Source organism: Neovison vison, chromosome 11, assembly GCF_020171115.1.
Source record: "Neovison vison isolate M4711 chromosome 11, ASM_NN_V1, whole genome shotgun sequence".
In the NCBI taxonomy this organism is placed as follows: domain Eukaryota; kingdom Metazoa; phylum Chordata; class Mammalia; order Carnivora; family Mustelidae; genus Neogale; species Neogale vison.
This window is the reverse complement of record NC_058101.1, coordinates 108,449,227-108,521,315: the sequence shown is the minus strand read 5'-3', so window position 1 is coordinate 108,521,315 and position 72,089 is coordinate 108,449,227. Positions and strand designations below refer to the sequence as shown.

Here is a 72,089-nt window from a genome sequence, read left to right as displayed (position 1 = left end):
AACAAAAAAAACCCATAGATCAGTTTTGCTGTGTATGTGGCTGAGAACAAGTTGAAAATAATCCCAAGGCACCAAAGCCCGCCAGCTTTTTATAGATATGAGCCTAAGGGTTGTTTCTTACTGAGAAGGGTAGGCCACAAATCATCAAAGCAACAGGAAAGGGAGCATGTCTAAGAACTAGAAGGCAGGAGGTGTGGCCCTGGGAAGAAGGCAGCTATGACTCTGGGAAGCTTGTATGTCATTAAGTCGAGCTGGTGATTTGTTCTCTTTTTTTTTTTTCATCTATTTCCAAACCCCGCCCCGCCCCCCAGAGCCTGTTTCAGGACAACATGGAGTAGGATTGTTTATCATTGTTTGTTTCATTAGGAGGGTTAAGTATAGCATCTTCAAGAATTGGCTTATCTTTGCCAGTTTCTCTCAGAGGACGTCAATGTCACAGATGCAACACTCTCCTCTCTCATGACTTTCATAGTGTGCCTGGGGGGGAAAAAGGAGATGTATAAGTATGAAATGTAAATTACCTCTAAATGATAAAGCAAAAGGAAGAGCTCAATAGCACTTTGAGATGAAGCAGTAGGTGCCTGTCTTCTAGCAAACATGAGGCCCTGTAGCCAAACTCACTCCTGGGGGAAGAACTCTGGGCCTTGTTGAAGACTTGTGGTCACAGATTCATAGCTCTGCTTTATTTTTTTCTGGCCTTAGGAATGAAGTTATGTGGCAGGATGGAGCCATATGGCAGTTCTCACTGAGGACAAGACCCCAGGATTGCATAATCTTGGAAAAGCTAGTGGCTAAATTGAGGTCTGAGCAACAATCCAAAGGAGAGAACCAAACTGACAAATCTGTGACTTGTTCTGGATTATTTCAAGACAAAGACCCTCTAATTTTAAAAAGGTTTAATTACGCTTATATTTATATTATTTTATTTTCCTAATTAAAAATCAATGCACAGGGACACCTGGGTGGCTCAGTTGGTTAAGCAGCTGCCTTCGGCTCAGGTCATGATCCCAGCGTCCTGGGATCGAGTCCCACATGGGGCTCCTTGCTCGGCGGGGAGCCTGCTTCTCCCTCTGCCTCTGCCTGCCTCTCTGTCTGCCTGTGCTCGCTCTCTCTCCCTCTCTCTGACAAATAAATAAAATCTTTAAAAAAAAAAAGTCAATGCACAGTCTAGTAAAGGGGTTTTTTGTTTGTTTGTTTGTTTGTTTTTTTAGCTTTCACATTGGTTTCACTTCCATATTTGAGAACTAGTCTTAGAAATATGATTTGGATACTCAAATGTAGCAATTTTCAGAAACATTTCAATACTTTATGGGGAAAAAAAGGAACAGAATATTTTCTATCAGAATATGCTTGAAAAGCAGAAATATGGCCAAATTTCTGCCAGTCTGAAAGAAGGAGAATAGATGGCCTTTTTCATCTGAATATAGTCTGCAATTTGCTAGAAGTTACCTTGGTCAAAACATGCTCTGTATCTTTCTTTTTGTAAGTGATTATTCCCTTGGTTGACATAGCTAACATTTATTAGCTCATTAAATCATGATCTGTTTTAATGTTCACAAAACCCCCACAAAGCACATAATGATAAGTCTATTTTTTTTTAAGTTTTTACTTAAATTCCAGTTGGTTAGCATACAGTGTAATATTCATTTCAGGTGAAAAATATGCTGATGCAACATTTCCCTATACCAATGCTCATCTCAAGTGACCTCCTTAATCTCCATCCCCTATTTCTCCCATCGCCCCACCTCACCTCTGGTAACCATCAGTTTGTTCTCTATAGTTGAGAGTCTTTTTCTTGGGTTGCTTTTCTCTCTTTTTCTTTGTTCCCTTTGCTCATTTGTTTTGTATCTTAAATTCCATATATGAGTGAAATCATATGGTATTGGTCTCTGACTGACTTACTTCACTGAGCATAATACTCTCTAGCTTCATCCATGCCATTGCAAATGGCAAGATTTCATTTTTTTTTTTATGGCTGAGTAATATTCTACCATATATATATACCACCTCTTCTTTATCCATTCTTTAGTCAGTGGACTATTCCCAATTTTGGCTATTATAAATAATGCTGCTATAAATATCTGGTACATGTAGCCCTTTGAATTAGTGTTTTTATATTCTTTGGTTGAGTACCCAGTAGTGCAATTGCTGGGTCGTGGGGTAATTCTATTTTTGACTTTTTGAGAAACCTCCATACTGTTTTCCAGAGTGGCTGCCCCAGTTTGCATTCCCACCAGCAGTGCAAGGGGATTCCCCTTTCTTCTCATCCTCATCAACACCTGTTGTTTCTTGTCTTATTGATTTTAGCCATTCTGACAGGTGTGAAGTAATTTCATTATAGTTTTGATTTGCATTTCTTTTTTTTTAATGTGATCTATCTTTATTTTTTTTCCAATTTATTTATTTTCAGAAAAACAGTATTCATTATTTTTTCACCACACCCAGTGCTCCATGCAAGCCATGCCCTCTATAATATCCACCACCTGGTACCCCTACCTCCCACCCCCCCGCCACTTCAAACCCCTCAGACTGTTTTTCAGAGTCCATAGTCTCTCATGGTTCACCTCCCCTTCCAATTTACCCAAATTCCCTTCTCCTCTCTAACACCCCTTGTCCTCCATGCTATTTGTTATGCTCCACCAATAAGTGAAACCATATGATAATTGACTCTCTCTGCTTGACTTATTTCACTCAGCATAATCTCTTCCAGTCCCGTCCATGTTGCTACAAAAGTTGGGTATTCATCCTTTCTGATGCAGGCATAATACTCCATAGTGTATATGGACCACATCTTCCTTATCCATTCATCCGTTGAAGGGCATCTTGGTTCTTTCCATAGTTTGGCGACTGTGGCCATTGCTGCTATAAACATTGGGGTACAGATGACCCTTCTTTTCACGACATCTGTGTCTTTGGGGTAAATACCCAGGAGTGCAATTGCAGGGTCATAGGGAAGCTCTATTTTTAATTTCTTGAGGAATCTCCACACTGTTCTCCAAAGAGGCTGCACCAACTTGCATTCCCACCAACAGTGTAAGAGGGTTCCCCTTTCTCCACATCCTCTCCAACACATGTTGTTTCCTGTTTTGTTAATTTTGGCCATTCTAACTGGTGTAAGGTGATATCTCAATGTGGTTTTAATTTGAATCTCCCTGAGGGCTAATGCTGATGAGCATTTTTTCATGTGTCTGATAGCCATTTGTATGTCTTGATTGGAGAAGTGTCTGTTCATATCTTCTGCCCATTTTTTGATGTGTTTGTCTGTTTCATGTGGGTTGAGTTTGAGGAGTTCATTATAGATCCTGGATATCAACCTTTTGTCTGTACGGTCATTTGCAAATATCTTCTCCCATTCCGTGGGTTGCCTCTTTGTTTTTTTGACTGTTTCCTTTGCTGTGCAGAAGCTTTTGATTTGATGGGAACGGCGGACTGATATCGCAAGATAAACAAAAGGGGGAGGGAGCCACCAGAGGCGACCAGTGGGAAAGTAATACCCCAATACGAGCGAGAGTGCCCTGCGTCTGGGGACCAGCATTAACTTGGAGACTGGTTGAAAGCACTCCAAAAGAGCAAAGGATTGCGGGGGGAAATTGTGGGAATCGGGGCGGCTAGGGACAGGGGCTTAAGTCCCCGGTCCCAGACGGCCTCCCCGGCGCAGAGGCAGCGGAGAAACCAGCATTTCTTTTTTTTTTTTAAGATTTTATTTATTTATTTGACAGACAGAGATCACAAGTAAGCAGAGAAGCAGACAGAGAGAGAGGAGGAAGCAGGCTCCCTGCTGAGCAGAGAGCCCGATGCGGGACCCTGGGATCATGACCTGAGCCTACGGCAGAGGCTTTAACCCACTGAGCCAGCTGGGCGCCCCTTGATTTGCATTTCTTTGTTGAGAAGTGATGTTGAACATCTATTCATGTTGACCATCTGTATATCTTCTTTGGAAAAATGTATTCTGTGTCTTTTGGCCATTTTTAATTATTTGGTTTTTTGATGTTGAGTTTTATCAGTTCTTTATATGATTTGGATATTAACCCTTTTCAGATATGTCATTTGCAAATATCTTCTCCCATTCAACTGGCTGTCTTTTAGTTTTGTTGATTGTTTCCTTCACTGCACAGGTTTTTGTTTTGTTTTGTTTTGTGGGGTGTTGTGTGTGTGTGTGTGTTTGTGCATGTGTTTTAAAGTAGGCTCCACAACCAACATGGAGCCCAACAAAGGGCTTGAACTCATGGCCCTAGGTCCAAGACATAATCTGAGATCAAGAGCCAGGTGCCTAACCAACTGACTCACCTGGCACCCCTTTGTGGAAGTTATTTATTTTGATGAAGTCCCATAAACTTTTGATGAAGTTTATTTTTGCTTCTGTTTCCTTTGCCTCTGAGACAAAGAAGTTGCTACAGCCCATGTCAAAGAGGTTACTGTCTATATTCTCTAGGGTTTCTATGGTTTCAGGTCTAATATTTAGGTCTTTAATCCATTTTGAATTTATTTTTCTAAACGGTTTAAGAAAGTGGCCCAGTTTCATTCTCCTGCAGGCTGCTGTCCAGTTTTCCCAACACCATTTGTTGAAGAGACTGTCTTTTTTCCATTGGATATCTTGCCTAGTTTGTTGAAGATAAACTAATAAAACAGTTGTGGATTCCTTTCTGGGTTTCCTGTTCTTCTCTATTGATCCATGTGTCTATTTTTGTGCAGTACCATTCTGTTTTGACCACTACAGCTTTGTAATACAACTTGAAGCCCAGAATTGTGATGCCTCCAGCTTTGCTTTTCTTTTTCAGTATTGCTTTGGTTATTCTGTAGAAATTTCAGGATTGTTTGTTCTATCTCTGTGAAAAATGCTGTTGGTATTTTGATAGGGATTGCATTAAATGTGTAGATTGCTTGGGTAGTATAGACATTTTAACAACAATTGTTCTTCCAATCTGTGAGCATGAATGTTGTTCCATTTCTTTGTCTCATCTTTGATTTCTTTCATCAGTTTTTTATAGTTTTAGGGTATAGTTCTTTCACTTCTTTAGTTAGGTTTATTCCTAGGTATCTTATGGTATTTGGTGCAATTGTAAATGGGACCTATTCCTTAATTTCTCTTTCTGTTGCCTCATTATTGGCATATAAAAATGCACCAGATTTCTGTACATTGATTTGGTATCCTGTTACTTCACTGAATTCATTGGTCAGTTGTAGGAGTTTTTTGGTGGAGTCTTCCAGGTTTTCTATGTGTAATATCATGCCATCTGCAAATAGTGACAGTTTTACTTCTTGCTAACTTGGATGCCTTTTATTTCTTTTTGTTGTTTGCTAAGGCTAAGACTTCCAGTACTATGTTAAATAGCAATGTGAGAGTAAACATCCCTGTTTTGTTCCTGACAATAGAAGAAAAGCTATCAGTTTTTTCCCATTGAATATGATGTTAGCCTGGATTTTCATATCAGACCTTTATTATGCTGAGTTATGTTCCCTCTAAACCTACTTTGTTGAGCGTTTTCATCATGAATAAGTCCATTTTTATAGATGAGGGACTGAGATACAATTTGAAATAAGCCTCAGAGGTAATCTCAAAGGGGAAATGCTACTTGAGTGACAATGAAAATTACAGGTGGGTTGTGGAAGTGTTTATAAAATAGCTGAATAAAGAGGAGGAAGAAGAGGAGGGAGGAAGAAAGAGAAAATAAATGAGCTAGAAACAGACACATGATCTGAAGCTTACATCCAAGTTCTACAATGAGCCATCATTCTCAGCTTGAAGTGTAAGATAGGATTGCCCCTATGGCCCTAGAGGCAAGCAGCAGAACGTAGTGTGAAACCTTTATGGTCTTGCTCACCCACACATAGAATCAATCAGCTTCAAGAAGGAAGAAAGGCATAGCCAGGCCCGTGTGTATTTAACAAACTCTTTGGTCATTATCCATAATTCTGCTGCCTCCTTTTCTTCCTTCTTCTTCCCTCCCTCTCTCCCTCTCTTTCTTTCCTTCTATCAGCAGAATCCTCAAAAATCCAAATTATCCTCTATTCTCCATTGCCATCATCATCTGGGCCACCGTTGAACCCAAAATGTCACTCAGGAATCATAAACAAAATTTAGACTGAAGGTAAAATACACCAGGATTTGCATTTCAGATTTACTGGCCAGAAGACTTCATGCAGATGACTTAACTTCTTGTACTCATTTCTTTCTCATCTGCCAAATGGAAAAGATAATGTCTTTCTTATGAGGAGACTACACTGAACAGTGTTTAAAAATTCAATCACCTTACTCTGACATCCATTTGAAAATGGTTTTACCTTCTATAAATTACCTAATTTCAGGAAGTCTTAATTTCTTTCTGTAAAAGAGGATAAGGCTGATAGCCCTTTAGTCACAGAATTGTTAAAAAACAAATGAGATACTATATAGGAAACACTTGACATATTCCCTAACAGTTAATGATCAGCAAGTATTAGCTTTTTTTTTTTTTTTTAAAGATTTTATTTATTTATTTGAGAGAGACAGTGAGAAAGAGCATGAGCAAGGATAAGGTCAGAGAGCGAAGCAGACTCACCATGGAGCTGGGAGCCCGATGTGGGACTCGATCCCGGGACTCCAGGATCACTCCCTGAGCCGAAGGCTGTCGTCCAACCAACCGAGCCACCCAGGCGTCCCCAAGTATTAGCTTTTATTACTGTTACTGAAGCTCAGTGGTAAGCCTGGCAGAGTGTAGCTACCTGATGCATGCTAACTAGACGTATTAAGGTACATGTGGCAAGCTTTGAAAAATTTGGGGGTGCCTGGGTGGCTCAGTGGGTTAAGCCTCTGCCTTTGGCTCAGGTCATGATCTCAGGGTCCTGGGATTGAGGCCTGCATTGGGTTCTCTGCTAAGCGGGGAGCCTGCTTCTTCCTCTCTCTGCCTGCCTCTCTGCCTACTTGTGATCTCACTCTTTGTCAAATAAATAAATAAATAATCTTTAAAAAAGAAAAAGAAAGCTTTGAAACATTTGTATTTCATATTATTTTCTCCGAACTGCCATTTTTAAGTGTGTATTCAATGATGAAAAGCTAACTTTCTTTTCTTTCTTTCTTTTTTTTTTGAATCTGGATAAATGAGCCTTCATATAGAGATACAGACTCATGGTGTGGGTAAAATCTCAAGCATTCCTGAATGATGCCTCATGCTCTTACAAGACCTAATTAGGAAGAAAGGAGTGCGTTGAATCTTGTCCTCTCAGAATCCATGTCTACGAGAACCTCAGAATGTGACCTCATCTGAAACTAGGGACTTTGCGAATGTGATGTAAGTAGTTAATATGAGGTTATATTGGAGTTGGGGGGCCCTTCAACTGAATGACTGGTGTCTTTATAAGAAGGCCATCTGGGCACAGAGACAGAGATTGGAGTGGTTTTTCTATGAGCCAAGGAATGTCAGAGATTGCCAGCAACTTCCAGAAGCTATGAGAGACGCAGGGGACAGATTATGCTTGAGAGGTTCCAGAAAGACCCACCCTGTCAACATTTTGATTTTGAACTTCTGGCTTCCAGAAACTATCAAGTTTGTATGATGCATTAGGGTAGCCCTAGGAAACTAACATATGAGGGACCTCTAGCCAAAAGGGGGATGTATTACAGCATCTCTTCTCTCCAGGATCTTAGCAAGAAGTGGTACAGAAAGTGTAGATGTGGGAATCCTGAACATATCCAGACAAACATAGTATCTCAGAAAGTGGGTCCCAGAAGCCACAGTAAGGGCAGGTGCATGTTCTCTTACACCAGAGGCCCATTAGGCAACTGAGAGTTGTTCTGTATCATTAGCAGCAGGTGGCAGGGCACGAAAGGACAAGGATGAATAACCACGTTGCTATGCAGAAATTGGGCTGCACAAATACTCAAGGGGGACCTGCCAGACAGTTTCAGGGTCTGAGACATCCCAGGCAGCACTAACTCATCAGTCCTTTCAAGAATATAGCCAAAGGCATGACCTTCTTACACTACAAGGACAACACTGATATCAGAAACCCTGAAGAACCTGGTAGAGCTTCTGGAGCTCTGAAATAGGACCTGCAATTTGTGTTTTAAAAAGCCTTCCCTGGTAGGTTTTTTCAGAGCCTGGGTTGAAAAAAATAGCGAGTGCAGTTAAAGTTTGCCAATAATATGCCAGAATAAGGACAGAATGCCCAGCCTATCATAAATGAGCAGCTGAGCTGTCAGGTGTGCCTTCAATATACAACATTTCAGATCACGCGGAGGCACTGACAAAACAGGCATCGATAAGCCCAGGGTGAAAAGGGAAGAGGACAGCTGGGTGCTAGGGGAACAGTCAGGGTCTGTAGAGCAAGTCTTTGCTGGAGGCCTGACTCTACAGCTCTTTTTCATCCTGGAATAATAACTTAATAGTCAATGGCAGCCCATATTTCTCTAGCACTTTTGAACTTGTAATACATTTCTGTAACAGTTATGTTAATTGTTCATTTGCTTTTCCTGCTACATAATATTGCATCAACCTGGATGAGGAGAAAACTGGTAAATGGCAAAGCCAAGATGTAGACTGTTCTACTAGTGGAAGCGATCTATTGCAGATGTTCTAATTTATTAAGAGGATCCTCTTGAAGGAGCTGTGCATAGCCTTTGTTAAATCAATCTTTCTTTCTTTCTCTCTCTCTCTCTTTCTTTCCTTCTTTTCTTCTTTCTTTTCTTTTCCTTGCTTCCTCTCCCTTTCTTCCTTCCCCTTCCTTCCTTCCTCTCTCTCTTTCCTTTCTTTTTCCCTTCCTTCCTCCTTCTCTCTCTCTCCCTTTTTTTCCCTCCTTTCTTTCTTTCCTTCCTTCCTTCCTTCCTTCCTTCCTTCCTTCCTTCCTTCCTTCCTTCCTTCCGAGACGTTTGTTAGTTGAGGGAACTGAATGGCCATAGCAGATCCTGCCCGGAAGGCTGACCCTTACCCTGGCTGACCTGGGCACAGCCAAGGCTGTGCACAGTATAGCCTGTTGCCGCCACCTCGTGGTAAAGATGGCATTTAACACTTGTGACTGAAATAAAAATCCCTTGTAGGGCGGTCATTAAGTACAGTAGGATTCTCAAGGTCAGTTTGAAAACAATTTTGAATTCCCCGCTGCCCCCCCAAACAACGACACTCTGATATATTTTTGACAAGTTTAAATATTCTTTAGTTAGGCATATTTTTAAATTGGCGCACCAAATCTCCTTTCCTCTGTTTCCTCTATTCACATATTATAATTTTTTTTTTTTTTTAAAGGGTGTGCCTGGGTAGCTCAGTTATTAAGTGTCTGCCTTTGGTTCAGGTCATGATGATATCGAGCCCCTGGGATCAAACCCGCATTGGGCTCCCTGCTCAGCGGGAAGCCTGTTTCTCCTTCTCCCACTCCCCGTGCTTATGTTCCCTCTCTCTGTGTGTCTCTGCCAAATAAATAAATAAAATCTTTAAAAAAAAATCAGGAAGAAACTATCACCTTAACTTCTCAATATTTGTGAAATAGCTAATATGGCCATGCACGTGACAGAGAATGCTCTTTCAGCCTTTTTTACAAAGACTTAAACATCTGATGTAGAGCACTTCTCCAGTGATTGTCCCCTCTCTTCTCAGAGCCAGAAGAACAATTCAAAAGCACTCCGCTTTGAGTTTTAATATCTCACCTGTAGACAGATCATTTGATAGGAGTTGATAGAAATAAGATCCACAAGCTGGAAAAAAATAAATTTATCATCTCCCTTTTTCTGTTTTGTTAATTAATGAACTGAAGTGAAGTTGTCCATCCTAAACTTTCAAAGGAACTCAATTAACATTTCCGCTAGCTTTCCCTTTTATTCAAATGAGGGGACAGAAATGTGAGAAACAATTAGCTCATTCATTTAAGTCTGAATTTTGTGAAGCTGCCAGCAGTCTCAGACTGAAGATGCTGCATTTCTTTTGGTTCTTCTACACATGAGACCAGTTCTGGCACTAGCTAGCTCTCTGCGTGAACCTGGGGAACTTACTCATGTCTTCAGGGTTTCTGCTGAAAACCCTTGACATAGGTGCTAAGATTGCTTCTAACTCACACACACACACACACACACACACACACAGAGATATGCATGTGCACACGCACACACAAGCACTGATTCCATTGCTACAGTATCTTGTTTATAAGACCCATGACCCTACAGTCACTTTGTGCTGGGTTATAGGGTAGCCCCTCAAGTGATGTGTCCTTATCCTAATCTTGGGAACCCGTCAATGCGACCTTTTTTGGGAAAAGAGTCTTCACAGGTATAATTAAGTTAAGGATCTCACAATAATTTCATCCTGGATTATTCAGATAGGTCCTAAATCCAATGACAAATAGTCTCGTAAGTACAAGCTAAGGAATACCTGCAGCCACTAAAGGCTGCAAGAGGCAAACAGAGGTTATTCCTTCGGATAATTTTTTTTTTTAAGATTTTATTTATTTATTTGACAGACAGAGATCACAAGCAGGCAGAGAGGCAGATAGAGAGAGAGGAGGAAGCAGGCTCCCTGCCGAGCAGAGAGCCCGATGTGGGGCTCGATCCCAGGACCCTGAGATCATGACCTCAGCCAAAGGCAGAGGGTTTAACCCACTGAGCCACCTAGGCAGCCCCCTTCATATAATTCTTAAGTCGAGAGTGTGTGAATGTGAAGTATCAGTATGAGAGCCAGTCTGTCTCGGTAGGCGCTGGATTGAGGAGACTGGAAATGCAGTCAGCACAGTGCCCTCTGCTCTCTGTGCGGGTGTTTGCGTGCGCGCCCGTGTGCGTGTATGTGTGTGTGTGTGCGCGTGTGTGTGTGTAGGGCTCGGGAGATGTGGGTGAGGTGCTGGGACATATCATGAGGCCCTAGAGTAAGGATTATGCTGGTCATCAAGGAGTCATGAGACTGACGTGCTACCTACTGCGCTAACGAGGCACCTCATCAAGGAGTCATGAAATGCCAAATTCAGTTTCGTGCTCCTCAATTCAACTCTCTCCTGTTCTTCCCCACTCATCAGCCATGTTTTGTGGATTGTTAGCACCTCGTTGCTTTGCCCTGGAGAATTGGTGAAGACGGGCTAGCTTCTTAGATAAGAGCAGAGCCTTTGAGCCAGAATACCCAGGTGTGAATTCTGACGTAGATATTTTCTAGTTGAGTGACAGAGTTACAGAAACCTTTGCTGCTTTGATGTTCTCATCTGTAAAACAATGTAAATAACCATACCATGCTCTTAGGCTTTGTGAAGAATAAATATAAATAAATGTTTGCTCAGAAGAGAAGTTGGTCCACAGAAAGTGTGATAGTGATCACGTTTTAGTTGGTACTAGAAGGGTCTGTATTACACTTGGGGCCAGAGAATACTGGGAGGGCCTCGACTGTAGCCAGTGGCCAGACAGGATCTGGAGAGGAGCCCTGAGCAGCAGCCTGGGGTGAGGGAAAGGGCTAGCTAAAGTGACTAGGAAAAATCAGGAATCATTTGTGAATTAGTTTTAGAATTACCTGGTGACCCCCAGATGGAAAGGAAACTGACAAAATAAATCTAGACTTCTTGGCCATTTACTGACAAAATAAATCTAGACTTCTGGGCCATTTAATGGAATAGAAATTGCAGTGATTATTATTTTGAATGGTGGCCCTGAAGTTTAGGGAATTTGAGGCAATCTGGGTTGCACAAATATTTTTAAAAAGTGAAAAGCGCTCTGCTCTTCTCTTTTCCATAAACTCTTTTCATGGAATAATAATTAGTATTTTCCATGTTATTGCATATTATTCTATAGCTTTACCTACAAATATTTAATTCATCCTCTTACATTTCAATTATACAGCTCCCAGGTTTTTGTTATAAAAATCAGCACTGCTGTGAACATGTGTAGTCTAAATATTGGGCATTATTTTGGATCTTTATAGCCATTCTGTGATTTATTTGCCTGGGTATAACCTATATTAGACACCTTCACATCCTCTTAAATTTCCTGGGGATCTGGCTAATGCCTGGAATTGTCCTTGACCGACGATAATCAGCCCAGGCCTGGCTGCAACTTCAGCATCTATACCTTGCATCCCCCGACAACCCCTTTTGGCTTAATCTTCACTCAAGTTAGTAGGGGAGCATGTAAATCCCCATCTCTTCCCAAGGCAAACACTGACCTTCTGTGAGTTAGTTTTTGAGAAATAGGCCAATTTCAAAGAACTCTAGTAACATACATCTCAATAGGTTACTTACAAATGACACGTTTAATTTGTAGCTTAGTGTCTTGTTGGAGGGTTGGTGGTGTGTAGAGCCTGCTTTGTTGAGTGTTGTTTTAATGGAGGTATGGGATGAAGAGATATCTTTCACAGAAAACTGTTTTGGGGAGAGATGGAAAGTTCAGAATCCTGGAACAAAACCACTGGTGAGATCTTTAAGTTATCTGAAATGGGTGGGAACCAGAAGCAGGGCGGGTGGGGAGGCTGGTGGGGGGAGGGGGGAGCTGATACTATAGAGCTCTAGTCCCGCCTCCTCTCCTTGCCCCTCCCAAGGAACATAGAGCACCTGCTCAGCTACTTCAGTGATAAAAACTACTCTTACATTTATAGAAAATACATTTATAGCATGTTCACCATATTCCAAATATTGTGCATTATCACATAGAATCCTAAAAAAATCCCTGAAGCTGGTAGTTTTGGAATCTACAACTAACAGTAAAGGAAACTAAAACCTCAGGTGTGAAGTCATCAGATTCCAAATCACTTAGCTAGGGCAGGAAGCAGGACAAAATCCAAGTTTGCCTGACTCCAAAGCCCGTGCTTTTAATCACTGTGTTTTACCACCTCTCTGCTGCATAAATTAGCCCCTAGGAAATCTTCTGTACAAAACCACTTGCTTCTAATCCAGGGATGTGCTGTCCCTGTGCGGTATCTTACAAGGAATAGGAATGACTGTGTGAAGCTGGTACAAGAGACGCCCAGTAAGTGTTTGTTGAATTAATAAATAATTATTTTATAATCGTATACCTTACAATGTGGTAGACCTGAAAACTTTTTGGCTCCATATTAGTAATTATATATCTCCTGATTTTAGACTTCTCCTTTAATAACTTTAGAGAACTTTATTCTAAAGACATAGATCAGATTGGAAACTACACAGAACATGCTTATTCTGTGAGAAGTATTTTTTTTCCATCTTTTATCCATTTGCAAATTTTCATTTTTTTTCAAAGATTTTATTTATTTATTTGACAGACAGAGATCACAAGTAGGCAGAGAGGCAGGCGGAGAGAGGAAGGGAAGTAGGCTCCCTGCTGAGCAGAGAGCCCTATGTGGGGCTCGATCCCAGGACCCTGGGTCCATGACTTGAGCCGAAGGCAGAGGCTTTAACCTGCTGAGCCACCCAGGCGTCCCACAACTCTTCATTTTTATCAAGTTATTTTCTGAATACTGTAAAGAAATGTATAATGTCATTACAGTTATAGGTATCAATAGCATGAAATAATGCAACAGATCCCTTCTTTTAGTAAACTCAATTAGAAGACGCTATTTTTTTCAGAGGCAAACACCAGTTAGAGATAGCACACAGGGAAAAAGAATCTAGGGGTGGCCACGTGGTGAAGAAGATATACGGGATTGAGGCTGCCAGTGGTTAGGAAGAATTTCAGGATGTGGTTAATCTGGGATTGATGGATGTGGCTAAACTGGGGCTCTGACTGAATAGAAAGTTTGTATAATTTAGGAGTGATAGGCTGAGTTATCTTGAATCTTGTTGAGAGCAGCTCAGATATGGTTTCAGTAGAGGAATTTAAAAAAATTTAATTGTAATTGGCGAATAGTGCCATGACTAAATTAAAAATTCCAGGATAGTTTTCTTGAAAGACTTCATACTTCTTGTCATCAAGGTTTTGAAAATGGAAATGCAACTTTACCACTGTAATATAAAAATGGAGACAATCGGTACATAAAGCTTCCAGAACATTTCATTAGTAGTGCATTATGATATAGACAAAATAAGGCTGTACTGTTTTCCAAGATTCTTTGTAGAAGTTTTTTATTTTTTTACTTTATTTTATTTATTTATTTGACAGAGAGAGAGCACAAGCTGGGGGAGCAGCAGGCAGAGGAAGAGGGAGAAGAAGGCTCTTTGCTGAGCAGGGAGCCAGATGCAGGGCTCGATCCCAGAATCATGACCTGAACCAAAGGCAGCGCTTAACCAACTAAGCCTCCCAGGTGCCCCTGCAGATGCTCTTTAAATAAACTAGTTCTATATCTAATCTCAGATAATAGCCCCATGCAATAAATAGTATTCTTATTTTACAGATGGGGAAACAGATTCAGGGTGGTTAGGAAAATAGCCTAATAAGAGAGTAAATGACAATGTTGGATTTGAACCCAGGAGTTGAACCCAAGGGCCCTGAATCCAAAGAGCTTTTACTTTATCCATTACACAGTCCTATCGAAGATTGATAACCCCCTTGATTATGATAATTTTAGACACATATTATAGTTCCAACATTTATTATTCTCCATCACCTTCCCCTTCTTATTTCTTCACAGCATTTGTAAAATATTGTATTTGTGTTTCTGTGTGTCCTATATACACATACATACATACGTACATATGACACCCCCACTCTATGCTGGAGCAAACCAAAGTTCCTTCCTGAGGAGAATTCTGGCTTCACTTGACCATGCAGTGCTATTCCTAGGAGTCACCTCAGTTCAGGGATAGATGGCCTGCTGCCTGGTTGTGAGTACCACGTAACACTTCAGATCCCACAACTACATGTGTATCCTACCATGTGTTTGCCCACATCGCACAAGGGCCTGCCCTCCGTCGGTGCAACCACCATCACAGAAAGCAGAAGAATCTCCAGCTCAATAGATTTGCCATGTCTTATTATTACAAAACTTGTTTTTTCTTTCGCCAATAAGACTGCTACAATCATTGCAAAATTAATAGTCCCTACTTCTAAAGCCTAAAATGGATACTGACTCCTATTCTTTGAGTTTTTTTCTTTCCCCAGCACTTGTCACTCAAAGATTTGTGAAGGCATTCTTGCACATCAAATCAACCATGTAAGTTTTCAAAACAGGTGCACTCACATGTGAATGCAGTTTAAAAACCCTTGGAGCTCTGGTTCAGGAAGATATGCCTGGAAATGAAGACTTTTCCCCTCTCTAGACTTAATTACACCCCTCCCCTTTCTCCTAGATGGTGAAGAACAATGTCTCAAAACATCTCAAGATACTAAAAAAGTAAGTGATTAGAGTATTAATTATAGTTGCTTATTTAATATTATGTGGCAAATGGAAAATGCAAATATTTTTGCCTGAAGATTTATTAGGCTTGGATCCCCCTAATTTGAACATTCTATATTAGAAAGATAAAAATCTAGAGGAAATAGAAAAATACTTTATTTGGGAATAAATTGATAATAAAATAAAAGCTAACTATTGTGATAATTTAGGAATAAAGTATCCATAGGTTAGAAATGTAGGAATAGAGGTCACGTAAGAAAATAATATGATATATATTATTTCAACTTCAGTTCAAAATGAGCCCCTTCCTCTTCTTTTTAAAAAATGAAATATTTTGGGGTGCCTGGGAGGCCGACTTAGGTCACTTTCACTCGGGTCCTGATCTCAGGGTCAGGAGATCAAACCCCCTGTAAGTTTCCGTGTTTAGTGTGGCATCTGCTTTATATTCTCTCCCCCTGGCCTTCCTGCTTGTTCTCTCTCTCTCTCTCTCTCAAATAAATAAAAATAATAAAAAATTTAAAAAATAAAATGTATTGGGCACCTGGGTGGCTCAGTGGGTTAAGTGTCTGCCTTCAGCTCAGGTCATGATCCCAGGGTCATGGGTTCGAGTTCTGAATCAGGCTCCCTACTCAGTGGGAAGGCTGATTCTCCCCCTCCCTCTGCCACTCCCCCTGTTTGTGCTCTCTCTATATATATCAAATCAATAAATGAAATTAAAAATTAAATTAAATTAAAAAGCAATGTACTAAGGTGCACCTGGATGGCTCAGTAGATTCTTGGTTTCAGCTTAGGTCACGATCCATGGTTGGTGAGATCAAGCTCTGTATCCGACTTCCCATTCAGTGGGGAAGTCTGCTTGAAGATTTTCTCCCTCTGACCCTCCATCCATGCATACACATTCTCTCTCTCTAAAATAAATGAATCTTTTAAAAAATGTATTATATTAACACACACCTCTTTCCTGAATGATGTGAGTCACTTCCTTCCTAAATTTGTTCCGTGTGCAATACCTGAGTTTTCAATAGGTCCACATTAATCTTCTAGGCCATAAAATCAGACACAAGTTTAAGGTTATTGTCTTTGCTCTCGAAACCTAAAATAAGCAAAAAAAATCAAAACAAAACATGTGTAAAAAGATGGGATTTTGTATTGGGCTCCATTTTTAACTCACCAGGAAGACTAATAATTAACAAGGCTATTAAGAAGACGTTTTTAGCTTTAGAGATATTTACTTATGTTAGAAAAATAATTTTAATTACATTTCCACTTTTGTTGAAAGCTTGTTTAAAGTATGCAAGAGGCAGTTGCTCCACATCCTCACCAATACTTGGTCCTATTGAGTTTTTTCATTTTAGCTGTTCTGGTGATTGTGTAAAAGAAGCTGTGCTTTTGACACACACCCCTCCCACGTGATTCTGATATGAAGGGCGGGCAGACCACACTGAAAAACACTGATCTTGCTGTCACACGTTACGCTGAATGAGGCAAACAGATATGCCTGCGTTTTTTTTTCTGAAGACTAGTCTTGCATTCCTCAGTTTACTGTGCTCCCCAACACTCCATCTGGTTTTGTGCTCCGCTCACTTCACACTTTTACCATTTGTCAGCCCAGCTCACAAGGGTGTTTTAACGTCAACTCTTGAAAACATTATCAACCAATCAACAAGCTATTAATTTAAAGGCATCCATGTCCAAGACACTAATAAAGGACAGTTGGAAGAAAGGTAGTCAGGGACAAAGAAACCCCCACCAAGAGGAAACCACTCTTAAAAGGGTTTTACACCACGCTGGAAGGAGCCCTCCACCTTTTCCTACGTGACAGGTAGATGACAAAAACCTGATGGGGTGACAAGCGCCTGGAGGGTTAATCAAATTAAATAGTCCACCAGCAAGCCCATAAAAACCCTTCGATTTAGACACTCCGGTGGCAACCCTCGCAGGTCCTCCTCCTCTTTGGGAGCTTTGTGCTCTCCATAAACCTGACTTTGCGGCCCACCACTCTTGGTCTCAACTACCTCTTCATTCTTCTAAGCAGTGTGACCAGGAACCGCGAGCACTAAAGGAAAAGAAATCCTGTGACAGCACTATGTATGCTAAGCTCTTCTTGATCTACAAAGAAGAAATAGAGAAATTCTCCTTCTGGGACACCCGGGTGGCTCAGTCATTAGGCCTCTGCCTTCGGCTCACGTCATGATCCCAGGGTCCTGGGATCAAGCCCTACATCAGGCTCCCTGCTTGGTGGGAAGTCTGATTCTCCCTCTGCCTCTCCCACTCCCCCTGCTTGTGTTCCCTCTCTCACTGTGTCTCTCTCTGTCAAATAATAAATAAAATCTTAAAAAAAAAAAAGAAAAAGATTCTCCTTCCTTAAGAAACGTATGACCTAGTTGGATAGACAAGATATCAATATAAAAAAGCAAATAGCACTGAAGAGAGTCTGCAGCTGAGTGTTCAGACAACAACTGTAATACTAAGTACTTATTTGCAACAAACTGTATTGAGCCCTTATTTCTGAACTGCCCCATAAAGGAGCTCTTGTAGCCTACTGCATGGCGGGAGGTCATGTGGTCAGGAATGGAGACACCGGCCCATCAGCCAGCACTAAGGCTCCAGAAATATGGGCGAGGCTCTGTGGGGTCTGCTGGCCCAGCCTCCAGCTGAAACCTGGCCACATAAGTGAGCCCAGGGGAAACTGGCAGGACCTCCCAGCCAACCCAGAGGATTCTGAAAAAAAAATAACTTGTTTTTCACCCACTAAGTTTTGGGGGTGAGGGGAGTTTCTTAAGCAGCAGTGAACGAGTGAAACATGGGCTATCACATCCCATGGTAAGTGCGGAAAGCAAATTGCATAATAGCTTGGATAATATAACCCCCCACCCCAGCCCCTGCCTCTGGCAGCTGCCAATCTATTCATGGTTAGCTATGAACTCCGTTTTGCCTCTGCTGCTCGGCTAAACAACAGCCGTGACATGACTGAGCACCAGTCCTGGTGTTCAGGGAGGAAGCAGTTCTAACTTCCTTGTTCGGCTTCTGTACTCTGCCAGTTTTCTCAAGATCGACCTTGACCCTCCCTACACTCTCAAACTCCGTGCGAGATGGAGGCGCATTAACTGATGTGTATCTCTGTCTCCCCAGTCGCAGACGGGGTGCAGCTGCAGCAGGCCATGCCTTTCCCCTCCAACTCATGGCGCGCCCTTGCTCTGACGTCACTCACTCAGAGGCTCGCCCCAGTTTCCCGTCCCTGTTTTCCACTGCGCCCTGCACTGGCCCTCCCTGTCTTGGGAGGCGGGGTGGGGTGGGTGGGTGGGGTGTGATGTCTGTGGCACCAAAATAGCTGGAAGCAGGAGGAATTGGGGATTGGGAGAAACCTCTGCTTTAACAGGATCGATGCCGCCTCAAAGTTTGGGGAGCCGACCGTGGGGGAAGAAGGTTGTGGTATTGATAATAAGGCAGCTCTGTATTGCACAGGCTTGGTGCTCTGCCCTTTACAGACATTGGCCCTCTGTAGCCAAAACAATGAAACTGGTCCTCTCACATCCCTATTTTTTGATGCGAAAATCAACTTCGACTGGCAAAGTGCTCAAGTGTGAAGTCACCCCGTAACTAGCCATCAGAGCGCCTGTGCCAGGCCCAGTGGCCCTTCTCTTGAGCTTGTGGAATCCTCAGGGGACAGAGAAAGCTGTGAAACACTTGCAAACCTGCACTGCCCTCAGGGGACACTCTCAGGGTGAACTCACACACGGCATGAGTGATTCTTCCTGTCTGAGCAGAGTCCAGATCCTGGAGGGCCTGACTCGGTGCCCACTGGTCAGGAGTAAGATCACTGGACTTGGCATCTGATGGACCTTGGTTTAACATCTGTGCTCTCAGGGCAAATAATTTCCCCTCTCTGGCTGCCAGTGTCCTATTCTGTACAACGTAGCTAGTAATGCTTGCTTCCTAAAGTAGCTTAAGGATTAGATGCCATGATAGAGATGAAAGGTTTGGCACCGATGAAGCACCATAAATGGGGTCTATTTACCGTATGTTCCATTGTCTCTCCTCTACTGTCTGTTTACTCTGGGGACACAGACTTCCTCAGCCCAAGCTGCGAGAGGTGCCCTCTCACCCAGCAACAACCTCTGCGCTTTTCCTTGCTTCTTTTCTCTGTGTCCATTACTAACCAGCTCTTCCCCTGCCCTGTCTCCCCTCTGCCTGTTCCTGTCACTGCAGACTCTAATCCCATCTCTTTCACTCTCCTGTTAAGACCCTTTCCCATTCCTCCCCTTTCCCCCGCCCTGCCTTTCTCAGGCTTCCCCCACCTATCAGATCCTTCTGCAGGACATTCCCTTTTTTCTGTGTATCTACAATTATTCCAAAATAAAAATTAATAAGAATTATTAAAATAATGAAGACTTTAGGAGTTAACTTTCACTATTTCCTTACTCTCAAAGGAAAACTATGGTAAAGATATGAGATATTACAAACTTGTAAGCTCATAACAAAATAATAATCGGCCGTCTCACCTTTGTCAACCAAAAAAGAAGTTATGAACATAAGTGCCTCCCTAATTTATCCAATAAACAAGAGTGCTGGTTTGTAATTAGCTTTAAGAAGATAAAGAAAACCTGATGAAGTCCCAAAAGTTCATTATCACTTTTGTTACCCTTGCCTTTGGAGATGTGTCTTGTAAGAAATTACTGTGGCCCAGCAGTTGCATTACTAGATATTTACCCAAAGATACAGATGCAGTGAAAAGAAGGGGCACAGACACCCCAGTGTTTATAGCAGCAATGTCCACAATAGCCAAACTGTGGAAGGAACTGAAATGTCCTTCAACAGACAAATGGGTAAAGAAGATGTGGTTCATATATACAATGGAATATTACTCAGCCATCAGAAAGGATGACTACCTACATTTGCATCCACATGGACGGAACTGGAGGGGATTATGCTAAGTGAAGTTAGTCAAGAACAGAATTAGAATGTTAGAATGCATTTCCAAGTGTCTGCATCACATTTCCCAGTTAATCATAGTGCACAGGGCTTCAAATAGCTTTAGAGGTAATCTCTAACTGTGTTAGGCAGGCAGGTGTGGTTACACATACACACAGGTCTTGCCTGTAACAGCATGCTGTTACTATGCTATTATTAGTTGGCTGAATAGGAATCATCTTTTCTGGTGCCTATGAGATATTCAAGTGGACCTATCCAGAAGACAGTTAAGCATAGGAAGGAAAAACCAAGAGTGGAGTAATTCCCCCAAAATATGCATTCTGAGCCTTTTATTGCACTCAAGGATACAACAGTGTAAGATACCACATTGCATTAAGGACAGTTAATATTCAATGGACAAATGAAAAAAAATTTAACTCCTCTATAGTTAGCATACAGTATTGTGTTTGTTTCAGATATACAATATAGTGAGTCTGTACATGACACAGAGCTCATCATGATAAGGGTCTTCACCTATTTCACCCAAACCCCCAAAAATTTCCCCTCTGGTAACCACCTGTTTGTTCTCTAAAGTTAAGAATCTATTTGTTTCTTTTCTTTCTTTCATCATTTGTTTCTTAAATTCCACATGTAGTGAAATCATATGATACTTGACTTTCTCTGGCTTATTTCACTTAGGATTATAACCTCTACATTCATCCATGTTTTTGCAGTATATACCGGGATATACCATATACCAGTATATATGGTATATATACCACTTTTTCTTTATCCATTCATCTATCGATGAACATTGGACTGCTTCCATAATTTAGCTATTGTAAATAATGCTGCAGTAAACATAGGGCTGTACATATCTTTTGGAATGAGTGTCTTTGTATTCCTTAGGTAAATGCCCAGTAGTAGAATTACTGGATCATATGGTATTCTGTTTTTAACTTTTTGAGGTACCTCCATACTGTCTTCCAGAGTGGCTGTACCAGTTTTCATTTCCCACCAGCAGTGTACAAGGGTTCCTTTTTCTCCACATCCTCAAGAACACTTGTTTCTTGTATTGTGAATTTTAGCCATTCTGAAAGGTATGAGGTGATATCTCATTGTGGTTTTGATTTGTATTTCCCTGATGTTGAGTGATGCTGAGCACCTTTTCATGTGTCTGTATGTCCTCTTTGGAGAAATGTCTATTCATGTCTTCTGCCCATTTTAGCTTGTATTATTTCTTTGTGTGTGTTTGTGTGTGTGTGTGTATGTGTGTGTCTGTGTCTGTGTGTGTGTTGAGTTGTATAAATTCTTTATATATTTTGGATGCTACCCCTTCATCAGATACGACACTTGCAAATATCTTCTTCCATTCAGTAGGTTGTCCTTTAGTTTTGTTGATGGTGTTCTTTGCTGTGCAGAATCTTTTAATATAGGTGGAGTTCCAATAGTTTATTTTTGTTTTTATTTCCCTTGTCTCAGGAGACATATCTAGAAAAATGCTGCTATGGCCAGTGTTAGAAAAATCCTATGCTCTCTAGGATTTTCATGGTTTCAGGTCATTTAGGTCCTTAATCCATTTGAGATTTTTTTTTTTTTAGATTTTATTTATTTATTTGACAGAGAAAGACACAAGAGAGGGGAACACAAGTGAGGATGGGAGGCAGGTGGAGAGGGAGAAGAAGGCTTCCCAGTGAGCAGAGAGCCAGATGCAGGACTGGATCCCAGGACCCTGGGATCATGACATGAGCTGAAAGCAACCACTTAACGACAGAGCCTCTCAGGCACCCCCCACCTTTTTTTTTAAGGCATTTGAGTTTATTTTTGTGTTTTTGTGTTTGGTCTAAGAAAGTGGTTCAGTTTCATTCTTTTGTATCTTGCCATCCAGTTTTCCCAACACCATCTGTTTGAGACTTTTTCCCATTGGATATTCTTTCCTCCTTCATCAAAGATCATGGGTTCCTTTCTGGGTTTTCTAGTCTGTTCTGTTGACCATGTGTCAGTTTTTGTGCCAGTACCATCTTGTTCTAATGACTACATTTAATTACTATCTTGAAATCTGGGATTTTGATACATGCAGTTTTGGTTTTCCTTCCTCTTGTATTTTTTGAAAGAATTTGAGAAGAGTGGGTATTAACTCTTCTTTAAATACTTGGTAGAACTCACCTGTGAAGCCATCTGAGTCTAAACTTTTGCTTGTTGGAAAATTGTTGATTACTGATTCAATTTTATTGCTAGCAATAGGTCTGTTCAAATTTTCTTTTTCTTCCTGATTTGGTTTTGGTAGTTTATATGTTTCTAGGAATTCATTCATTTCTTTTAGATTGCTTGATTTGTTTTCATATAATGATTTCTTAAATTTTTATTTATTTTTATTTATTTTTTTGTAATTTTTTTTCAGTGTTCTAAGATTCATTGTTTATGCACCACACCCAGTGCTCCATGCAATACGTGCCCTCCTTAATACCCACCACCAGGCTCACACAACCCCCCAACCCTCGGCATATAATGTTTTATAAAATTCTCTTATAATACTTTGTATTTCTGTGATATCAGTTGTTATTTTCATCTTTCATTTCTGATTTTGTTTATTTGAGTTTCCCCCCACTTTTATGAGTCTTTCTAAAGTTTTATCAATTTTGTTGATCTTACAAAGGAAACAGCTCCTGGTTTCATTGATCCTGTTTATTGTTTTGTTTTTAGTTTCTATTTCATTTATTTCTGCTCTAATCTTGATTATTTCCTTCCTTCTACTGGTTTTGAGTTTTGTTTGTTCTTTTTTTTCTAGCTCCTTTAGGTGTAAGGTCAGATTGTTTATTTGAAATTTTTCTTGTTTCTTGAAGTAGGCCTGTGTTACTATAATAAATTTCCCTCTTAGAATAGCCTTTGCTGCATCCCATTTTTGGGCTGCTGGGTTTTCATTTTCATTTCTCTCCATGTATTTTTTATTCCCCCTTTGATTTTTTGGTTGACCCTTTCATTGTTTAGTAGCATGTTATTTAACCTCCATATATTTGTGCTCTTTCTAGATTTTTTTTTTTTTTTTGTGGTTGATTTCTAGTTTTATAGAAATGTGGTTGGAAAAAATGCATGGTATGACTTCAGTCTTTTTGAATTTGTTGAGACTTGTCTGTGGCCTAGAATGTAATCTAATCTGGAGAATGTTCCATGTGCACTTGAGTAGAATGTGTATTCTGCTGTTTTAGGATGGAATTTTCTGAATATCTCTACTAAATCCATCTGGTCCAATGTGTCATTCAAAGCCACTGTTTCCTTGTTGATTTTCTGTTTGGCTAATCTATCCACTAGTGTAAGTGGGGTGTTGAAGTCCCCCATGGTTATTGTATTACTCTTGATTACTTCCTTAGTTTTTTAAAATTTTATTTTAATTAATTAATTAATTAATTGAGAGAGAGAGAGAGGGCACAAACAGGGGGAGGGATAGAGGGAGGGAGAATTCCAATCAGACTTCCTGATGAGCACAGAGCTGGATGCAGTGCTCTATTTTACAACCCTGAGATCATGACCTAAGCAGAAACCAAGAGTTGGGTGCTCAACTGAGTCACCCAGGTGCCCCCCTTTGTGTTTGTTATCAGCTGCTCTATGTATTTGGGTGCTACCACATTGGGTGCTATTAGTCTGTCCTCCAGGTCACTAATTCATTTTGCTTCCTCTAGTGTATTATTTGTATTCTCTCTAGTGTATTATTTGAAATGATTTATTTATTATTTTCAGAGAGAGAGAGAGAGCAGGGGGAGGGAGAGAGAACACAGAGGCTGGAATCTGGCATAGGGTAAAATCTCACAACCCTGAGATCATGACCTGAGCTGAAACCAAGAGTTGGACACTTAACAGACTCCACCACCTGGGTGCCCTTCCCTCTAGTATATTTTTCATTTCAGTTATTGAGTTCTTCATCCCTTATTGGTTCTTTTTTATGTTTTGTATCTCTTTGTTATGGGTCTCACTGAGGTCCTCCACTCTTTTTCAAGTCCAGTGAGCACCTTTATGACTATTACTTTAAATTCTTTATTAAGCATATTACTCATCTCCATTTCATTTAGGTATTTTTGGTGTGATTTTGTCCTGATCTTTCATGTGGAACATATTCCTCTGTCTCCTCATTTTGTCAAACACTGTGTGTCTGTTCCTATATTTTAGGAAAGTCAGCAAGATCTCCTCCTACATAGTGGTCTTATGAAGAAATCCTATAATGCCCTGCAGTGCAACGTCCTCTGTTACATTTCAGGGATTACATTTCAGGGATGTCTCTTCTGTGTGTCGCGTGTACACTACTGTTGCTCCTGAGCCACATTTGTCTTTAGCCCAGTTGTCTGCAATGGCTTTCTTTGCCTATTGTGGGCAGGGTTTGGTCCTGTTCAGGGGCCTATCTGGGGCCACCTTGTGCTTGAGTTGGGTCAGACCAGGTGTCTGCTAGAGATACAGTAACAGCAAAGTGCAAGGCTCTTTCTCCTGTACTGTGCCCTGAAAAGCTTGAGGTCAGACCAGATGTCATCCTCCAACCCACCGCTGGGGGGGTCAGTCAGACTAATGTGTGTGGTTATCTTCCCTTCCACCCAGGGCAAGAGTCACTCTGGAGTGGTGTTGATCACCATCAGGGCTGCTTTGCACACCAGCATGCTTGTGTCGCTTTGGATGGTTACCTGCCAAGGGCACGCTGGGAAGTCAGTGGGAGAACCCAGAGGCCGGGCTCGTGGTGTTAGCGAAGTTTGTGTTGGTCTGACATGAGAAGAGACTTGTAGCTGCTTTGGGGATTTCCTACCCAGAACAGGTTGGAGGGTTGGGTCAGCAGGAGCATGTGGGAGTGGGGATGGAGAGGGCACACTATTAGCAAGTTAGGTGGAGAATGTTTGCACTGTGTTGGTTCCTGCAGGTGTCTGTGCATCTGGGCTGGTGTGGGATGAAGGGAAATGGTGCCTGCTAGTTCTTTTGTTCTTGAAGAAGTCTCCCAAAGACCCTTACCTTTCCAGCACTTTCTGGGATTAGTAAGCAAATCTCCCTCTTATACCCCGGGTATTTTTCAAACTGCTACTTCGATGCTGTATCTCATCAGGGATGTTTGTTTTGCTATCTCTGTAAGGGTAGGGACTTTTCCTAGCGCCCTGTGGTTGAGCCTGATGAATTTTAAAGTTCCAGGTGTTAAGCTCCACTCATTATAAAAACTTGGGAAGTTAAGCCCCTGTGGTTTTCAAAGCCAAATGTTATGAGGATTTCTCTTCCCAGTGTGGGGGACCCACATACCTGGGGTGTCTACGGTGAGGCCTGCTACTCTCTCCTCTCTGCACTCTTAGTGACCCTCCCGCCCATGGACAGTCATGCTGGTCAGTTTGGCTCCCTACCATGTCTCTGCCCTTCCCACCCTCTTCGATACGGCCTCTTCTGTACATTTAGCTGTGGAGCGTCTCTCCACTCTGCAGGTTGTTTTCTGGGTTATTTACACTAGGAATACCTATGTGACACGGAGAATGTAGGATACTCCTCCTCCACCATCTTCCTCAGAATGACCTGGTTGGACAAACCTTAATTCCTATATGGACATGCATTTCGGACATTCTGTCTAACAGATAATGGACAAGCTGGGAGATGATATCGGTTTATGTGTTCGAGTCTGTGATTGAGTTTTCTGAAGAAAGGAGCCATCAGGTTTTTGTTGTTTTTGTTGTTCACAACTGTGTGCCCAGCGCCTTGCACAATGCTTGGCCCATAGAATTTCAGAGATTCTGAAAGGAATGAATGATATGCAGCTTGTGGAGTGAGACATTAATTAAAATAAAAACACTATTAGGGCGGTTGGGTGGCTGGCTTGGTGGATTAGGCCTCTGCCTTCGGCTCAGGTCATGATCTCAGGGTCTTGGGATCGAGCCCTACATCGGGCTCTCTGCTCAGCGGGGAGCCTGCTTCCTCCTCCTTCTCTGCCTGCCTCTCTGCCTACTTGTGATCTCTCTCTGTCAAATAAATAAATAAAATTTTTAAAAAATTAAAATAAAATAAAAACACTATTAGAGGAAAAGTGAGAGCAAAACTAAAATGCAGCAACACAGAGACCTCAGCTGCAGTGAGAAGAAAGGCTGAGAGCGAGGGAGAGACAGCAACGGACAGGACTGATACTGAGAAGGAGGCAGAAGCCTGACTTCTTTCCATCATCTCTCTCTGTGGAACTGTCTTTCTCATCATGCTTCCATTCTTCCCAGTGACATTCCCCAATGAAAATGACTTGTTTTCACAATGTCCTTGAGGGCGAAAGAGCACACAGACTATGTGCAGGATGGCAAGAGCGAAGGGATCACAGTGGATACCTGCGGCCTGTCCCTGCACGTCCCCTACAGGTGCACGTGCGTGCGCACACATGCACACACACTCACGTTTGCTCGCATTCATACACAGATCCTGGCAAAAACAGTCAAAAGAAAAGGCTGCTGCTTAACCCTTCTTTAGACAGTTACCTCTCGCTCACTCAAGAGTTTAATTCCATGGGCCGGGCTGGGCTTCCTGCTAAGGTTCTTTTCTATCCGACGGGCCTTGAGAACATCCAGCCTCCTGCTTGCATTACTAATAGCGTCAGTAGTGTGCTGAAACTGAAAGGTCCTAGAGTTGTGACAGGCTTTCCTGTCACATGGTCTTGGGATGGTCATAAACCTCTGAATGCCCCATGAAGTGCTGCACTGGCCTGACTCGTGCTCTGTCTTCCCACTATATCACGCGTGCTTTCCCGATGAGCTCCCACCTGAGGCATTTCAAATGTCAAGTTTAGGCAATGATCACCTCTTCCTTCAAGGAACTGGTTTGTGTGGGCCATTTTAGACAGTCTGTCAAAACTGAGAAGACAGAGAGGTGCCTGGGTGGTTCAGTGGGTTAAAGCCTCTGCCTTCAGCTCAGGTCATGATCTCAGGGTCCTGGGATCGAGCCCCACATCGGGCTCTCTGCTCCGCAGGGAGCCTGCTTCCCCCTGCCTCTCTGCCTACTTGTGATCTCTCTCTCTCTGTCAAGTGAATAAATAAAATCTTTTTTTAAAAAAATTGAGAATACAGAGATTGTCCTAGAATGAGAGATGATATTCAAAATATCCGACAGCTCGTGCGGCACAGATACCAACCAACAGGAGAGGACGTAGCTGAAAACGGTCAGTACACCTGGTCAGGGCAGGGCAGCTGAATTTCACCCTGTTGGCTTGCTACCCAAGAACATGCATGCAGCCCACAACTGTAACACACCCCTGAGAACACGCAGATATATTTTATGACCCAAACCTGTGAACCACCTTCGAAACCTGCCTCACTTGAAGAGATCATAATCTCATACATGAAACAGACATTGTTTATATATTTGAGTATCAATTGTAAATAGTGTTCTTAAGTAATATTTACTGTATTAATTTTCCACTGCTGCCTAGTAAATGACTACAAACCTAGCAATTTAAAATAACATGAAGTTATTACATCACAGTTTCCGTGTGTCAGGAGTGTAGGCACAGCTTAACTTTACCTGGGTCCTATGTCCTAAGGCTGCAGTCAAAGTACCAGCTGAGTCTGAGATCTTTCTGTGGCTTGGGGTCCTTTCCCAGGCCCTCAGGGTTGTTGGCAGATTCATTTCTTTGCAGCTGTAGAACTCACGATAGCTTGCTTTTTGAAGGCTGGCAGGGAAGCTTATCTGATCTTAGGGAAAGCCTAAATCTTCCTTTAAAGATTAAGTCAGACTCACCCCCCAAACAATCCCCTTTTGATGAACTCACAGCAATTCTGATGAGGGATTTTAATTATATCTGTGAAATCTCTTCATCTTTGCCATAGAATGTAACCTAATCACAGGAGCGACATCTACCATATTCACAGGTGTGCCCACAATCAAAGGATGGGGATTATACACCAGGGGGGAGGAAATGGAGAGGCTAATTTAGAATTCTTTCTACTTAACATCAATACTTTTGTTACACTCTGGTGATGACAAGGTATCCTTTTCTGTAATTGCAGAAACTTGTTGCAAATTTAGGGCTCAATCATGTGTTTCCAAAATTGACAGAACAAAGTAGAGGGTGGACAAGACACCAGATGAAATAAGCTTTTATTCTTGCATTATTTAAAATAAGCATTTTTGCCTTTCCTAAATTATTTACATTACCTTCTTATATGTTAAGCAAACAACAGTGGCATATCTATAGATATAGATATAGAAAATGCAAAATAAGGATAAAGATGAATAGATCTAAGCAGTTCACAGCTTTAGATGTGGCTACATTTTTTTTATTGTATGGAGAAAATGGACCTAAGAGAGTGTCCCGCTATTCACACTTGTATTCATCTGCTAGGACTGCCACAGCAGAATATCACAGATAGGGTGGCTTAAACAACAGAAATTCTTCCCGCCCCCTGCACCCCCAATTCTGGAGGCTGGAAGTCCAAGGTCAAGATTCTGGAAAAGATGGTTTTTCATAAAGCCTCTCTTCCTGGCTAGTAGACGGAAGGGTCTACTTAGCTAGAGGGAACCATTTTGTGTTTATGCAGTGAACTTAGATTGACCCTGCCCCTCCCAGAGGAACTTACTTGCAAAGCCCAGATACAAGGGCAGGTCAGGTCAGGTGGAGACATCCAATAAGTGGGGCATGCATATATCTACTAGGGTAAATTGCAATTGGCCACCCGTGTGTAACCTAGCATGACTGTGCAGTTTTCTCTGTGTGTGGCAGACTTCGCATGACTGTGCAGTTTTCTCTGTGTATTGCAATCTCATTGGCCACCTGTGTATAGCCAGTCTCAACTACCTCTATAAAAGTTAGTCTGTGAGGCTGGGAGAGGTCACCTCTTTGTAAGAGATGGTTCTGACCAGTCAGTTTGATTCTCAATGCTTGGCGTGAAATAAAGCTTTGCTTGACCTTTGCTTTGTATCAGTCTCGCTCCTTTGATTATGGACCCTAACAGTAGACAGACACATCTTTGCTGTGTCTTCACATGACCTTTCTTCTATGTGCGCATGGAAAGAGAGAGTTCTGGTGTCTCTTCCTGTTCTTACAGGGTTACCAGTCCTATCAGATTTGGACTCGCCCTTTTGACTTCATTTAGTCTTAATTACCTCCTTAAGGGTCCTACCTCCAAACGTAGTCACATTGCAGGTTAGGACTTCAACATATGAATTTAGAGGGACACAGTTCAGTCCATATAATACTCAAAATATCTGTGGATGATGAACAACTTGGGTTCAGCTTGCTTATGATGATAGTGTCATTGCTGTTTTTTTTTTTTAAGATTTTATTTATTTATTCATTTGAGAGAGAATGGGATCATGAGTGGGGGCAGGAGTAGAGGGAGGGGGACAGGCAGAATCTATGCTGAGCACAGAGCCCAGCACCGGTCTTGATCCCACGACCCTGAGATCATAACCTGAACCGAAATCAAGTGTTGGATGTTTAACCGACTGAGCCACACAGGTGCCCCAGACAGTGTTTTTAAAATTACTAATCACCATTCAAAAATTCATGCACATATTCCAAGAAATCTCTCCATCTATTTTCTGTCTTTGCTGAAAATAATAGTGTCTCAGACTGGTAGTCTGTTACCAAGGCAACAAAGATACATGTGTGCCCTGAGCAGAGCAACAGAGCAACCTCTTATCCCTTGATTCTGACGGAATTACTGCAAACTGTGCCCAAACAAACCAGTTGAATCATTTTTCCCAGTAATGAGACAAGAGAGGTTCCATAGGTCTTCATAAAGGGACTATAATATACCCATAGTTCCATAGCCAGGGATATGTCTCCCCCATATGTCTGATGGACCTTTGGCTCTGTCTAATGAAAGGTGCAACTACACAGAAAGCATGGACACTTCTTCCACAGAGGTTAGGGATGAATGTCAGGATCTGTGGTAGAGACTGCTGTTTACAACCCAATATACTTTATCTCCCCTTTTTGTTAGTAACTGAAATTACTATTTTAGAAATCAGTGGCAACGTGCCTGGTGAAGAAGCTACATTTTCTATCTCCACCTTGCAGCTAGAAGTGATCAGTGCATCTAGATTATTGTCTGGTACTCATGAGAAGACTTTTATGGAGGAAGCACAGAGCCATCACATGTCCTTGTCTGTGCTTACCCCCCTTTCCTTTTGTTTCTGCCTGAACTATGCATTTGATGTCTGGAAATAGAGAAGCCATTTGCGTGACTGGAACTTTAGGAAGCATCTTGGATAAGAGTTAACTTCAAGGAGGGAAACCACATGTTAAAGAAGATGGAGCTAAAACGTGGAAAAAACCTGGGTCCAAAATGACACCATGAAGCTTCTATATGAACCCTGGACTATTGGACTCTCTCATGTGACAGGGAAATAAGTCTCTGTGACTTGCTGGGTAAAGCAAATGCCTAACTGATACAAAGTGTAGAAAGAAAATCTCAGAATGTCAAAATTACCTCAGAAAATCCTTTAAATCCTCCGTAAAATACAGTTAAATGGCGTGGTATAAATCCTAAATGAGTTACGGGCATGAGGAGATGTTTAGCCTTTAATTCTTGAGCCAGTCAAGAAACAGATTTAATTAGGGGTGCCTGGGTGGCTCAGTGGATTAAGCTTCTGCCTTCAGCTCTGGTCATGATCCCAGGGTCCTGGAATCGAGCCCCACGTCGGGCTCTCTGCTCAGCGGGGAGCCTGCTTCCTCCTCTCTCTCTGCCTGCCTCTCTGCCTACTTGTGATTGCTGTCTGTTAAATAAATAAATAAAATCTAGAAAAAAAAAGAAAGAAAGAAAAAAACAGACTCATTTATGTGCTATCCTTGTATTGTTTCAATTAGTGTTTGTCTTTTACAAATTATTTATGTTGATTTCAGAGACTGTAATTCAGAAATTAAAATCATATATGGTCTGATAAGGAAGTCCCAGTCTATCTAATCCTGATAGTTGGAAACGTGTGTGTGTGTGTGTGTGTGTGTGTGTGCACATGCATGCATATATGGAATTACTGCATATGATTCCACCTTCACTTTTAACAGGAAATTTTATGACTTTAACTGTATTAATGTTTCTTTATTGACTTTTAGTCAACATTTCGATTTCTTTTCAAGGCTCTTGAACAAGCCATCATCATGGACATCCTGGCTACCAAGCAGGATGACTGGGATGTTTTTAAAATCACTCACACTTTCTCCCCATATGTTTTGGGTGAGCTAAGTTTGATTACATTTGTACATCTTCATAGTATGTTTCTTCGAGCAGAATTACGGGGAGAAGTATCAATATGACTGAAATTGCCCTCTCTTTTCTCTTTCTCTTGCATTCCATTCAACACTATGCTATGTCTGAAACGGAGGAAAGTTGCTGGTCCCATGTGGTTTTGTGAGGCTGTGAGTAAGTGAAGCTCTGAGAAGAATGGCAGGTGTAGAGGTTCTGGAATTCAGATTTCCCTAAGGAATGTTACGACGTTGCTAAGCTGTGTAGTGTATCTTAACAACCAGGGAGCCCCGTGGGCTCCTTGGAGTAACAGTGGGAGAAACTGGAGGGAGACAGTGAGATTCTTTTGGAAGCATTAGACGTTAGTTTGTCTCTGCCAATTAAAAATTCCCAGCTCAAGTGCAAAGATTAAAGGAAATCAATGACAACTAAGTACAGACCCATTATGGGGCTTGGAGGTTATCAGCAACCTTGAGTTCCTGTCAACTGGATTACCTTCTTTGAAAACTGTCCTCAGGTATAATTTTAAATTCATCATTAAAATAATTTTCAAAAAGGTTTGGTATGGTTTAGATAATGAACCTCAGGTTCATCTTCTTTTCAAGACCACGTGAAGGCTAAATAAATCTGTTTTGAGGTAATGGGGTATAATCTTTTAAAGTAAACCATCTGTTGTTGAGGAGATCATATAAATAAAATGAGCTAATGTTGTGGAATTTATTTCCACATTTATTCCACATTCTGCGGAAAACAGTAACTTCATGTAACAAATACTGAGCATATACTATGAGACAGATACTGGGAATATAGAGGTTGGACACCAGACCATTGCCTGCTTAATTATGATATCTTATGGTGAGAAGCAGAAAATAAATATAGAAATGGAAAAAAAAATCAGAAAGTGACATGTGGGGGCGCCTGGGTGGCTCAGTGGGTTAAAGCCTCTGCCTTCGGCTCAGGTCATGATCCCAGGGTCCTGGGTTAGAGCCCCGCATCGAGTTTTCTGCTCCTCAGGAGCCTGCTTCCTCCTCTTTCTCTCTCTCTCTGCCTGTCTCTCTGCCTGCTTGTGATCTCTCTCTCTATCAAATAAATAAATAAAATCTTTTTAAAAAAAAGAAAAAAATTGACATGTGCTATGAAGACAGCTTAAGGAGGGTAAGGGATAAAGAGTTATGGAGGCTGGGGAGATGGTAGGGAACTACTTTAGAGAAGGGTAAGGAAGACTTTTGGAGAAAGTCTCATTTAGGCAGAGCAATGAAGTGAAGATCTGAGTGGTGTACATTTTAGGCTACTCCTAGAAAATGCAAAATATTTCAGCATTCATCATCTATGTATGTAATCTCTGCATCTCTGGGAATTCATAGAAACTTTCAGCTCTTCTCGATCATGTATTGTGTTCTCCTGTTTTAAACACACATCGTACATAAGTGTTATTTTGGACTAAGATTATTAATATTTAATACAGATTTGCATATTATAAAAATAACAATGGCCAAAGTTAGGACTAGATGATTACTAATGTTTTTAAAACATAGATTTGAGGATTTTGTGTTATGTAGTCTATATAAATTTCATTCAGCAGATCTTTTGTGCATAGCCTCTAAGTCAGGAGGGCTCCGCCAAGGTTTTGCAACACAGGTGGTTAGGCAAAACACAACATATTTACTAATAATAGCTAAAATATTCATGTTTGCAAATCATTTCGCTTTTAAAAGGAATTACTATAAAGAAGGGTAATTTTCCAACACTATCTCTTGGTATTTAGTGACAATGTCATTTGCCTACATGTTTGGAAAGATTGAAGTTAAAACCTGTTAATACATACAGCTTTTCTGAACAACAGTTACTGACACACCATAGTTGCAGTGACTGAAAATGTTTTTAGTCCTTTGCTTCTCCACAACTGTGGAATGCATTCTTTAAAGTTGGAACATGAGATGGGAATGTGTCTTTTCCTGTGAACACCACCCATCATGTGCATCACGGTGGAGAAGTAGGTTGGGAACTACTTCATATTATACATTAAAAACCTAACAAGTTAAAATAGTGGAAACAAGTATGTGTGTGTTTTGTTTTCTCTGTGTTTTTTTTTTTTGTTTGTTTGTTTGTTTTGGGTTTTTAAAAAAATATTTCATAAAATTGTATTTGGGTATAGTAAAGAATCCATGGCTTATTTGTGAAAGTTATTATAACTGGTTTAGTCTTACAGAATCCATCCATGATATGCATCGACCAGTTTTGCATTAAAGGGTATCTCTTACATTGATTTAGGAAAATTTTTAGCCACTTCATTATAAAATAAGTGATATTTTTGATTGTATAATAAAGATAATCTTTGTTTACCAATGAGTAAATAATTTTCTGGTCTTCTGTTAATTCCTTATTTTAATAATATGTTCTTTTCATATTTCTCTTGTCTTTGGGGGGAAAAATCTATTCTTACATCTGAGAATTAATGATTCATTCATTTCTTTTGAGTTTATAAGTCTTAAAAAGTTATAGTCCAAAATCAGTGCTTATAACAGATACCTTAATAGAGAAAAATTATTCTAAGCCAATTCATGAACTTTAGAACATTAAAATAAATGAGGAATGAATTGTCAGTCAAAGAGTGTTAAAATCAGTATCAGCAACAGGTGGAAGCATAAGATGTGGCCATTGTTTATAGTAACTAAAAGAGTTTTGCTCTTCTTTAGACTTGAGGTAGTTTCTGGGTTTGTTTGTTTGTTTGTTTTCTTTAATTAATAGACCTTAGTTTTTAGAGTAGTTCTTGAGCTTACAGAAAAATTAAGCAGAAAGCACAGGGAGTATCTTACCTACCTAGTCTTCCCTATTATTCATATCTTGTGTTAGTGTGGTACATTTGTTATGATTGATGAACCAATATCATACCTTATTAGTAACTGAAGTCCATTCTGTACTTTAATTTTTTTAAAGTTTTATTTCTTTATTTATTTGACAGACAGAGATCACAGGGAGCCAAAGAGGCAGGCAGAGAGAGGGGGGGGGAAGCAGGCTCCCTGCTGAGCAGAGAGTCTGATGCGGCACTCGATCCTAGGACCCTGAGATCATGATCTGAGCCAAAGACAGAGGCTTAACCTACTGACCCACCCAGGTGCCCCTGAAGTCCGTACTTTAAGCTAGCATTCACTCTGTGTTGTACAGTTCTGTAGGATTCAACAGATGCATAATATCATGGATCCACAGTTATGGTCTAGAGCAGTATAATCCAGGTTAGTGTCACTGCCCAGAAAATCTCCTGCATTCTACCTATTCATTACTCCCCCACCTCCCCTTGGGAGCTTCTTGGCCTCCACTCATGTTTTAACTGTTTCCATGGTTTTGTTTCTTCCAGAATGTCATATAGTTGGCATCAAACAGTATGTAGCCTTTTCATATGGCTTGTTGGCAATATACATTGAATGTTCCTCCAGGTTTTTTTATGGCTTGATAGCTCATGTCTTTTACTGCTGAATAGTATTCCATTGTATGGATGTACCACAGTTTATTTATCCATTCACCTATTGAAGGACCCCTTGGTTCCTTCCATTTTTTGGTAATTATGAACAAACATTCATGTGTAGGTTTCTATGTCAACATGATTTCAACTCCTTTGGGTGAATATCTAGGAGTGCAATACCTGGATCATATGGTAAGAGTATGTGTAGCTTTGTAAGAAACTTCCAATCTGTCTTCCAAAGTGGCTTTAAAAAAAATAAAATACCATTTTGCATTCTCACTGGCAATGAATAAGAATTCCCGTTGCTCCACGTTTCTGTCAATATTTGGCATCGTCAGTATGTTGGATTTTAGCCATTCTAATGGGTGTGTAGCAGTATGTCATTGTTTAAATTTGCAATTCCCTAATGAAAAATGATGTTGAGTATCTTTTTATATGCATGGTTGTTTGCCATCTGATTATCTTCTTTGATGAAGAATTTGTTAAGCTTTTTTGCCCAGTTATTAATTTGGCTATTTGTTTCTTTTTTTTTCTTTTTTTTTTTTTTTAAGATTTTTATTTATTTATTTGATAGACAGAGAGATCACAAGTAGGCAGAGAGAGAGGGGGAAGCAGGCTCCCCGCTGAGCAGAGAGCCCGATGCGGGGCTCGATCCCAGGACCCTGGGATCATGACCTGAGCTGAAGGCAGAGGCTTAAACCACTGAGCCACCCAGGCACCCCTGGCTATTTGTTTCTTAATGTTGAGTGTTAAGTGTTCCTTATTATTCTGGATACAAGTCCTTTATCAGATATGTGTATCACAATATTTTCTCCCAGTCTGTGACCTGCCTTTTCATTCTGTTAGCAATGTCTTTCATAAAGTGAAATATAGTTTCACTTTTTTTCAGGTTCGAGGTAGTTTTATTTTTTCATCACTAGATCACTTGTTAGAACAATTCAAAGCACAACTTTGTCTGGAGTTATTCATTTACCTCACTTCTGAAAAGTTAAGGTTTTAAAAAAATATTTTATTTATTTATTTGGGTGGGGAGAATAAGGTAGGGGGAGGCGCAGAGTGCAGAGGGAGAGGGAGAAGCAGACTCCTCACAGAACAGGGAGCCTGATCCAGGGCTCGATCCCAGGACACTGAGATCATGATCTCTGAAGCCACTTAACCAACTGAGCCACTCAGGAGGCCCTAAAAATTTAAGTTTAAGTCAGACTTTCAATAGTCCATGATGTTTGTTGATTTTGTAAATATTTTAATGATATATATGGATAAAATATTTACATATCGCCTTTATCTCTTCAACTATTTTGAAATTATTTTGAAACTTCCAATAGAAGCAATAAAAGTCACAACATCATGTAATTAAGTTTTCTGTAATCCCAGAGTAAATTCTATAGCACTTTTTTAAATGTATGAATTTCAAACTTCTTAGCGGCACCAAAATTTTCATAAGAGGAAAAAGAAGAGTTTTCTTCATTGTTTGTTTATTGACCTATAACACCAGAATTTAAAGTATATCCCTACCCTTCAAATTAACCTAAGAGAATGATTGATGTGAGGAAGACACACATAGTAGAACAGGTGAATATTCTAGCTGACCACTCCATCAATCCCATCAAGTTTCAGATGAGCAAATCAAAATCTAGAAAATAAAGGTATTTATCCTTGGTCACTTAGCTTGTTAATGACAAATTAGGACCATATATATCATTTTTAAATTTCAGTTCAGTGTCCTTCCCACTCTCCCAATTGCCTACTGTATCCTTTTTCCCCAATAGAGAGAAAATGAATTTACTAACTTAATTGTATGAAAGATATCACACAGAAAGAATCAGTAACTCTACAATTTGAGTTAAGGAAAGAGGTTAGAACTAACTTCTCATTATTTATGAGGAACAATAAGAAAATACACATTTTATTGTTAGATAACAGTATTTTATGAATTCCAAATATTTTAATATATCTTATTTAGCCTAGAATAAGTTTAGAATTTATTAATATTAGGTGTTTTGTGCCAACAGGGCTGGAAATTTATATACCATAGACTCTGAGTATATACCATGAAAAAGCTGAACACAGATTCTTTGGTCTAAAAAGGTAGTCAATAAACTAAAAATGTGTGCCCCAATCTTGAGATCAGTTTCTAAAACATGGATGCATTTGAATGCTGAAAATTATTCTAACCAGAAAAACTCCCTGCCATGGTTAGTAGTAAAATGTATATTTCCCAGTACTGCTATGATGAATAAGATTTCCATGTAAGATAGGAAATATAAAATCCTCTTTAAATTTCAAGATAGTACGCCATTTTTTTAAAAAGATTTTATTTATTTATTTGATAGAAAGTGAGAGAGAGAGAGCACAGCAGGGGGAATGGCAGAGGAAGAGGGTGAAGCTGCCACTGAGCAGGGAGCCCGACATGGGGCTGGACACAGGGCTTCATTCTAGGACCCTGGGATCATGACCTGAGCCCAAGGCAGATGCTTAACTGACTGAGCCACCCAGGCACCCCAATATTATGCCATCTTTAAGAAAGTTTGTTTAGGGGGCGCCTGGGTGGCTCAGTGGGTTAAGCCGCTGCCTTCGGCTCAGGTCACGATCTCGGGGTCCTGGGATCGAGTCCCGCATCAGGCTCTCTGCTCAGCAGGGAGCCTGCTTCCTCCTCCTTCTCTCTCTACCTGCCTCTCTGCCTACTTGTAATCTCTCTCTGTCAAATAAATAAATAATCTTTAAAAAAAAAAAAAAGAAAAGAAAAAGAAAGTTTGTTTAGGGACGCTTGAGTGGCTCAGTCAGTTAAGTGACTGCCTTCTGTTCTGGTCATGCTGCTAGAGTCCTGGGATTGAGTACTGCATCAGTCTCCTTGCTCAGCGGGAGAGCCTACTTCTCCCTCCACCTGCCGTCCCCGCCCCCCCCCCCGCCGCCTGTGCTTTCTCTCTCTCTCTCTTTCTGACAAATACATATATAAAATCTTAAAAAAGAGAGAGAGAGAGAAAGTTTATTTAACTCTTTCCTGTGTTTCTCATCCAGAAAATTTCCCCACATAATTGTAACTTCCCAAAGAGCCATAACATTATCTTTGATCACTTAAGCCTATGACACTGAAGGTGTCTAATAAATGATTGCTGAGTGACTGAGAGAAAATCATTAAATATTACTGAATATTGCAACTAACGAATGCCAAAGTTTCCCTAGTTTATCGTTTGTAGATGCAACGTCATTTGTAGATGTAACTATCAGATTTCTTTTCTGCTCTAGGTTTTACCATCTTCTCAGAAGATGATACAAATTTAAGAAGCTGGTTGTCTTAAAGCATAATAGGGAGGGTCCTCATTATATGTATCACATCATAATAGGAAAGGTGCATCAATATAAAACACATTTGTAGGTATTATAGTTTAAAGCTCTCATTTTCATTTATTATTTCAAAATTGATAGCCACGTTATGTATTTTTACGTTGGTAAGCTAACAAAGTGACCTTAAACGTAATTAAATACAGAACATATTTTAAGATTTTGAGTTTTCCAGGGAAAAATGCCTCTATTCCACCCATGCCAGTATTCATTTCAATGTTTACAAAAATTTGGTCCAAAGTAAAATAGCCTCACATTGTTTCAACAGGAGATATAATGCAGTGCAAACAAAGAAGAAATGTTTGATGTATAAGAAAATGTCAAGAACCCCTCATCAGAATGAATATCATTCTATGATTTCAGGGTCTAAGCACCTCTGGAAGTGAGGTTAACAAGGTAGAACCCCAGGACCTTTTGGGGCAACAGCAGAGAGGAGCAAACCAATACCTGAAGAACATGAGCCTCAAGTCCCCAGCGTCTGCTCTTCCCTTTGAGAGCAAAGGCAGCCATATCATGGCTAGAAATGGAAGCTGTTTTCTAGTCCGGCACACCCCTCACCCCAGAAGGGTCTGCCACATCAAAGGTAAGGGAACTCGAGATCCTAGAATCTCTCTCCCTCTCCCTGCATTTGGGCTACTTGATGATTCTGGTGGATAAACACAGGGATAGTACTCAGAATACTTTTCTAATGGTGAGGCACGGGTATGGACATCGAGACCAGAGGCCAGACTTGAGGTTAGAGCAGAGCCTGCAAGCATCCCCTATGCCAGGCATTAACCCTGGGATTTCCTGACTCTTAGGAAAGGGACCTGGAGGGGGGGCCAAAGAGTTCACAACAACAACTGACCAATTGGTATAAAAGTATTCAATATTTCAACAAACTGCATATTCGTGCTAGCACTTACAGGCTAAATATTAGCCCTAGAGAAGCATACATTTTACCCTCTAGCCCTTTTTCCCTTTCTGTTACTTCCTCTCCTTTTTTCTCTTCTTTCTCCCCTTTCTCCCTCCCTCCTTCCATCTCTCTTTTTCTCCATCTTTGCCTCATGTCTTCTCTTCTCTTTTTGCTCTTTTCTTTTCTCTTTTCTTTTCTTTCTTCCTTCTTTCCTTCTCTCTCTTTTTCTTTCTGTCTTTTAAAATTTAATTTCTGTAACATCATCTACTACTAATTGTCTCCCCTATCTCTCTGACTGCTCCTTCCCAGAGTTGGTTTTTTTTCCCCCGATTCTGTAGTAAATGTTGGAGTCCCTCACAGCCCAGTCCTTAGCCATTTTCTCTCTTTAATCTATACCGTGACCCTACTACAATTTACTCATTCACAAGTTTCAAAAACTGTATAGACCAAGTGCTTTCAAATGGGTGTCTTGGACTCAGACTACTCTTCTAAAATTGAGACCTCCATGTTCAATTGCCTGTTTGACCTATATGTGAGGCATTGGATGCTTCATGGGCACCTTGAATTTGGCTCTTTGAAACAGAACTCTGGATCTTCCTTCAAAAGTGTATTTCTCCAACTACTCTACCTGAACTAGTAAATGGTACCATACATTTTGGGTCTTTCTTGAACTCCTTCCTCTCCTTCCTTTCCTCTTGCAATACTTAACTTGATCTTGTCGCTTTCTTTTCTAAATATTTTGCAAATTAAGCTGCTTCTCTCCATGGCCACTGTTACAGCTCCTTTCTAGGCCATTATTATCTCTTGGTCTGACTGCTACTTTTGTAATCCGTAGCCTCCTAACTGCCCTATTTCCAACCCTGCCCTCATCCTATCCATTCTCCACAGAATAAGATCATATTAAAATGTAAATTTAACTATTTCAATGCCCTACTCAAAACCCTTCAGAGACTTCCCATAAACGTATCTAAGATAACGTTTATCTTGATGTAGACTAAAATGTTCACTATGTTGTGGCCTCTGTCTCTTATGACTCATCTCCTATCAATAACCACCCACGCACCCATTTTCATTATATGTATGCCATACTGCACTTGCCTAAGTTCCTTGAACGTATAATAAGACCTTTCCCATCTCTGGATTTTCACTCATACTATTTCCTCTCACCAAAAAATCCCCTCATTATTTGCTTTTTCTCGTTTCTCAGGTTTTGGATTAAGTGTAACTTAAAAAAAACTTCTAGGCTCCACATCCTCAATCTAAATTCACTTTCTTTACTGTATATTCTCATAGTACTCTATCGGGGCAATTGTCTTAGATCAGGCTCTCTGGAAACAGACTCTGGGATGGAGATTTGTGTGAAGGAGGTTTATTGGGAACTGCTCTAAGGAACAACACGTATAGGGGGCCAGGGAAGCAGGACTGGACAGCGGTAATGTAAATAAAAGAAGCCTCAGTCAGTCCCATAAGGAGCCATGGACAGCTCTGTGGAGGTGTCTCAGCTTAAAGCAAGGGGTTCAGGCCTTTGTAACCCCCATCAACCACTTATTGGTCAAGTTTCCATCATGCATGAGAGCTGTCTTCAGCTGAGAGCAATTCCCAGAGAGGGACTCAGCATGATCCATCAGTCGCTGACACATGTCAGGTGGATGGATAAGCATGCTAGTCCTGAAGGCATGGTTTGGGTAGTGCATCCCCACATCTATGACAGCAACTATTGCAGTTTATGACTAAATATTTATATTTGATTATTATCAAGTATCTTCCACAAATTTGTGAGCTCCTTGAAGGCTGAAGATGTGTCTCTTTTGCTCACCACTTATTTTCAGTTTCCTAGTGTGGCTGTGATATGGGAGGTACTAGATAATTCTTGTGGAAGGAAAGAAGGAAGCTTAAATATAGATAAAATTTAAATAAAAATTTAGAGCCTCTAACAGATTTTAAGAAGGGTTCATGTTCTACCTCAGCTATCTAGTTGTGTGTCCTTGAGCAAGTGATTTCATTCTTTGAAAAACTCATTCTAGCTGTATTGTAGAAAGTGGAAGGGGAACAGTGGCCTTAGAGGAGGTTAGGAGATCAGTTAAAAGGCTGACCCAGTCATTCAAGTGAGAGGGATGAAGGATGGGCCAGGGCAGACAGCAGGGCAGAGAAGTGAAGACTGAACTTTGGGTTAGAGCAAGAGAAAAGCCCAGATGAGCAGTATAGGGAAAGTCATCACAGGATTATGAGATAAAATAAGATTGAATGAGAGTGGCTGGGTGAACACCAAAGACAAATTCCTAAAGAAGATCAGGAAAATGAAGGCCAAGAGAGAGCAAACAGATATTACAATAAAGAAGTCATAGATGGCTTGGAATCTGTTGTCTTGGCAAAATCTGACGATACAGGTTTTTAAAACCCACATGAGAAAAACGTTGCATTTCATTAGAACTTTTTTTCTCTATGAGGGCAAATATTACCAAATTGAGTATAATATTTTTTCTGACTTCCAAATACTTGAAAGTAGTTGATATATAAGTCCTGTATATGTATTTCACATTCTGCCTTGAATTATCTTATACCTATAATACAGTATAAAACTGTTGGCAGGCAAAGGTTGACTTTTATGTCTTCAAATTCCCTACAATGCCTACCACAAGGCCTTGCTTATAGTACTGTATGTCCACATATAAATATACGTTCAATTGGATAGAAAATTTTCTTTGGAAACCTTTCAAGGAAATCCATGCTAATTCTAGAAAGCCTAGTAACTGGAATTGCATGAGGAAGAGAAGAGGAGCAACCTGCTCTATTCTGACTGTTAACAGATATGTAGCTTCAACCCACACTCAGCACAAGGACACTACAACTGGTTTCATTAGTTTCACCCCAAAGATAATTCTTATGGTCCATTTTACCAACATTCAAAATGTTTAAGTCTGTGAGATCTAGTGCTATTTTAGTAGATAAGTTCTTTAAAAATTAAATCATCAGTAAGTTTGTTCAGTCTAAGAAATGTTAATTTAAGTCTCCATTTGTGATACATCTATGCTCTTTGTTAGCAACACAACATAAACCAGTTTCTGCTCACAATGTACTTGGAGGAGATTGGAATAATAGGAAATAATTATAATACATTGTGTTATGGGCAGTGGTAGAAGTATGCTGGAAGTTCAGATGTAATACACAGATAGGGAAACCACTGGAGGAGTGTCAGGAATGCATTTCATAGAGGTTTATATTAGAAGATACATGATGAAAATTAAGAAGAAACAATTAGCGGGACTTGGGCATTTACTGGATTTAAAGATGGAATAAAAAGTCTCAAATTATTATCAATTTTTTTTTTAGTTTGGTTAACTGGGTGGATAGTGAACCAACTATTAATCTTGAGCATATAGGATGAAGGACATATGTAAGAGGTAAGATTAAAAGTTTCATTTCAGACAACCTTGTACTTGATATGCCAATGGAACATTCAGGAGTAAATGACCAAGTAGAGAAATGGATAGGAGGACTTGGAGGCTAAGGGTTAGATGAGGCTAAAGTAGATGGGAAAAGCAGGAGCATTTAGGTTAAAACAGTAATGTTATCACCCAAGAAAGAAATCCCAACAGAACTCTGAAAAACACAGGGATGGAAACCCAGAGATTTCCAGAAAATCCAGAGGAAGAAACTGAAAAGAAATAGCAGAGATGTTTGATAGGAAACATCTCTGAAAACAGAGAGAAATGGTTTTAAATTACATTTGCTTAGCAGAAGTTTTTAAGCTGTATTCAGAAGAGTCCTAGAAATCTGGGCAAGAGACAAAGATGGAGTAAAATGTGTTTGAACAAAGGGCACAGTAGCCAATGAAATTTGAGTACCCCTACTTCATGGCAAAAAGCATTATATTTAGTCATGGAATTAAATGAGGCTTTTTGGAATTTTTGCTAAAGCTATATTTTGAGATCATCTATGCATGACTTGCTAAGAAGTAATTTAGAAACTAGCCCTATGATGGTAGCCTATCTCTAGGCTTTTTTGTTTTAGAGAAAACTTGATAGAAAGGAGAGAGGGTGAAGATTTCTTCGAAAAGAGTCACTGGGGTGCTGTGTACTTCCCTTCCCCTCCATGAAGAGCAGTAGTAGCTGCCTTTACCAAATGTCCAGGGCTTGTCAGGGAATCATTTATGGAGAATGTCTAGAGAGGACACAGGTCTCACAGGCTAGCTAGCTCCTCGCCCATGCTGTTCCTGGTCTTCCCCACCCTGTTTCTGTAGTGGATCATGGGGAGACTACACAGTGAACTTGTTCTGTATCTTCTGTGTAATGGAGGACACAGAGAATGGTATCTGATTCTCCTCTAAAATCTCAAGACAAGAGCTTCCTGGAGTTGGCTGAAGCTCACTGTGTCAGTGGCACAGACTGGGATTAAGTTGCTCTCCCACAGAAGATCAGGCAGAGTGTTGTTTCCTGTGGGCTGGAGTGGACACTCGGAGGAAGCTGGTCGAGAACTGTCTTGCAAGGACCCAGCCCAAGAGGACTAACTCACTGGACAACTCCAGCCCAAAGAGGCTGGTGACGTTTCACCTGGGGTGAAGGTGGGAAGGAAGAGATGTTAGCAATTATCTGGTAGCTACATTATCCATGACAATGAACAGTGTCAGAGATTTCCTCAGCCAGGGGTCTCCAAAGAACCCATAAAAATACCTCATGAGAGAAAGAGCCAGCATTTCTTCTCTGCCTCACAGATCTGTTTTGACTGATGCCTCAACACTAAATTAAAACCACTAAGCAAGCAGGACTTTGTGTCCCTTTCACTATTCCTTCCTCCTCCACCCCAACTCCAGAGGAGCTGACAGCAGTGAGTAGGGAAGGAAGAGTGGAAGAGCAAGGGGGAGGAAAAACAGACCATACCCCCACTCCCCTGCTGGTCTGTAGAGGCTGGGTCATCTTTGGCCTGGAGAGGAGGGTGTGATGTGGAGTAGTAATATTTTTATAGCATTTGCTATCCTGATAGTAAGTGTTTGGCATTCTTTTTTTTTTTTTTAAGATTTTATTTATTTATTTGACAGAGAGAGATCACAAATAGGCAGAGAGGCAGGCAGAGAGAAGGAGAGAGAGGAAAGCAGGCTCTCCGCTCAGCAGAGAGCTCGATGCGGAACTCGATCCCAGGACCCTGGGATCATGACCTGAGCCGAAGGCAGCGGCTTAACCCACTGAGCCACCCAGGCGCCCCAAACTTCAACTTATATTTAAATATTTAAAATTTTAAATTTTAAACTTAAATTTCAAATTTATCTTATAAATTTTATTATTTTGCTTATACATCTGAAAATTTTAATAATCACTTCAAGGGGATCTTTGATTAATATTTAGTCCCATTTGTAAACTTAATAAAAGAATACCTTTAAAGGTTTAAATGTCAATTACGCATTAAGTAGACTTGATTTTTTTAAATATTTCATATCTTTATCGTGTGAGTTCTCACCAAGCTATAAATAACTCCTATAAATTAAATAAATTAAGCATAAATATAGACAAATACATTATTTAAAACACTTCTATACTGTTTACCAACTTAATGACATTCTCATGCTTTTCTGCTTAATATTATATACATTTTAAAAACACATATGCAATGGTTTTTACTAAACTTAACCCATGAATAAGAATAGTATGTAGTTCTCACATTTTATAATTTCTATCTTTTATTTGAAACCTTCCCAAAGTTAAAAGCACACCATAAAGTAGGGAAACAGTTACCTTGGGCAAAAAAAAAAAGAAAAAAAGGAAAAAAAATTAGAGTTACTTTCGCATTAAACTGGGGTTGCATACCAATCGGAAAATTAGGCAGGAATGTGAACTCTGAATCTTCACCCAGCAGGCAAGTCCTTTGGAATCCTGCAGAACAGAAATTTGATGTCCAGTAGGGGGAGCTGGTCCTTCCTGAGCCCTAGACGCCATTACCTAATTCTCCTATATTTTGAGGAAGTTAATGAAATTCTCACTCATGTTGTCCTGATCTCTTTCACTGCTGGGTTGGGTTTCACATTTCCCCGACTACCTTTAAATCATTTAATACTGTCCCATTTGACTCTGAAGCCATTAATGACATTGCACTTTCTACATTTTTATGTAGTTCTTTCCTAACTCTGGGATAGATAGAATCTGAATTCTTTCATATTACTTATTACCATTTTTTAATTAAAGGAGATAACAGAGAAAATAGGGATTTTGCCATTGAATTGTCTCCATGTTGATATCTTATTTCATTTAGTAAGTAATGTTTCACCATGCACCTGGGTCAATCACTAAGATAAAATGGTAAGATGTGATGTTATCTTCAAAAATTTTATTCTCATTTCTATTTGGAACCAGTTACTATCAATAAAGTTCTAAGTATCAGACTAAATAAAAGGTTTATATTTGATTGTGTTATTCATTTATTTGATAAATAATCATAGAGCATCAGCCTTGTGCCAGGCACTATTCTAGACACCAGGAATAGTGGCAAACAAAACAAAACAGACAAAATGCATGCTTTCATGAAGCTTACATTCGAGGGGCGTTCAGCCCAGCAATGTGCAAACAGATAAGATAGGTCACAAATGCTATGGGAAGAATAAAAGCACTCAAAGGGACAGTGTGAGGGGGTAAACTTCAGTCAGGGTTTCCAGCAAAAAGCTTTTTGATGTCATTTGAGCAGATAAGAAGGCAGTGGACTGATGGTCCTAGAAGGAAATTGAGAAAAATGGGCAAGTATGAGAAACACTATTCAGAAGCTTCCTGTGCAACTTCTTGGAAACAAAGCAGACATCCATTCCTATCTCTCAAAACTTCTCAGTGTTTAACATAGAGCAAAGTCCTGTATACCTTCATTTCCTAAGCTGTCTAGTATGTCATGACTATGGCATTGATACCAGGAAGAGGATCTGTCTATAACTCAATAAATGAGTCAAAGGCAAATAACTATTACAAGAGAGTGAAGGAGCCTAGAAAGCTTAGACATGAGGAAGAAGGTTCCTTTGTTCCGTGTTTTCCTTCCTTCCCTCCACCACAGTCTACCTCATCCTGCCTCCTATTCCGAGCTCCCATTGCCGTTTAAACCTTCTGCAAGGACAAAAACAGGGCCAATGTATGTCTTTTCAGAGGCCGTGTACTGAGACATTCTGGATGCTTCCAAACACCTGAATGTGATACTCATGAAGAGGGCTAACATAGTTCCTCAGTCATCCTCAAGACTTGGGAAATGAGAGGTCTGTCTGGGATAGATGCAGATCTGTTGTACTTGACTGTTAACCCCCAGATCAAAGATGTGAGCCTGGTTCTCAAGGCTACAAAGATGGCAGAACATTTTCAGGAAGCATGTATGGCAAACATAATTTGCTACACTGACCTTCAAAGAATATCCACCTGACACTGGTTCATACAATTTATAGTCTGACATCTTAACAATGTGTACACTTAACAATATCTGATCGGGAAATGGCTGATCATTTGAAGAAAATCTGCCCCAAACCTAATGTGGTTGTTTGGTCTGTTTATCCTTACCTAGGTTTGAATAACATTCCCATCTGTACCGTGAATGATGATGACAACTCATTGGGAGCATTGTGGGGTGTTGGCCAGTTCGACCACTTGGAGAAGGACGAGATAACATTTGCCAAAAGCGGTTATGCACCCAGCGCTGTAGCCCCGGAGAGCCCCGTCAGAGGAGTCTCGCCAGCCCCAAACAATGTCAAGGTGCCCCCACGGCCTCATTCTGGTGAGTCCCTTGCAACTCATGAAATCTTTCCTGAGGCCTCCTGTAAACTATCGGGGGCGGGGGGAGGGGAGGGAAGGGAGGATAGTCTCTATGATTGTTAATATAGCTGCAGTGATTTTTAAGTAGTCAAGAAATTTTCTCACTATGAAATAGAAAATTCATTATTAAAAGTTTTCACACATTTAATCTCATTTCACTCATTTAAACTCAGTAATGTCAATAAATATTTTTGTCTTTATTATGTCCAGGACATATATGTGTAGTTCTTGTCTCTAATGCCGACAAAAGTAACTAAGAGGTACTAAAAATGAATGTTTAGCGAACATGATTGGGGAAACTACTGCAATGAAAAGTGAGTCAGGGAAATGCAGTAGCGATGGAATTTCGTGCTTCCGTCTTCCCCTGCCAGATGGTCAGCTCCTGAAGCTCGGGGCCCAGTGTTATTGCCTTCTGTGTTTCTGGTATTTTTTATGTCTCCCCAGGTCCCAGCACAGTGTTTGATCTTTAGAAATCAATCAATTAATTAATGTTTTCTGAATTGAAACGAAAAGTGTATGTAGTGTAATCAGCAGAACAAAGAGTTAATAATGTGTTTTGGAAGTTACAAGAGATTTAATATTTTTCATCACAAGGAAGAGTTGGTAAATTTTGTGAGGGAATAGTTAACTACACTTAACTGTGATCATCATTTTGTAATATATACACATATCAGATCATTATGTTGTATGTCTTAAACTAATATATTTTTAAAAATTATAGTATGACAAAATCTAAAGCGCTCTGTAAAACAGAAGGAATTCTGGGTGGTGGAAATTGTATCCAGTTCTCTTTCTCTGATTTTTTTTTTTTTAAGATTTTATTTATTTATTTGACAAAGACAGCAAGAGAAGGAACATAAGCAGGGGAGTGGGAGAGGAAAGCGGGTTTTCCCCTGAGCAGGGAGCCCGATGTGGGGCTCGATCCCAGGACCCCAGGATCATGACCTGAGCCGAAGGCAGAAGCTTAACCCACTGAGCCACCCAGGCACTCCTCTCTTTCTCTTATTACTGAAAGTTTCAGGGCACATGAAAATTATTTTGGTATAATGTGGGAAAATTTATTATCCTTTAAAGGATAACCGTAAGACGGACCATTAGTACTTACCATGTGATTCCAGTCTAAGGTCTTCACACTTGTTAACTCATTTCATGCTTTCAAGAGTTCCTCTTCCTTACCCGCTAGCAACAAGGAATCAAAACCTCACATATGCCACCTTCTTTCTGGTGTTCGTTCTCATACTGTAAAACCCAGAAACTTAACAGTTACGTTTGCAAAAGCCCCTTGATGGGAAGTGTCACCATCTGGTAAGATTTACATTTCAGATGTCGGGCTCAGGTCATTATTTTGGCTGCTGTCTGCCCTCAGGCATGACTGGAGACAAGGGCTTTTCCTGCTATGATATCCCAGTGCTCAGATTCTGAAGTTATGGGTGTCTGTGGCAAAGTCACCAGATATGGTGGCTTTCTGACAGTAGTAGTGACCCAGTGCATAATCTTTAGCCTCACAGATGCTGTGACAGCAACTGAAGTGTGAGGGGCATCCAGACTCCCCCTCCTCCTGATTGTGATAAAGGCTGTGCCCCATGGGTGGCCCAGGGACAAGGTTCTGCTCTTCAAGTGATTTGTGACCGTCAACACCAGAGTTCACTGCTCCAGCCCTTCCAGTGAAATTGCAAACACCTAATTCTCTGTCTAATTTACAGTCTAGTTTAAAATACAGTGGTTTCTGTTTCCCACCAGTGAACACTAACTTGATAGATTCACAGCCCATAACCCCGTTCTTCCTACTTCCTCCCTGCTCTCTTCTGGAGAGGGAGATATTTTTCTTTCTACAGCTAGGACTAATGAATTCAGTTACTTTTGGGAAATGCACCAAATCTTTTCATCTTTTAAGAAATTATGTTAACTGTTTTTCCATAAAAAAGATAACATTGCTTATGGAGAATATAACAAAATTAATGAAGGGAATTAGGTAAACATTAAAATGGTTTTAGCGTGGTTTTGTAAGATGAATCTATGAAATGTGTGGGGGTGAGAGATTGATGAAATAAGAAATAAAATAAAAAATGAAATTATAACTCAGCACACATCTCCTTCTGGCCACAGGTCAAACAGCGCACATATAATCTTTTTGATTAGAGAAGGTGTTGGTTATATGGACAGAAAACAGAAAAACATGTCATACTGAAATATGTACTTTTAAAAATTAGTTTATCCAGATCGAGAAAGCTCTTCCAGTCTTTCTTTGTACCATCTTCCTGGGCATTGAATTAGTTTTGTAAACATAAAGATCCTTTTATTATGTTATTGTAGTATAACTTTACCTGCAAGGTTTCCAATATTTATAAACATATTTTTGAGTTGACCTTATTTGAAATCCAGGTATACACTCATTTATTTCAGCAACTGATGTCTGTGTCACGTGATAGAAGTTTTTTCAGTTTAATCTAAATATAATTTTCCTGTAATATCATTTCAGAGCCCTGTAGAAAAATCAAGGAGTGCTTCAAAACTTCCAGTGAGAATCCCTTAGCAATTAAGAAGGTAAAGAAACAACTATTGACAATTATCTATTCAGTTCAATTTCTGTCATTTCCTCTCCTTTTCTTCACATAGCTTTCTGAAAAGGTACATTTCACAATATTTTTTACAGCTTTTTAAAACATTTTTTAATTTAAATTCAATTTAGTTAACATACCCTGCATTCTTAGTTTCCCGGGTAAAGGTCAGTGATTCCTCAGTTGCGTGTAACACCCGGTGCTCATTCCGTCACGTGCCCTCCTTCATGCCCATTACCCGGTTACTCCATCCCCCCCCCACCCCTCCAGCAACCCTCAGGTTTGTTTCCTAGAGTCTCTTATGGTTTGTCTCATTCTGTTTTCATCTTATTTTATTTCTCCTTCCCTTCCCCTATGTTCATCTATTTTGTTTCTTAAAGTCCACATATGAGTAAAATCATATGACATTTCTCTTTCTCTGACTTATTTTGCTTAGCATAATACCCTCTAGTCCCATCCATGTTGTTGTAAATTGACGTAACATAATCCTGTACGTTAACGACTGGAATTTAAATAGAAACATTAAAAATGGTTTATTTAACTCAGCAGCATTGTTTTAAAATTTACCCATGTTGTTAGGTTGACCAATAACTCATTCCTTTTTATTGCTAAGTAGTATTCAGTTGTATAAGGGTATCCCACAATGGGTATCCCACAATTTGTGTACATGCTCACCTGTTGATGGACATTTAGCTTGTTTCCAATTTTTGCCAAAGCTGATATGAACATTTGGGTACAAGTCTTTGTATGGGCATATATTTTCTTTCCTCTTGGTTAAATAGGTAGATGTGGAACGACTGGGTCTTATTATAGGTGTGGGTTTAAATTATTGAGAAATTGTCAAAGTGTTTTCCAAAGTGGTTGTATGAATTTATATTTCTGCCAGCAGTTTACCGATTTCCTTTCCCCCACATCCTGCCAAAATTTAGGATGGTCAGTATTTTTAAATTTAGCCAATTTAGTGGGTGTGTTGTGGTATCTCACTGCGGTTTTAATTTGCATTTCCCTGATGTCTACTGAGGTTGATCTCTTATCATGTTCTTCTTCTTTTTTTTTTTTTAAAGAGAGAATCTTTTTTTTTTTTTAAAGATTTTATTTATTTATTTGACAGAGAGAGACAGAGATCTCAAGTAGGCAGAGAGGCAGACAGAGAGAGAAGGGAGCAGGCTCCCTGCTGAGCAGAGAGCCCGATGCGGGGCTTGATCCCAGGACCTTGGGATCATGACCTGAGCCGAAGGCAGAGGCTTTAACCCACTGAGCCACCACACACCCGTCTTGTCATGTTCTTACTTGCCATCCATATATCTTCTTTTGAGAAATGTGTATTCAAATATTTGCTCATTTTGTAAATTGGGTTGTAGGTCTTTTTATTATGAAGTTTTAAAGGTTCTTTATATATTCTAGATAAAAATTATTTTGTCACATATACATTTTGCAAATTTTTTTTTCCAATCTGAGGCTTACCTTTGATTTTTAGAACAGTGACTTTTGAAGAACCAAAATTTATAACTTTGGTGAAGTCCAAATTTAAAATTTTTCTATCATAGTTTCAGGTCCACATGATGTTTACCTCTCTATTGTGCCTTACTGTAAAGGCTAACCTCTAGTACAATGTTGAAAAGAAGTGATGAGAACAGACACTGTTGCCTCACACCTAATTATAGCTGTAAACCTTATACTTTCATCATTGAATGTGATGTCAGTTTTTTTGTTTATAGATTCTCTACACATGGCTTGAGGAAGTTCCTTTCCATTCCTAGTGTTCTAAAAGTTTGTATCAGAAATAGGGATTGGTTTTTGTTTAATGCTTTTTCTACATCTATTTGAAACTATCACTCTTTTTAAATCTGCTAATATGGTGAATTGCATGGGTTAACTTCTAAATGTTAAACTATCCTTGCATTGCTGGGTTGGAAAACCCAGTTGGTCATGTTGTGTTATTCTTTTTGTATATTTAATTTCATAAAATATTGTTTAACATTCTTGGTCTATGTTCATAATGAATATGAGTTTGCAGTTTACTTGTAATGTCTTTTGTGGTTTTAGTACTAGAATAACCCTGGCTTCATAGAGTAAGTTCAGAATTTCTCTTTAAAATTCTGGGAGATTTTATGTAGAATTGGTACTGTTTCTTTCTTAAAATTTTGTAGAATTCTTCAGTGAAGCCGTCTGGGCCTGGAGTTTTCTTAGACTTAGAGTTTTAACTACAAATTCATTTTCTTATTTTCATATAGATGTAGACCATTCGAATACAGATACATTCAGGTTATCTGTTTCTTCTTTAGTGAGCTTGGGTAGTTTCTGTTATTCAAAGTATTTGTCCATTTCATCTAAGTTGTTCAATTTACTGATATAAAGTCATTCATAACATATCCTTTTAATGATTATACGATCTGTAGAGATGTTCTGCCTCTCATTCCTGACATTGGGAATTTGTATCTTCTTTTTTTTCTTGATGAATCTAACTAGAGGTTTGGTAGTTTTATTGAATTTCTCAAAGAATAAGAATAAACTTTTCATTTCATTGATGATATCTGTTGTTTTTCTTTTCCTATTTCATTGATTTTGGTTCTTGTCTTTATAGAAGATGGAAGCTTAGGTCATTGAGTTGAAACCGTTTTTCTTTCTAATATGGTCATATATTATTATGATTTTTAAATAAACACTGCTTTGGCTGCATGCCTCAAATTTAACAATGTTGAGGGTTTTTTTTTTTTTTTAGGATTTTATTTATTTGACAGACAGAGATCACAAGGAGGCAGAGAGGCAGGCAGAGAGGAGGGGGGAAGCAGGGTTCCTGCTGAGCAGAAAGCCTAATGCGGGGCTCGATCCCAGGACCCTGAGATCATGACCTGAGCTGAAGGCAGAGGCTTTAACCCACTGAGCCACCCAGGCGCCCCTACAATGTTGAGTTTTCATTTTCATTCTATTCAAAGTACTTCCTAATTTACTTTTTAATTTCTTCTCCATGGGTTACTTAAAATTATGTTATTTAATTTCCAAATATTTAGGTATCTTAAATATATCTTTCTGTGGTTTATTTTCAATTTAATTCCACTGTAGTTAGAGAAGATACTTTGTATACTTTGAAACTGTAAATTTATTGAAACTTGTTATATGGCCCAGAATATGGTAAACCTTGATAAAATGTCCATGTGCCATGAAAAGAATGCTCACTCTGCTGTTGTTGGTAGAATGTAATATAAATATCAGGTAAGTTGGTTGACACTGTCATTCAGGTCTTCTGTAGCCTTATTGATTTCCTCTCCACTTTTTCTATCAATTATTGAGAAAGAGGTAGTGAAATCCCTGACCATAGTTTCTCTTTTAATTTATACCAATCTTTTTCAGAGCTCTAGTGGCATAATCAGTTAGTACATAGTACTTAAATCTAGATTTTAATCATGTATTTTGAAGCTCTCTCTTATTAGGAGTATTACAATGTAGGTTTGTTATGTCCTTTTGGTAAAATGACCCTCTTATCATTATAAAATTACTTTCTTCAATCCTGTTAACACTCTTTGATTTGAAATCTGTTTCATTATAGAACTCTTCAGGTTTTCTATTTCTTCTTGAAATTATTTTGGTTATGAAATTATTCATTTCATTGAAACATTCAAATTTATTGATAATGTTATACATAATAACCTCATATTCTTTTAAAAATACATGCAATATCTATAAGATGTACCCTTTTATCAATCAGATTTATTAATTTATGTCTTTGGTTTTCCTCAATCAGTTTCCAAAGTAATTTATCAATTAGTTTAACAAAGAACTAGTTTTTGTGCGTTTTTTTGATTCTCTATGTTAAATATTTCTTTTCTATTTTGTTGATTTATGTTATCTTTTTTTTCTTTCCAGTCACATATGTTATTTTATTGTTCTTGACTTCTTTTATCTTTCTAATATATATATTTAGCTGTAAATTCTTCTTTGAGGATTATTTTAACTGCTTTCATAGTTTTTGCTCTCAGCATTAATTTAAAACTTTTTCTAATTTGCCCTATAATTTCTTTTTGACTCATGACTTACTTGCTGGACATTATGTATGAAAAGTTATTTGTAGGAATCTGAAGCTGGTGGTAAAAGCACTTTTTTCCAAAGAGAACTTTGTGTTTATTTCTGTAGGAACCCAGAGGCCTACCAGCCTCGATTAACTTAAACCAAGCTCAAATCTTGACTTCAGGTTATATTTCTTCAAGGACCACCGCACTTCTGGATCACTTTCATCTCAGAGGGGAGCCCTTTCTTGGTCCTTCTTTGGATCCTGAGCTTTGAGTTCTCTCTTTCAGGACCTTTGAAGCTGTCACAAGAAAAGTTCTCACTCTTCAGGATTTTACAATGACTTCAGGGCAAAAATGATTACTATACTCCCTACAACTGAGGCTTCTCACTTCCCTTTTACTTTGGCCTATTAATTCCTACTTTATTCACTCCTCGACAGTTATAATTTTTTTTCAAATTTTTGATCTGCATTTTTAGTTGTGCCCAGTGGGAAGGTTGAACCAAAAAACATATATTGCTGTTCCTTAAAACAAGAACTCTTATTATATAATAAACTTTAACAGAGGAATACAGCATAGATTTATCTTCACTAAATGTCAGTAGTTCAGTATTGTTCCATCAGTTTCAATCATCACAGTCTCCCGCTGTTGACATATTCAGCCACTGGCTTCTGCATGTGTTAAATATCATTTCCTTCTGAAGGTCAAAATCCTTCCTTGGAATAAGCACATAGATCTAAGGTTTCTATAACTCTTCTTGGACTTAGAGGTCTTATAACCTTTTTTAATTTTTAAATTACAGAGTCTATTTACTTCCTAGAACAAGAAAACAGCCCTGCTCTTTTCTCTTTTAGTTGATCAGGGGAAGTAATTTCGCTGACCTCTCTCATTCTCCAGCTCTCAGCTGCCCTTCAGCAGAGCAAGGAAGCAGCATATATTGTCTGTCTTCACAGATGTTGCATAAAATCTTTTGACTGTCTTCTTCCTGTCATAAATCTTCCTAACTTGACAGAACGATCTCGTGTGTTATGAATTGCTTGTTATGTGGAGCAGCAAGACATTACAGGCTACACAGTATTTTTTTTTAAGATTTTATTTATTTATTTGACAGGCAGAGATCACAAGTAGGCAGAGAGGCCGGCAGAGAGGAGGAGGGGAAGCAGGCTCCTTGCTGAGCAGAGCACCCGATGCAGGGCTCGATGCAGGGCTCAATCCCAGGACTCTGGGATCATGACCTAAGCTGAAGGCAGAGGCTTTAACCCACTAAGCCACCCAGATGCCCCAAGGCTACACAGTATTAAAAAATTACTATCTTGATGTTTAACCAAGGGTTTAAAATGGCTTCACCAAATGTAAATAATATCTCACTATGTGCTCTGTCTACAAATGCAAATATTTGATAATTAAATTTTTATGGGAAAACTAAAACTAACCTCTCTTTATTCTCATGTATGTCCCTTTATTTAGCTACAATTTTCTTATTCATTTTATATTCAACTTTCATAGAAAATATAAGGGGCTGGATATGCATATTGATTATATTATGCCTTTGATTTAGGAAGAAATAAAGGTAAAAAAGCCACTGTCTCCTCCAAAAGCATGCTCCACTGCTGACTCTTGTTCTTCAGAGGTGATGAGTACCAAGACTGACGTCAAAGAGAATACTGTTTGCATACCAAATTATCTGGACCAGGAAATCAAAGTAAGAGGCAGGTTTCTTAAATCCATAACCTGGGAAGAGCATGAACATACAAAACATCACATTACTAACATCCTTCAGATTCTTTAGTGGTTCCCTTAACAACCGAATTGATTTAAAACCCCTTAGCCTGAAATCCAAGGCCTACTTCAATTATTTCCAGTCACTGTTACAGAAGCACAACCCTTGGTTTAGACATAAGGAAGAACTTGGCATTTGCCAAACACTGGGCCCTTTCTCCCCATGTTTTTCTTTATCATCTTCCTAGTGCTTGAGAGGCACTACTCGCTGTTACCTATACATTTCCTTCCCGTATTTTAAGGCAGAGTTCCTCCAATCAACTTCCATCTCTCTGTCTTATCTGTGGAAAACTGTTTCCTCAAACCTACTCTGCCTGGGGTTATAAACTCAGTTGTATTTACAGTTGTGTCATATCAGAGTACTGGAAGGTTCTCTCCAACCGCGGTTATTTCTGAGAATGACATAAAACGAAGAACGACCCAATCAGCTGATGTTTGCTTTCCTCCTTTGTTTTCCTTCTTTAGATCCTTTTGGTAACCTCCACCTTGGTTCACAGTAAGATCCACTGCAACGAATTAAGGGTGAAAGTGTTGTAATGATGACTTTGATGGCAGTTTTAAATGAGTCCTCTGTAGTAGCAATTACAAATAGAAGAGTATATTATAAGAATTGTTCTTGAATAATCCTGATAAGGAACTACTTTAAAAGTAAAGCACAACAGTGGTGTTGGATATAATTATGCTGATGATTAAAATGAGGAAAATAAAAGGAAAGGAGAAGAGAAGAGAGTATCTGTAGACAAGAGTTGTGGTTATACATGCGTTCCTGATGATTCTGGTGAAAGACTCCTGATTATATAGAGTCTTCAGAATCACTGTCCATCTTACTGCTACACTCTGGCACCACTGATTCCCTATAAGAAATCTTTTCTCCTGATCCTTTCAGTGGTCACCATCTTCTCATTAAGGTCTCAGTTAAAATATCATGCAGAAACATTGTCCCTGACCACCCAGTCTGAAGTAGCTACCTACTTACCCTCTATCCTATTACCTCTGTTCTTCTTTGCATAGCATATGTCCTATTTGATATGTTCGTATTTATTTGTTTCAATAATGTCTCTTCCTCTCACTTCACTTGAATTTAATTTTAATTCAAAAATTAAAAAGAAAAGTTTTTCCAAGGTCAGAGTGGAACTGTAGGCAATCAGTTAACTGACATAGGGCCTGCCTATTATATGTCATCTGATATGCTCACATCTGATAAACACAACCAAACCATAAACTGAGTGGAGTTAGAGTCAGGCTGTCTTACTTCCTTAGGCACATCAATATTGGGCCAGCAACATGATCCTACAGAGCTGGACTTTGTGCATCTATAAAAGAGCCCTCCTCTCAGAAGCATCTTCTACCTCACAGATATTGACTTAACTGGACATTAATACAAAATCCACTAAAATGTAAACTCTTTGACGGAAAGGATCCTTTCTATCTACTTCACAACTCATTCGTCTGCACTCATCGCTTTGCTTGAAAACTATTAACTGCTGCATACACAGCATGGCATTTTATCAAATAGTTGGTGGCTATTTGTGAAATAAATGAAAACAGAGGGGGTCAAGAGAGAATATAAGTCTTACCAAACTCTTTTGGCTTGTATAAATGAGTCCTAAAAATAGATCCATTTTGGTGGTATTCCAACCTTACATACCTTCTACAAAAAAAATCTGAACTATCTTCCTATTTCCTGCAATCCAGGCTGGTAATTCTGAATAGCTGTGAAGGCAAGACATGTTTGTGCAGGGGTGTGTATGAAAGAGTATATACAGTTTCACAATTATTACTTTATAGGAAAGAAAAACAGAATTCTGTGTCTCCTGATATCTTGTCTTTAGACTTCCCCTCAAAAATCTTGAATTTACAGAAGTAATAGTCTCTTTACTATTGACATGGAAAGTCTGCCAAATACTTTCATTTATTTTGTTATCAATGACAAAATACTGGAGTTTGGGAATACAGTTCATTCCTTTATTCACATAGTTTATGAGAGGGATTGTACAGGCATTGGTAAGAACATTTAGGAGATTTTGGAGCTGAGAGATTCTTCAAAGGGAAAGAAACCTAAAGAATATTTAAGATATAATTAAAAGATGAAGATTAGTATGGAAGAGATCATTCCCAGACAAGAGACCTTCATATCTAAAGGCTAAGAAGCGAGAGCACTGTTCATTCAAGAAACTAAAAACATTAAGGCTGATTCGGAGGGAGAAGGCTTTAAGGGTTGAGGTTGGAGACTTACGCATAGACCAGAAATAAGTGTTCAGATTCATCTGAAGTGCTGTTGGAAGCTAGTGAAGAATTTCAAACACCGACTTATACTGAAATCACTTTGTAAGTATAAGAATTACATGGTCAGATTTGTACTTTAGAAAAATCGCTCTAGATACAATATGCAGAATTAATTTGGAAGGTGGAGGCAAAATGGCACGGAAGGCACTCTGCTTCCAAATGTTAGATTAGGTCCAAGACTTAGCTTCCTGCTGTAAACAACTATACGTAACTGGGAAAACACATGAAGAAACTGTTTTCAGGCATCAAGCAACAGACAGCACAGATTTATGACAGTTCAGAGAGGAGAAACAATTGGGATAATTTCCACATTCAATCTAGAGTGATCTGTAAGTTAAAAGAAGCTGGGAGCACTGTGTAACCACCATTTTGATGAAAAAACCATTAAAGGCTAAGTAGCTTTGGGAATCTTTTAAAAAAAAGAAAAAATTTCAGGCAGACTAGGGAAAAGGATATTGCAGAGTAGCTTAAGCAAGAACTGATGATAGTTTAGACAAGGTCAGGCCTGTAGGGATAAAAAGGAATGGAGAAATGTGAGAAATATCGAGAATGAAGCATTTACTGAACTTGTTGTCCAGCAACATATTGTAGATGCAAGGGAGTTGTCCACGATGAATCTCTGGGTCTGGCTTGGACATCTCTTCAGTGTTTGCAAATGCTATCCACCGAGACAGGGGGATGAGGAGGAACCAATTGGAGCAGGTTCTAGAAAGAGAAAAATGGGCTTAGTTTTAGATAATCTGGGTTCTTTATATTATATAATATAATAATAATTATTATTATAAATATATATAATATATATATGACTGAATTTCAGATGGGTCTAAGTTCTAAGAATAGACACAATTTAAGATCAAACTGAAATCATCATTACCCATGCTTCATGTTTGTATGTTGATGTTTATTATAGTCCACTTTTATTACAGTTATTTCATGTATTTATCTCCTCTATCACCCGCCTGTCAGCCCTTAACTTCAGATGAAAAATGTCAAGGAGGGATTCTGATTGACAAAAGGGAATTATACCCCTCCCCACCCCCACTGGGCCAACCACTGTGTTCAGGGAACTGAGGAAAAATGACTCCAGCTATATTCACCCACTACGGAGAAGAGCAGTGCAGTCAGGGAGAGTCCAGACAGTTATGGAAAATTTCATTTAGAACCCCTGGTACAGGGGCACCTGGGTGGCTCAGTCATTAAGTATCTGCCTTCAACTCGGGACATGATCCCAGGGTCCTGGGTTCAAGCCCCTCTTCGCGCTCCTTTCTTGGTGGGAAGCCTGCTTCTCCCTCTCCCACTCCCCCTGCTTGTATTCCCTCTCTCCCTGTGTGTCTCTCTGTGTCAAATAAATAAAATCTTAAACAAACAACAACAATTAAAAAAAAGGGGGAAAAAGACCCTGGTACAGCAGGGAAAGATCCATTCCCCAAAAGAAAAAAAGTGAATCTTGCTTCCAGAAAATGTGGGTACTGAGCAGACAAAACCAGAGGAACGCTGTATTACCTTCCCCGAACTGTTGCTTGTGTTGGAGAGGTTTTGTTTTAAGATTCCACTGCATACTATTTGACATAGGGTTCCCAGGCTAACATCCCAACTGACTTAACTGAGCGTCACGTGTAGAGTGACTTTTGGGAAGATGAGATCGTGGAGGAGGTAAAGGAAGTCTTAGAGACCGTGTGCCATTTATTTGCTCACTGTGTGACTCATACTCTCTGTCAGATTCTGGCGAAGCTCTGTAATATTTTACGCACTGATTCCCTGGCCGAAGTTCTACAGTGGCTGCTTCACGCAAGCTCAAAAGGTGAGATTAAAAGAAGCATTTGCAAACGCTGAGCTCAGTGCCTTATCAGAAAATAGGGATGTGCCAATATCTGAAGTTTTCGACCTTGGCTTTGCAAACATACTGCCGCACTCTTACTTCCCTACTGATTCAGTATCCGAGTCTCTGCAGCCCTCTCTGACTGCATTCAACTGGTCAATCGATGACCTCAAATTTGGCATGTCCCAATTGAAACTTCTTGGGGTGATGTGAAGTGCTTGTGTCCAGGGTTGGTTTGTGCTGCTTCTCGATGTAGCCATCCAGACATCTAAGAAAATGTTTTTTTTTCATTTGATCTAAACATGAAAGCAATAAAGGACACTATAAAGGTCGTGTAGACCTCAGCGGTCTCCCTGAGCATATCTGCTGGCCGGATGTGAACCCTGAGCGAAGAGTCTGTTTCCTTTCTCTGATATGATGGCGGGAGCATGGCCTTCCAAGTTCTGGAGTCTAACAGCCTTGCCAACTCCTCCACCAAAACCGTCAGTTCAGTCCTCTCCCAGGCTCCTTTGGGACCTTTGTGGACTGTTCCACAGAAGCATGTGCCAGTCCCAGGGGGGCAACCATAACCGGCAGAGTAGCTGTCCTGAGACCTAAATGGTTCTCAGACTGACTAAGGCAAAACTTCAGAGGTGGGTGGAGCCTGAGGATTTGTATTTCTAACAAGTTCCCAAGTGATACTGATAATGCTGGTCTGGGGGCCACTCTTTGAGAATCTGCACTAATAAGGTTAGGAAATATCAGCATGTTAGGGATAGACTAATACTTTTGAATAGGGAGCATTTTGGAAATAGTCCTTTACCTAGAAATTCAAGACTACTTGGCAAGCAATTAAGAAGTATTTGGAGGTAAGGAGTCTTTATTTCTTATACTTTTTTTTTCCTTTTTAAGAATGTAACTTTAAAAAATACATACAAATAATAAGTGCTTACTGGGGGGTGGGAGGGGGGAACCCAGATGCATCAGAAAAAATACAAGAAAAGAAGAACAGTAATGAATCAAATCATCATAAACATCATTTCAGTGATGACTTCGCTATCTATCTTTACAGATATGCTTGTAACTATTTATTATTTATCAGTCTTTATTTTAATGAGGTCATATTGGTCTTATTATTTTGTATAGATATGCTTTCTTTTTTTATTTGGCAACAACCTGAAATTTTGTACTCAATATTTAGGTTATTCCATTGCCATTTGGGGACAAGTCCTTCAGTGAGTTAACTACTTGGGGCAGTCCATAATATCACAGATCACAGATATCACGGTGATGTGACCCAGCTTGTCCACAGAAACGTTGACTCACAAATGAATGTCCACTCAGCAAACAAATCACCAGCCTTTCACACTACAGTGCTGGATAAAATAACGAATCCTGTGTTTCTAGCCAACGTGATAATTATAACCTTCATGCCTACCCCCCCCTTTCTTTTAATCAGAAAAAGAGTGGGTCTCAGCTTTGATTCATGCTGAACTGGCTGAAATAAACTTGTTGGCCCAACGAAGAAACATCACAGCAAACGTAGCAGCAGGGACTAGGAAGCCACCCAAAGTTAAATCACCCCCAAATTCACCTGCAAAATTGAAAGTGATGACCAGAACGAGGGAAGAACATCAACTCTCCAGGTAATTAGATATAATAGCTATTTACAGGACATGTGGTACAGAAATGAAATTTTCTTTTCATTATCTTTCAAAACACTAAACATGCTGATGTTTCAGTCTCTTCTTTATTCAGTAAATGACCACAATGTGTATTTGTTTTCTTTCACTTTCATAAATGTAATATGAGATTCATTCTAAATCCTATTGTAGCCATCCAGACATCTAAGAAAATGTTTTTTTTTTCATTTGATCTAAACATGAAAGCAATAAAGGACACTAAAATTGTATTACATATTTTGTTAAATGCATCTTACACAAGTATCACTTTTCTTGTGTAGAACAATGCTAGATTAAAATAAATTGCTTCACTTAATTTTCTCTGGCACACTCCTGGAGGCTGGTAGGATGAAAACAAGTATTATAGAAATTGGGAATTTTTTTAGTATAAATTTTTCTTAAATGTTATTATTTCAATGACAGAAGAAAATACATATGCATACTCAATGTGGTGAAAACGTAATAAGATGTTATTTAAGTCAGAAGAAAAAATCTTGTTGCTTTAAAATTAAAAGTTAGGTAAAGCCTAAATCAAGAGAAATTAAATATTCAAAACCCAAGTCACTTAAAAAATCACTGAGACAGAGAGTTTTGTATTGCAATTTGTCTCCACCTTAAAGTTTCCATAAAATTGGAAACTGGGAAATAGGGTACTCTCTATGTTAGTGAATAATGTATGATACTGTTTAGATGTTTACTCAAAGTCAGAAGAATCTTTCATTGGAAAGTATACTTAATACTGTCTGCATTGAAAAACAAAGAATCGGGATAGAATATTTAAAATATATATGTAGTTAACTTATTGATGATAGTGCAGTCAGTAGAAAGTACTTGTATATACCTGTGAATTTCATTTTCTCTTTCTCCGACTATTTAGAGTATCAAGTCAAGGATCTGAAGGAAATAATGAAGTGCCAAAAGGTTAAGTACAGTTTGTGATAATTACTGAGTTGGTATAGGGAAACCAGTAAGTATTTAAATCTTTAGGGATACAGACAAGGATCTGTGGTTTTAAAGGCAGTAAAATTCAATATTGATTTCCAATTACCTTTCCCCCCCCCTTTTTTTTCATTTATTTATTTTCAGCATAACAGTATCATTATTTTTTCACCACACCCAGTGCTCCACGCAATCCGTGCCCTCTATAATACCCACCACCTGGTACCCCGACCTCCCACCACCCACCCCTTCAAAACCCTCAGATTGTTTTTCAGAGTCCATAGTCTCTCATGATTCACCTCCCTTTCCAATTTACCCCAACCCCCTTCTAACTCCCCTTGTCCTCCATGCTTTTTGTTATGCTCCACAAATAAGTGAAACCATATGATAATTGACTCTCTCTGCTTGACTTATTTCACTCAGCATAATCTCTTCCAGTCCCGTCCATGTTGCTACAAAAGTAGGGTATTCATCCTTTCTGATGGAGGCATAATACTCCATAGTGTATATGGACCACATCTTCCTTATCCATTCATCCGTTGAAGGGCATCTTGGTTCTTTCCACAGTTTGGCAACCGTGGTCATTACTGCTATAAACATTGGGGTACAGATGGCCCTTCTTTTCACTACATCTGTATCTTTGGGGTAAATACCCAGGAGTGCAATGGCAGGGTCATAGGGAAGTTCTATTTTTAATTTCTTGAGGAATCTCCACACTGTTCTCCAAAGAGGCTGCACCAACTCCAATTACCTTTAAGGGACAGTGTCTGCTGAATTTCTTACCGAGATAAATTTGACATAAACTTAACTTTGTTTTGCAAAGCCAAGTGCCTCATCAGAGACCAATGGATACTCTTTTAGAAGTAAGATAACAGTGTAGCAGGAAGTGTAGGTTTGGACACGCCAATCCAATAGCTCTGCACTGACCTAACAAAAGGACAATGATCTCAGAGTTTGGTTCTTCATAGCTTTCAACTATCAAGCTCAGCTATTTTAATTAGAGACCAAGTCGATCACAGTAAACAGTAAAATGGCAAAGGGCTGCAAACAGATGTTCTACGAGACAGGTGAAGTACTAGAGAGAGGAGCAGTTTGTTTCCCCATCAGAAACCCAGCCACACTCCACAATTTGAACCAAGAAGAAATAAGAATTGTAGAATGTCCTACTTTGGTCCAGAATAGACCAAATCCTTGTGGGTTTGGCAGCTCCTAACTTTAAAACATGTGTGACAAAAATGACCATAGAACAACAACTAAGAAGTAGGTCTTTAAGCCTGAAACAAAAGTCTATCCTGATGTTTCTACAAGTTTCTCTTATCCAGGGAATCACATGGTAATCAATTAAAGTTCTTTGAGGTCACTCTAAGCCCCAGAAGCTTTTGTGGGGGTTAACCAAACCCCAAAGAGGCTATCTGTGCTCAAGGCAATGAGAAATACAGTAGAGAAGTTAGAAAATACTCCCTTACTCTGACACACCAAGGATAGTCTGTCGTGTCTGACTTCCACCAAACTCCTCACCCAAGACGACAAAATCATGACAGGGTTGGTTTCCATTACTCAATTCTATGACTTACCTGTTGGCCCCTGTCTAGATATTTGGAGAAGTTTTGTATAAGAAGCCCCAATAACACTTCTTATTCTCCAGTGGTGATAGCATCTCTCCAAATCCTAATTCCTGCTTGGGTCTGACCTTATAGGTCTTGTGAAGCTCTTATAATTAACTTGTTTTAATCTGTTTGTCTATTTTATTTTTTGTCTATCAGGACCATAGATCCTTTTCCTTTCTCTCACTTGTCCCATCCTTGCCTGTCACCTTTACAGATCAGCAGTTCTAATTCATTCCTTCCAAAATAATGTTTGATTTTAAGAGGATAGAACATATCCTACATGTTATAGGACCAATAACGCATTAAAAAATGTGCTGGTGGTGAGAAAGATAAGTATAGATTCTTTTATGAATTTGGGGTATATTTGATTCACCTAAACATTATATATTTTTTGTAAGTCATTTGTTACTAAAATATGGCAGAGGCTGTATTTGATGTCTCAATTCTTGTCTTATTTTGTTTTTTTTTATTTTGTTTTGTTTTGTTTTCTATTTCAGAGGCTGAGGACAGGCCTCCATTGTTTATAAGAAGAAATAATATGAAAATTCCCATTGCAGAATATTTCAGCAAACCAAAATCTCCTCCCAAGCCTAAAATTCAGGAAAACATATCAACAAAACCAATGTCTGCAAGGAGTATGCAACAAGGATTCAATCTCTCTCCCCAGAGAGCATTTTATCCTTAAACATTCCAAAGGTAGAAATTCTAGACTGAGTTATTTCTTTCAAAGACATGAGCTTCACTCCATAACAACATCAAATTATTTTTAAAAAATATTTCAGTATCAGAGAATCAATAGTTGGTGGCACATGTAAATCTCAAAGCACCTGTATATAACGCTACTAAATAAATAATAATGGAGACAGTATTTCTATTTGTAGTTAATCTGGTACCATGTGTAAAAGAAGTATGTTTACTTATATGCTACATTTCTAGTCTTGCACTGATTGTATTAGTACAATTGTATTTGGGTCATAAGGTCCTGATTCTAGAAAAGCCATCCATAACAGAATTACGCAGTTGCAGTTTGATGCATGCCCCAAACTCTTGAGAGAAAAATAAAAACAAAAACACAGAATTGTAACATCTGAGCTAATTTTCACAGTCTACCGTGTTTCAGTGCTGTTAGAACACTGAATGGATTCTGTAGTGATAATGGAAAAATACTGGCCTTGTCCCCAAAAAAGATACAAAAATTATCACTAATTTATGAGCCAGAGAGAAACTAGTTTCTACTCTTTGCTAATTGTGATATTAACTAATTTCCTAATACTTAGCTTTTTTGTATTTTTAAAATAAACCACTCTTGGGCCATAGCTATTATTCTTTCAGTGTATTTCTGGATTCTGTCTACCAACTAGCCAATCTTTTAGAATGTTTGCAATGATATTCAAGAGATACTATAAATTTTGTGTATGTGTGTATGGGTGTGTGCAACACTTTTCTTCTTCTTTTAGAGAAGGAGTGGGGGGAGAGACTGAGGGAGAGAGCGAATATTTAAACAGACTCTGTGCTGAATGTGGAGCCTGACATGGGGCTCGACTCATGACCCAGAGATCATGACCTGAAAATCAAGAGTTGGATGCTTAACCATTGGTGCCACCCAGGCACTCCATGTCTGTGAAATTTTAATGACAACATTTATATCACACTTAATTGTGTGTCAGGGATCATTCTAAACATTTTGGATATAGTAACATTTGATTTTCATGATAACTATTTGAGATAAATACTATTGCTATTCTTTTTTTAATAAGAAAACTGAGTGGATATAGTAACATTTAATTTTCATGATAACTATTGAGATAAATACTATTGCTATTCTCTCTTTTTTTAAGAAGAAAACTGAGGTGCTGAGAGTCATACTCATTGGGATAGGATAAATCGTTGTAATAAATGTCACTTTTCAAATACAGTAGAGGATTATTTCTCACGTAAGAGTTCAAAGTGTGTGCTTTGATGTAGTGTTCAATGGTTCATTAGTTGCATATAACACCCAGTGCTCATTGCAACACATGCCCTCCTTAATACCCATCACCTGGTTTAAACTAACTATGTACTATATGTTGGCTGACTGAACATAATAACAAAAAATAAATAAATAAACCCAACAGAGTGTGTGTTTTTAGTCAGCAGGTGATTTCACTTTACTTGGTGATTCAGGGACCGGGGAATCCTTCTGTCTTGTGATTTAACCATCACCCAGGGTATCACTATCAACTGCATCCTGCTGGTAAAAGAGATGGAAAGGGAAGTGGAGGAAAGTCTTGACCTCCTCTGGCTGCTGTAATAAATTACCACACACTTAGTGGCTTAAATCAACACAAATTTAATCTCTTGCATATCTGGGACAGAGGCCTGAAATGGGTCCCATTGGGCTAAAATCAAGGTGTTGGCAGGGTTCTATTCCTTTTGGAGGCTTTAAGTGAGAATCTGTTTCTTTGCTTGTTACAACTTCTAGAAGTTGCCCACACTCCTTGACTCATGGCTCCCTTCTATCTTTAGAGCGAACAATGGCCAGTAGAGTCTTTCCACAACATTCCCTCCGACACTGACTCTTCTGTCCCCTTCTTCCACTGTTACGGACCCTATGATTGCACTGGGCCTGCCTGGTATCCAGCTTAGTCAAGATCATCTTCAGGGCAAATGATCAGCAATTTGACTTCCCCTCACTGTGTAACATCACAGGTTCCAGGGATTAGGATCTTGACATTATTCTGCCTTCTACAAAGAGGGCTTTGAAATGGCAAACATCACTTCTAGTCACGTTTCATGGTTGAAAAATGGTCTAGCTAAAAGGGGGTTGATAAAATTCTTAAGTGGGAATCATATTCCAGTTACAACTATATTCTATGGAGAGGAAAATTGAATTCTGGTGGGTAGTTAACTCTCTCTGACACAAAGGTTTAGTGGCTGACTCAAAGTGTGGCTGGAACCTATCTGCTTAACCGCTAGGCACTACTGATGTGTATCAAAACCAGGCTCATTTCATAAAATTAATGTCAAAGCTTTCCTCTCTCTTTTTTTTTCCCCTGTTACAGAGAGTTTACAATGATACCGCACATTCCTTTTCCTTGAAAACTTGGTAAAATTCACCCACCCAGACCATGTAGGTTTGGTGTTTAGCCCTTGAAAATTTTATTCCTCCTATTGTAACTGCCCTGTTTATGTTTTCTGTATTTTTGGAGGACTAAGATTGGAAATTTTGATTTGATTTTCTGAGAAAATTAAGCCTTTCATCCATGTTTCCAAACTTATCTTTCTAGAGTTAAAACAGATTTACTATAATTCTAAATTCCTTGCTATATTTACTCTGCAATCTCATTTTTATGTATTTTAATTTTTTTGATTCAGCTAGCTAATGGCTTTTATATCTTATTATTACTTTCAAAAAAATCAGATGGATTCAGTGCTATTTTCCACAATGTTTCTATAATTTATTTCATTAATATCTTCTTTCATTATTTATTTTAGTTTCTTTAGATTCATTAGTATTCCAATGTCTTGAGTTGGATTACTACAGTTATATTCATTCATTCTCATGTATTTGAATAAGTTTTTAAGATGACAAAACCCTTCATAATTAAAATACTCAACAAACCAGGAATAGAAAGAAACCACTTCAATATAATAAAAGCCATATATTAAAAGCTCACAGCTAACCCCATATTTGATAAGGGAGACCACTGAAAGATTTTGCCATATGATCAGGAACAAGGCAAGGATGCCCACTCTGACTATACTCTAGTCAATATTGTACAAGAAAAGAATTCCAGACAGAGTGATCAGACAAGAACATGAAATAAAAGGCAAAAAAATTGGGAAAAAGGCAAACTAAAATGATCTGTTTGCATAGGACATCCTATTATTTGAAGAAAACTCTGAAGATTATATGAACACACACATACCACACACAAGCCTGTTAAAATTAATAAACAAATTTAGTGAAATTGATGATATAAAAATCAGTTGCATTCCTAAACAATAACAATGATTGGTTCAAAAAGGAAATTAAGAAAAAAATCCCATTTACTATAGCATCATAAAGGATAAAATACTTAGGGATACACTTAACCAAGGATGTCAAAGACTTTTACACTAAAAACCACAAAACACTGCTAATAGAATTCAAAGAAACAAATAAATGGAAAAACATCCTAAACTTATGGGTTAAAAAAAAAATTGCTAAAATGTTAACACTAGCCAGAAAGATCTATAGATTCAGTGCAATCCCTAACAAAATCTCAATGACAATTCATGTAGAAATAGAAAAAAAAATCCTAAAAGTCATATGAAATCTCAAGGGACCCCAAATAACCAAAAACATCTTGAAAAAGAACAAAGTTGTAAGCCTCACACTCACTGATTTCAGAACATACTATAAAGCAACAGTAATTAAGATATTGTGGTATTGGCATAAAGACAGAAATGTAGGCCAAAGGAACAGAATAGAGAGCTCAGAAATAAACCCTTGCATTTATGGCCAAATGATTCCCAACACAGGTGTTAAGACTACACAATGGGGAAAGGACTGTCTTCAACAAATAGTGTTAGGAAGACAGGATTCCACATGCAAAAGAATGAAGTTACCTTATGCCATATACATAATTAATGCAAATTTGATTAAAGACATAAATGTAAGTCCTGAAACTTAAACTCTTAGAAGAAAACAGAGCAAAAACCCTTAAGAACATTGGATTGGGCGATGATTTCTTGGATATAACACCAAAAACACAAACAACAATATAAAAAAAAAAACAGACAAATGTGACTCCATTAAACTCAAACTTTTTGTCAAAAGGAACAATATAATGAAAAGACAACCTATGCAATGGGGAAAAATATTTGCAAATCATATATTTGGTAAGGAGTTAATACCTAAAATATATAAGGAACTTTTAGAACTCAATGACAAAAGACATGGCTATTTGAAGGGACCTGAATAAACATTTCTCTAAAGAAGATATGCCAGTTGCCATGAAGCACATGAAAAGATGCTCAACATCATTAATCATTAGGGAAATGTAATCAAATTTGTAATGAGATATCACCTCACAGCCATCAGAGCCACTATCAAGAGAACAGAAAATAAATATGGGAAGGACATGGATAAGTTGGACCCTTATGCGTTGTTGGTGGGAATGTAAAATAGTACAGCTGCTATGGAAAATACTAGAGACAACTCAAAAAACTAAAATAGAATTACCATATGATCCAGAAATCCCATTTCAGTCTACATATGGAAAAGAATTGAAAGCAGGATCTTAAAGAGATATTTTCATACCACATTCATAGCATTATTAAGAATAGCCAAGAGGTGGAAGCAGATGAATGGATAAAGAAAATATGGTACATACATACAGTGGAATATTATGCAGCTTTAAAAAGGAGATCCTGTCACATGCTACAACATAGATGAACCTTGAGGACATTATGCTAAGCAAAAGGACTTTAGTCACAAAAGGACGAAATACTGTGTTTCAAATTCCACCATTTGAAGTATCTGAAGTAGTCAAAATTTCAAGCAAAATAGGCGGTTACCAAGGGCAGGTGGGATAGGGGAGGTGGAATTGGGTGTTTAGTGGACATAGAATTCAGTGCTTCATAATGAGTAAGTTATAGATCTGTTGCACAACAATGTGAATATACTTAACACTACTAAACTGTACACTTAAAAATGGTTAAGATGGTAAATTTAATATTGTTTTATCATAATTAAGATTATATATACATAGAAAAATATAAAGACTTCAACAGCACAGTTAATAAGCATCATAAAATGAGTGTACCCTCCTTTTTAATTATCTACAAAGAGTCTGTGTAAGCTGACTTACATTTGGTATGTCTCACAGATATGCCCATAAAACATATGGGCCTAGATTTTAAAACACTACACCAGTTTACTTTTGAGTTAAGAAATTCTTGGAGTTTTAATTTTTTAAGGTTATTTTGGTAATTTTAATTTATAACAATTGTTTCATATAAACTTTCAAATGTATTGACATGAAGTATTTTATAATATTTATGTTTCTAATATCTCCATTAATTCCATATGTCTTTTCTCTCTCCCTCCCTCTTAAAAATTTTTTTTTAATTTGCCAGATGTTAGTCTATTAGTCTTTTCAAAGAGTCAATTTTTTCCTTGAGCCTCTTTATGATGTTTAATTATTATTGCCATCTTTATTATTTTCCTTTTTCAACTGTGAATTTATTCTGCAGTCCTTCTTTTAATTTGTTAAATGCACAGCTCAATAAAGATAGTTTTTCTTTCTAACTTAAGCAATTTAGGCTATACATTTTCCTTTAAATGTTGCTTTAGCTACATTCCACAAGTTTTAATTCATGGTTTCATTAAATTTACTTTTAAATATTTCTAATTTTTACTTTTTTCTGTGACCAAGTTGTTTAGAAGAGTTTTTTTTTAAATTCCCAAATATAGACTGTTTTTCAATCTTGTTATATTTTTAAATGATTTAATTGCATTGTGGTCAGATAATGTGATCTGTAAAAATGACCAATCCTTTTATCTTCTTGAGGGTAGTTTTGAGGTTTAGCATATGGTCAATTTTATAAATGCCTTGTAGAGAAATTAAAAATTTTTGGATGCAAATTTGCAGCTCTATCCATTAGAACAAATGTGTTATTTGTACTGTTCACATTTTATATATACTATCTAACATTTCTTTATCAATTAGAAAGATGTGTAATAAAGATTTCTGTATTTCTGTGGTCTTTGTAATTTTGTCCATTTTGATTCATACATTTTGACATGATGTGCAAACACAGTCTACAATTTTATAATGAAGTTATAACCAACTTTATCTCTAACACTAATTTTTACAAAATTTTTTACTGAAAAAAGTTCTAGGTAGTAAGGCATTCCTCCCATTCACAAGTTTATTTTCTACTTTAATATATTATCAGATAAGCTGCCTATTTCTTATGTTTGCAACTATTTTCTTTTGTGGCCTAATATATAGATACTTAAATGAACATTACATGGGTGCTGAAAACTACTTTCAGCTTAGAAAACTTAATATTTATCAATTATTAATTATAGCATTTACATCTCCCATATATTTATCTTTTGTCCATTTCAGCTATCGTAGGTTGTGAAGTATGCCTTAAAGTCTCCTTCTACTAATGAATTTCTTAGTATTTCATGTAATCCCAGTTTTTCCTCAGTGAATTTGAATACTAAGCTTCGTGCATAGATATTCACAACTGTCAAATCTTAACTAAGGATTTCATTCTTTTTATTTTTTAAAAAAGATTTTATTTATTTAAGAGAAAGCATGCACCCATGCATACACAGTGAAAGGGTGGGGGGGTGGTGGATAGAGGGAGAGGGAGAAGTAGGCTCTCCACTGAGCAGGATCCTAAGATCATGACCTGAGCCAAAGGCAGACACTTAACCAACTGAGCCATCCAGCGCCCATAAGGATTGCATTCTTGAACATTACAACCTGCCCTTCTGTTCCTTTTTTAATTATAATGTGTTGATCTTTACCTAATGTTAAACTTGACTTCTTTTTCTTTTATTAGCCCAATATGCCCTTCTTTATTCTTTTTAATTCAACACTGGTGATTTTCAACATTTATACTTGCTCATAGGAGAGATTTGGTTTTGTGAGGTTATTGTGTTTTATATTAGCTTTCTGTTTTTAGTGTCTTTTAAAATAATTCACTGAATGATCCATGATATCCATATTTTGTTACACAAGTGCTCATTCTGCTAATTTAGAAGTTCACATTTTAAAATCTTCTCTACATCTGGGTTTCAGAAAGCAAAGTCTGAAACAAAGGCTTATATATGGTTTATTCACTTTGGGGGGTGCATATAATGTCAAACAATGTGAAACAAGGGAAACAAGGCAAGATATGAAGGAATGTTAATGAGAAAGTATTGTGAAGTTAGCTTCTGCTCAGTTTCAAATCAATTGATCGCTCAACCCTAAGAGAAAGGATAAATGGGTAACATTCCTATTTCACAAGTGAGGACACAAAGACTGACAGAAGTTCATTAAGTTCCCCCAGAGTCATAATCAAAAGGTGACTGTGCCAAAATTTAAGCCTATTCTTCCCACTAACTCTGTTGTCTTTTCATTGTGACACTGCTTCTCTCCTTCACATTTATGAAGCGCTTATTCTATGTGCCTGACTAGGAGCTAGAAACACACATAAGCCTCTCTCTGCCAATTGAGGTCAAAGTTTAATGAGCACCATACCCCACTGCTGTCTAATTCTAATCTCTGCCATTTTTTTCCCTTTTTAAAATTTTCTTCTTACAACTGTTGTCTGTATGTGTTCTCAGTGCTCTATGGACAATTCTTGCCTTTTACCTATATCATCTGTGACTCTCTCCATCTATAAAATGGTCTATCACTTTCCTTTTTAATTGGCAATAGTTGATAGGCTTCGTAATTGTTCATTCACCTTAACATTCTTTCAGAAGTGCTTGCCTTTTTTGTTTGTTTTCTTTTCCAATTTCAAGTATTTTCAAATGCTTCCAGATGGCAACACACTGACTTCTAGGGAATCAATCCAAAGAACACTCCTTCCTTTATCAACAAGCTTGATTTATTAACACTGCAGGTTTTTGAAGAAATGAAGTGAGAGAAAATTTTATAATTTCAGGAGACATATTTCCTTTGGATGCATTTATTTAAATACTAACTGAATTCCTTACCTTTATTATGTCCCAATACA

At 38.9% G+C, this 72,089-nt stretch overlaps 1 protein-coding gene across 1 annotated transcript; it reads left to right on the top strand.

The window, feature by feature from the left end:
- Positions 1 to 38,439: 38,439 nt before the first annotated feature.
- Positions 38,440 to 64,065, top strand: C11H4orf17 (chromosome 11 C4orf17 homolog). The gene is made up of 8 exons (XM_044226064.1): positions 38,440 to 38,646; positions 46,477 to 46,686; positions 49,204 to 49,268; positions 54,848 to 54,991; positions 59,074 to 59,155; positions 60,612 to 60,798; positions 61,712 to 61,755; positions 63,878 to 64,065. The coding sequence occupies exons 1-8, from the start codon at positions 38,520 to 38,522 to the stop codon at positions 64,063 to 64,065; spliced, it is 1,047 nt and encodes a 348-aa protein (XP_044081999.1). The 5' UTR covers positions 38,440 to 38,519.
- The last annotated feature ends 8,024 nt before the right edge of the window (positions 64,066 to 72,089 follow it).

Coding starts and splice junctions, on each gene's coding strand:
- C11H4orf17 (XM_044226064.1), top strand. CDS start 38,520: ATGAGCCTCAAGTCCCCAGCGTCTGCTCTTCCCTTTGAGAGCAAAGGC. Junction 46,687..49,203: donor GCCCCCACGGCCTCATTCTG/GTGAGTCCCTTG, acceptor ATATCATTTCAG/AGCCCTGTAGAAAAATCAAG. Junction 61,756..63,877: donor AAATAATGAAGTGCCAAAAG/GTTAAGTACAGT, acceptor TTTCTATTTCAG/AGGCTGAGGACAGGCCTCCA.